Raw genomic sequence first — 71,071 nt, 5'->3', positions numbered from 1 at the left:
CCCACAACCTTCTTGTTGTGGGGCCACAGTTCTAAACAGTATGACGCCGTGCTGCCCATTGTAGTGTAAAAAAAAAAATGTCTTTCATCTTTTCTGTTGTAGGGCATTAAGCTTGATTATGGAATGAAAGACAAGGACCCCATTGGTGAAGTGTTTTTCTACTCAAAGTCTGACAACAACACAGCCTTTAAGATCCCCAGGGACCAGGTCAGAATCAGCAGTCACAACTATTTATTTCTTCAGAAAGGGAAGTCTCTATGATACATGTCCTCTTAAATATCTGCTTCTTCTCAGGTGTCCAAACTTCTCCCAGAGTGCTTTTCTGAGGCATTCATCAGAATTTACTGCAAGAAGAATGAGCACCTGGCTGTGGCAAAGAAACATTTCCGCAAGTGGTGCCTGACTAATGGCTATGAAATACTGAAGGTGATATATTTGGAGCAAGTTAAATAAGATAAAGAAAACTGCTATACTCCAGTCCTGACTACTGTCGTGCTCAATGAATTGTGAATACTGTCCTACATTCTCACTGCTCATGTTAATGCTAATGCACTTGTCTGTCTTCTTTATTTACTGCAGGGTGGAGATCCAGAAATCATTGCTCAGGTTGGTCGAGAGAACAATCTATATGAAGATGTGGAAGATGCAGTTGAAAGCTGAGAAGACAAACACTGGCTGAAAATCAAAAACAAGACAGTCAACTTTTCTGTTGTGCTGTATAATACACATAGATTTTGCTTACATCACCTCCATCATCTGTTTTAAACCACCCTCTCCCTCTGCAGGTGTACATGCCACAACAGAATCACTGTCTGACCCAAAACCATGTACAATCTGAATCTGAACAGAGCAAGTTTCAGGTATGAGTTTCCATCATGGACATTATTTTTAATAACCCTGCTAAAACACATCACAGACATGAGTGAAAAGCTTTCACACACTCTACTGAAACACTCTCACACACATACATGAAAACCCTGAGAAATACAGTGGTCGGCTGCTGCCAGACTGTAAGCACCCCCATTAAAATATTCCATATTGCCCGAACAGTCATTTTTGTCTTCCTACAGCGCTTCAGATTCTTAGCCAAAATAGCATTTGTTGGCCTAGCCACCGTATCCAGTCTGATTAATTGCTTTCAGAAACTAATGTTAGCCAACCAACCAGCCAAAATGATTAATTATTTTAAGTATGATCTATGTAGGATCATATCATGCAAATGTATGGCATCTAATTTATTATTAACTGCAAAGGCTTGTATGAATGACCATCGCTTACTATCTGTGAAGCATATGCTACCAAAAAAAATCCAACAGCTTTTGAAGAGCCAAATCAAATCTGCGAAAACAAACAAACAAACAAAACCTGTGAAGCCCGTTTGTAATGTAATCTATCACTGTAAGGTCACATTTAGTTTGTGGTTTGGGGATTTTGTATATTTGTTGGTCTTTGCTTTTCAGGTTAGCTGTGTGAATTTAATGGACATCCATTACAATATTACTTTTACGTGGAAGATATTAGATTACAGAGGTTGTTATGGTGGTATGTCCTTCGTTAACTTATTTCACTTGAATGATCGTGTCTTATTTAAATCAGCTCCGATAATATAAATTAAAAATGTAACTATTACTACATATATACTACTATTTTAATTACGTTTATATATCTTTTTTTAACTGTAGTTACATTAGGTAGGTCATGGCTTGTTGTTTTCTTCAATGTCAGCATGACTGAAAATGTGGTTAAGTCATACTTTGGACGTTGTGTTTTCATAATGATGCAAAATTAAGGATTGTATTTGATAGGAAATGGGAGTGTATGTGGAAGCCTATAAAGGGCTAGTTAGTCATTTCATTAGTAATGCTATTTAAATGATTTGAAAACATTTCTTGCTCTATTTCAAATAAAAATCTTTTCCTTGTTGTGTGTCCTCATGCAAATCCTGTCCATCTGTGGAATTCATACACTATTGCTGGTTTCTCTTGTGTCTCAGTAATGAAGACATCGCTTAACCATAAAAAATAACTGAAATAGAATTTAAATAGAATATATACATGATGTGCATGATGAATGATCTATCACTCGATTATGTAGCCCACTATGTCCTGAAAGTCCCAAATATTTTTTTTCTTACCATGAAGCACGGTAAGTTGTACTGTATTTTATATTGCGGAATATAAATGAAAATAACAAATATTATTCATAAATTAGAAGAAATATATCATTGTCATCCCATGTACACATAACACTACTACTAATAATAATAATCATGATCATGATCATAATCATAATGATGATATGGGGGGAACAAGCTCTGATCAATGCCTGTAATTCCCAAAACAAGCACTCTGGCCCTCTGCTGCTGAAGGGAGGTGGTTGTGACGAAAACTGTCACGGTTCAGGTTCATGTTTTTATTTTGACATCCTGTTTTATTGTGTTTCCGCTGTTGTGTTGTCACCTTTTCGTTTCAGTTTCAGGGCTTGATGGGGTGCAGGTGTGCTGAGTCTAATTACCTTCAGTATTGAAGTCTCCACTCTCTCCATCACCAGAACGTCTTGTTCCACATCCTGCTGCTGGTTGTCAGCTCCGTGCGCTATTTCTTCTGAGCACCAGAGTTTTGTCTCCTAATTTTGTCCCTAGCTTTAAAGTAGTGTTTTTTGTTGTTGTTACTTTGTCCCTGCGTTGCCTAATAGTTCTAGTGAGCTCCCATCACTGCTATGTTTCAGTTTTTTTCGCAGCAATGGCAGCATACGGAGAACCTCCAGAGTTCCCGGAAGTTAGCATAAGCTATAGTCCATAAGAATAGTCCTGGGCTGGCTCGACAGCCTTGCCGGATTCCTCTTTGCACACCAAGACGAGGCAACGTCCCATGAGGCAGTGAAACACTGCTGTTGATGTCCTTATAAAAATACTCAATAACTTTACTGAAAGTCTCCAAATCCAAATGCCTTTAGAGTTCGTTCAGCTGTGTCAAAGGCGTTAGAAAAGTCCAGAAATAAATAAAATAAAATAAAATGAAACATTTGTCCTCGCAGATTTCGCTGTAATCCAGTAGATCTAAAACGAGTCTGTTATGAATAGATCTTCCATTTAGAAACAACAATTTGTAATATACCTTTCGTGTGTGTGTGTGTGTGTGTGTGTGTGTGTGTGTGTGCCCGCGTGCTAATAGTTAATAGTCATTATTCAGCAATGTGATAGGTCTTAGATTGTCCATGAATTGGGGATTTTTGCCTGGTTTTGGAATTAATATTACAACCCTGCTTCATGCTTGTGGGGAGATGATGTCCACTAAGAGCTTCATCTCAGACTCTGTATAAACATTCTCTAATTATATCCCAGAAATGTCTGTAAAACAAATTAGCTGTCAATCCATCAGAGCCTGGGGATCTGTCCAAATGTAGACGATTTAGTGCATTATCAAATTCATTCATTCAGTTGTTATTTTTGCATCACATACATTTTTATACTATTGGTTAATTGTGGTAATTTTTATCTTTGATTAAATTAAAAAAGTTAAACAATATTGTTCAGAGTATGATTTTCTATAAGTAATTATAGAAAGTTTCATTAGAAATCAATTTAGGATCTGACCATTCTTCATTTTCCATCAATAAAGTCTTGATTGCATTTCTTTCTTTGTCTTTTCTCTAATCTGCAAAAATACAAGGGGTCTCCTATACATTTAGCCTTAGAACGGATATGCTCCCTTAGCTTTGTATGTAAAGATTGTATCAAGTTTGCTATGTCATCCCATCAGTTTGTCCTCTTCTGCATGATTGCTTCTTCTTTTCTTTTCTTTTTTTATAAAGTGTGTCCAAATTTTTAATCATCTCTTTGTCCTCTTTGCTATAAAGAGTATTTTCTGACATATTTAAAGAATTCCCATTTCTTTGCATATGATTGAATTTCAGGGTCATTTATAGATTTGTCCACCATGGCTCCGATGTTCCCACAGTATACCTCATCTTTCAATAAATTTGAGTTAAATTTCCCAAAGCCTCTGTTCCTTTTACTCTTAATATTAGGCTTCAGCTGCAAATGTATTAAATTGTGGTCTGTTAAAAGGAGCGTTATCCATTGGTCTAATCAAAGACATGCTGTTATAAACCATACGTAAGCAGCCAATAATCAATTCTAGATTTAAATGTTTGGTCTGGTTTAAACCACGAGTACTGTAACACCTTCCAAATGTCTTCTAACATCAGTGTGCTACAAAAGTCCATGACTGTGTTGTTAAAATGAGGATCAAATTTTGATGGATCTGTGTTTCCAGTCATCTGGGGTTATATTATATTATATTAAAATATTAAAATTATATTAAAATCACCTCCAACAAGGATATGATCAGTAGGATATTTATTTTCACATCCTCAACTATAGCTCAAATACTGTAGTTGTCATCATATCCTTATTTTGAGACCCTACGTTGTCACAACACAGATTGCAGATGATGAAAAAGCATCCTCTAAATTCATGACTAATACTATCCAGTGACACAAAGTCCTCCATCTGCTCCAACCACTGTGGTGTGATATATTTTTTTTATCTTGATAATTCTCTCTGGTTTTCTCCCCCTTGACCTCTTTCAGTCCATTAATACGGAGATTCCACCTCCTCTTGTATCTTTCACACCCCTAATTGGCCCCATTCATTTGTTGCCTGAATTGCTAGAACTGGTTTCAAAATTTAAAGTAGCAGTGTTAGCATAATTATGTCCGTCAAGTGGTTTCTTTGCCGTAGTTCCCATATCTGCCATTTTTGGTCCATGGAATAACACTTAAAATGATAGTTGGTTTGTACTCATTTTTTAATCAGGAAGCGTGACTTATTAAATTTTAAGGACTTTGCCAACAGAGCAGAGTTATGTGTGTCTGATCAGGTCGACATCTTGCCCTGGTACTGCACAAAAGTAGAATAAAGAAATCCACAATAACTGAGCAAGCATGGCTTGATCTAGTCTGGTCAGCATATCCTAGCTTACTTGGCTGTATATGTGCCAAGCAAGGATGAACAGGGAAATTCCCTGTTACTCATAATCTGTAATCATAAACCATCTTAGTTCCTGCGGGAATACCCTCTTAGACCACAAAAAACTGTAACAATGTAAAACGAGAAATGAGAACAAACATAACTAATACAGGTTAAATGAGTTGGACTTTCAACTTGGAGGTACACACTAAAGCCAAATTCTGAGGTGGGAGTGTGTTCCAACCACTAGGTGGGGCCCCAGACTAGTTACAACTGGTAGTTCACTGGCGGCTTGCTCTGTATTTATTGTTCTATAAAAATGAGTTTGTTCCGTTACGGTCCGTTATTATTCTGTCCCTAAGATAAGAAGGAAAAAATAACAGTGATAATAAAGAATCCCTCTGCAGTTAAACAACGACGACGCCGTGATTCGAGTAAGAGTTCAGAATTTAAATGTCAGTATCCACAAGGCCGGGCACCCCGAGCCTTTTATGTGTTACATGTATACGTATTTTGACTTACGTCTCCCCGTTTTACAGTCCAAACAAGATCCCAAACAGTCGAATTCTCTCAGTCGCCGACAAGTGTAGTATCCTCCTCTCCGGTGAGTCATTGAAATCCCCGGAGTTCCTCTCGGACACTGCCGGGTCTCTGCGACGGTCCTTCGCGTTGTCCCACGGTGGGTGAGGGGTGTGCAGCGTAACTAACTAACGTACATAACTTTTTCTTTTCTTCTCTTTAGTGTCTGTGTCTTCTCTATTTTTGGAAAGGTAAGCAACGCCCATAGGCTTTGTATTACTTTATACATTTTATGTTTTCTGCTAGAAGATCATTTTATGAGTGAGTGGGAATTGCGCTATACATCGCTGGACAGGTTTTGAGCTTTTCACCGTGTGTCATTTATGCTCTGACAAATTTTGGATGATCAATCTTTTTTTTTCAGTACCACGGTGTTAGACAGCTCCCATTAAGACTCATTGCAGAGGTGGTGGGAATCATTTCAGCACCATGGTCAACGCCATGGATAGGGCTCAAGGTGATGCAGCCGGCACAGTTCAAGTTGGAAAGTTGGAAGAGACTTTCCACCACTTAGAGATGCCATCACCAACATCATGATTTATTTGGAACAAACTTGTTGACACATGAATAGCTAGGCTATTTTGAATTCTGACCCTGAAATTTTAAGTCTTCTATCGAACTCTCCCAGCCATCCAACCCCCTGTGTCTTGACCATGACATTGTTTTGTTAGGTGCTTAATGTATGTGTAGCTATTCATTACATTAACCACTTTAAAACCTTTCTGACACAGCCAGTGGTTCAAAACGAGGAGGACTTGCCATGGGAGGAGTGACTGGGTCAATGTAAGGTGGAAAGATGGAGTTCTAAAACACCCCTTCCAGAAACAATGGCTCCAGCTGCGGACTAATTGTCATCAAAGTACTAAGAATGTTTCTTGAAATACCAACTTCATAATGTAGGGTATTTTTTCAGGGTACCTTTTTCATCAGGGCCTCCCCCCGGCTCTGATGAAACAGCACCAACTTCAGAGTTGGGGAGAGGCCGAGAACAGCGCAGAGAGCTACTACAGGTCTCCTTAACACTGCTCAGGACTAGCAGCTGTTAGTGGAGCTGGGCAGCCATCTCAAGTTCCCCCAGCATGTTGCCAAAACCACCCTCAGGCCTGACATTGTTCTGGTGTCGGAGGCAACGAAAAACATTGTCATGCTGGAGCTCACTGTGCCATGGGAAGAGCGCATGGAATAAGCTAGGTGGCTGTGGATAAAGAGGGCGGATCCGTGGTCAAGTGCTGCTAGGGCACGAGCTGAGGCCTGATCAACCTCAGCTGGGTCACCTGAGTGAGGGTGTCTGATGTTCGTGAGACCCGAAACACCCAGTGATCTCAGGATACATCACTGACGATGTGCCTGAGCTTGCATCAAAGAGATGTTTCACTACAACACCCCTGTCACAATAATCTTACACAGTCTTGTTTGTTTGTATGCATGCCTTTAAGGTTTGAAAATGTGAAATAATAATAATCCACAAAGATAAAAAAAAATAGTAGCTTCAATACCAATAATAATAATTTGAGGAAGAAAGGGGAGTGCATACTGGTATATTTTGAAATAAATATAATAGTCTGGGTAACACATTCATTTTAATTGCCTCTGTTCCAACCCTAAAAAGGGCACTATGTTTCATCTGGTCACATCAGATTTAATTTTGGAAATCAAGGGCTTAAAATTTTCCTCTATAATCCTGTTAAGATCTTTTGAAATATTTACACCTAGATATTTAATTGACTTCGATTCCCAACTTATTCTAAGATCATCTCTAATCGATTGACTAGGACAATAATTAAATGTTAAAATTTGGGATTTCTGGGTATTTAGTTTGTAGCCTGATAAAGTCATATTCTGTCAGGGTCATGAACAATTCTGGAAGGGAAGTGGATGGATGCCCAAAATATATCAAAATATCACCTGTGAACAAAGCAATTTTGTGTTCTTCTTGAGACACCAAAATACCCTTGATCTTCTCATTCTGTCTTAGTCATTCAGTGACTCAGGGGCTCTATGAAGATGGTGAATAAGAGTGGAGAAACAGGGCAACCCTGTCAACATCCCCTTTCTAACCCAAAAGTATTTTATAATCCACCATTAATCTGGATTTTAGCTATTGGTTTGTAATATAATGCTCATCTTGTTCTAATAAAGTCATTGTGGAATTGGAATCTCTGTAGTATGTTGTATAAAAAAGGCCAATCATTAGAATCAGCTTCCAAATTGTCTTTGTTTATATGATTGATTACATGTAGTGTCCTCCTTACGTTGTCCTGTGTTTGTCTTTGTCTAATGAAACCTGCTTTATCCACCTCTATAATGTCTGGGAGTATTATTTCTAATCTAATGTGACCACGTGAAGAGTTTATAATCCCGATTCAATAAACTAACTGGGCGGTATAGCAATCTGTCCTAAATTTCCCTTCTTTTGGTATTACAGTTATGATCATTTCCCTCCAAGATGGGGGAATCTCCCCTTTGTCAAGGACCCAGTTGAATCTTCTCAGTAACAATGGAGTCAAAACCTCACTTAAGATCTTATACCATTCCCCTGCGAATCCATCAGATCCTGGAACCTTATTAGGTTTGAATCTAGAAATGGCCTCTTGCAGTGTTTGATTACTCAGCTAATTGAATGTTCATTGTTATAAAACATTTTCAAAAAAGATGTGACTTCCTCTTGAATTCAAATCTAGTCAATTCAAGCTCTATCACACGGTAAAGAAAACATAGATAGCTCCAGTGCTCATGAGCTGAATTTTTCATCATATGCTGTCTGCACTGTTGGTAACAGTACTGAGACATTGTGCTGTCTTTATTTATATACAGAATGGACAACCAGTGGACAACACCTCAAACAATGAAGAATAACATGTGGAGAGAACTCAGACTTGATAAATAAGGAAAATGCTTTCTAAAACTCTTTGATGATTGAGAATAATTCAAAAACAAAAACCTAAGAGAGTAAATGTGAATCAACTATTACATATTAGTCTTTACTCTGGTTCTGAAATCCTGTTAAAATACATGTTTGCTTTTTATCATCTTCATAGCTCTGTTGCTCAGGGTTCAAACCCCTTTCAGTGTGGAGTTTGCATGTTCTTCCTGTGCCAATTTGGGTTCATTTGCACACTGGCATTCTCCCGCAGTCCAAACAGCTGCATGTCAAGTTAGCCTGTGTAACAAGTACCGTAGCAACGGCACCCTGGTTGACAGATCAACTCCTGAGACACAGGAGAGAGATGAGGAGACGGCTTGTCAGTTTCAAGGATCATGCAGCAATTTATTAAAGTTTCATCTTTTTAATACACTCGTGTTAACTTTCTTTTCTTATGATTTACATATTCAAAGTTCAATAACCTTTAAGCATTTTCAATGAATTTCAATGTCCATGTCAATACAAAACCATAATGTCTTCCAGTACAAAATCCATAACAAAATAAATCTCTTTTCACTAAATACATGTTCACCTACTCTTCGACTTAGTATTTTAAACTATTTATCAAAAATGAAATGCATAGACAATGGTACTATTAACCAGCTTAATGTTCAAGTTCCTTTTAAACTTCTCATGAATGTATTTTACTTCGTTTTAAATCATTACAGTACTGCATTTTACCCTCATAAACCTTAAGTGCTTAATGTAAACAAAACTTAGTGTTAAAGTCACCTTTTTTCCTCCACGAACCCTTATAGCAAAAACCGTTTTAAAACTAAATAAACCATACACATCGACATTGTAAGTTTCTAAAACAGTACTCGTGTACGTTCACGTGGGAGAGGCATGTGTGCTAAACTGACTTGGTTTCTATTACCATGCACACCGTGCGTGATCACTGCACTGTTAAACGGCTCGGCTTTGCCTCCGTGTTTCACACTTACTTCAAACTAAATCACAAAAAGTCTCCATCGAAAAATACAACAAAAAAACGGTTCACTAACATCCAAAACACATTTCGGCGTGGCTAGTTCCTACTTTAAAAGCATATTTGTACATTTACCAACCTGAGACACAGGAGAGAGATGAGGAGACGGCTGGCCAGTTTCAAGGATCACGCAGCAATTAAGGAAAAGGCAATGCAAGACACTGAAACCGCAACCCGCCCTCGCCCCCTGCTGGCATGGAGCAAACATTTTTTTTTTTTTAAATAAATTACAATAACTTGTATTCAAAATAAAAGACAATTATTCTCTTCTTAATCTTATTTTCATAAACACAAATGTGACACTTTTGTGGTCGTTACACTTGTCACCCTAAATTAAGCAAAAAAACGTTGGATTAAAATTAAATTGCAGTGACAGCCTTTCACTCCAGTCTACTGCTGCCATTAATTAATTTTGGTGTTTCATTACTCAACTAATTGCATGCTCATAGTTATAAAAGTTTTTTGAAAAAGAAGGAACTTCCCCTTAAATTCAAGTCTTTTCAGTTCAAGTTCTATCACAGGATAAAGAAAACAGAGATAGCTCCAGAGTTCATGAGCTGAATTTTTGCAGCTGTCTGCACTGTTGGTAACAGTACTAAGACATTGTGCAAGTTCCAGTTTGAACAAACTGAAACTGGTTCTTAACTGGCGTTTCAGGAATAACTCCATTACTCTCCAAAAACTGAGTAAACTCTTTTGACACCAGCTGGGGGCCACTGTCTGATACTAGCTCAGTCCATACAAAGCAAACAGACAGCACAGCACCTCAATGGTGTTGTGAGAAGTCATAGAGGACATGGGGAAAAGCTCCAACCACCAATTCTTTGCCACACTCTTACTGGCCACTGCAGGCATTTTCTGTACTTCTTGGCAGACTGAGGACTCGTTCAGCAGTTCCTGAATTTCCCAATCACAGCCTGGCCACCAGAGGTAGCTGCAGGCAAGAGCCTTCATGCGGCAGATACCTGGGTGTTCATGATGTTGATAACCTGGAGCTATGATGACTCATTTCCCCCAGAGAATGCAGCCTTGTTCTGCTGATAATTCCTGTCTGTGTGCAAAGTAAGGCCTCAATGCTTTGTGTACTGTGAAGATTTGTTTCCAGTTTAGCCGGAGCTTTTTTAGCCAGTTATGGCCATTCAGAGAGACCACCCTCGGACAGCAATCCTTTGGCCTGCATACGATTTCAGCTTTAACTTGTGAGCTGGTTTTAAGGCGAAATGGGTGAGGTTTGTCTGGTAAAAGTTTTCAGAAACCACCGACACTGCTGAGCCTGTGTCAAGAAACATTGTGGTGTCCAAGATGAACTGTGTAACCTTTTTCCCAGCTTGAGGTTGAATACACTGCATACAATCCAAAAACGTTCTGCCTCATCACCACTTCTGGATGCATTCCTTTCAGTTCCAACATGCTGACGTGAAGATGTGCCTTTATTTTCCCTACATGCACGGGCAATGGGTCCAATTTTGGAGCAGGCATGACACTTTTCACTCTTAAATCTGAAGTCGCATGCTGAGTGTTTGCCACCACATCTGTAACATGTTTGCTGTACATCTGTGTCTCTTTTAGCTCCTTTTTGTGCCTTTGCTTTATTATTTGCCCATCTGAATTGTCCTTTCCTCCCCTTCTCAGAAAAAGTGCTGACACTAGATAGGACATTTACCTGGTGAAGTCCACTGTGTCCACAAAACTCCACTGTATTTTTGGACGCAACCTACCTGAAGGACGTGAAGGAATTGGACAGAGTCCACCTAATGAAGAGTATACAGAAACCAGAAAAAGAAATCGTATAAATGATACTGTTGGATAAAAAGCAGTAGCATTCAAACGGGTACTCTGGAAATGTCAGGACATCTAATCTCGGTCGGAAGATTCTCTCGCCACGTAAGGCAGTTTGAATTAGTTGGGCCTCGATATCAATTGGATTGGCAATGAATGGGCAATCCATGTCTAACAGCCTTCTTTGTGGGGGAGGAGACGGGTAGAAACTCAAGATTTCTTAAAGAAAACCTGCCAGCGAGCAGCATATATTCACAGAGTCTGTTGCCATGGTGATTGACTCAATAGTTTCAGATACCAGTCTTTCTGGAACAGATAACTGAGTGAGTGAGTTTCCCTCATCTCAGGGTTACATACTCAGAGTTTTCACATAACCTGCTCTCTGGAATACCTCCTTTGAACACACATGGAATCGGCTCCCAAAGGATATCAAACCTGCTCAAACAATTACTAGTTTTATGGAAAATCTGAAACCTGCTCTCCACATCCTTCATTTAACATTTTGAAGATGCAGTTAAATTTGATGTTTCTGTTTTTAGGTTCTGGGTTTTTAAACTTCTTCCGTATTGTACTTTTTACAGAGATTTTTCACATTTGCTTTTATTCACATTGAATGGCCTCTATCTTTAGTAATGTGCTCTGCAAAGAAACTTGCACTGCCTTGATTTCTGACTGATGAGAGATTAGTAATGCCCTCTGTAATACTGTAGATACATTTTAAAACAAGCAACATATAGAGACACACAAAAAGTCTTATTTCTTGTTGTCATCTTCACGACTACAGTGGCAGCTTTAGCTGATGGAGGAGAAGAGTTGGCACCTGCAAACTAAAAGAATTTAACCAAGCCCAAAAAACGGTTCTCCACCATGTCAGTAACTGTACATCATTAATAGATATTACACAAACACGAAAACAGCACAAAGAGAAGGAGAACAGGATGTATTCGTTGGCTCTGTCTGACTAGTTTGTCGAAGCCAGATGACAGCTGATAATAACCCTGGACACAAGAAAACAAAAACCACCCAGCAGCATCTATGTGTTGGTCTTGTGTGACTAGTTTGTATCACCTGTGCTGGCAGCTGCACCTAATGATGCTGAAGGAGTGCTGAGTTGGCACCAAATCTGCTCCTCTTGCCCAACTCCAATGCTCAATGAATTCAACTTTAGCAGTGCAGTAAATATAGTGAGTTTCTTTACTAAGTGCTTGCTGTTTGTTGTTACTATTTATCATATTATATCTATATTCGGCCATCTGTCTGTCTGTGATAGACATATAGGAAGCTTTCATTGCTGAGATTGTTTGCTAAATTTTCAGACAAGTCAGAATTTTAATTGCGCTGTTCCAATGCCATAGCATATAAGGAAAAGACACTTGGGCACATGAGGGATTAACCAATGCTGGATAGCAACACCAATGTCTGCGCCATGAAAAAAATAAGTGGCTGGATACAAAATACTTCTTTAAAGCTTCTGTAAACACAGATCTGTTAAGGAAGAACGAAGGAAGGTTTGGACCTGGAGCTTACCTGCTGCCTAGAACATTTAAGACTTCATCCCATGTTCAAGACTTCGAGAAATGTATTCAAGCCTTTATATCCTTTAGGATCAATCATTTCAACACCTTTCTCAGAGTTTATCAAACAAGACCATTAGACAGCTGCAGCTTCTTCTTCTTACTGCTGTAGTGCAAAGTTCAAACTAAAACTATGAAATGAGCTTGTTACTCCAGTTTTCAGGTCTTCGCCGCTGGCCTCCAGTCACATACAGAAGTGAAAATAAAACAGATTTTCTACAAGGTAGTAAATGGTATGGGCCAAAATGTATTTGTGAAAAGTTGAGTACATATGAGCCAAACAGGTCTCTAAGATCCACACCAGCTGGTCAGTCAGGGGTACCTAGAGTTAAATCTAAGAAGGGGGAACGACTTTCAGCCACCTTCAGATGAAGATGGTTGGAACCAGCTAAGTATGGATAGAAAATATATCCAATTTATTCCTGGCTTTTGAGAAGAAAACTTCTGCACATTAAATGATCTCTGTGGATGATAATGTGCACCACAAATCAACCTGTCTTGCCTTGCTTTGATGGGGAATTGGTTATGTCCAGTACGCTCCACAAAGGTGAAAAAAAGAGACGTGCTACCAGATCCATTTCTTGACGTACACTTATAAAGAAAGCCACAGGATAATGGCCAGCTGTGCACACCTGACCGAGAACCCGAAACAAAGGTAGACACACAAATTTCCTGATAGATGACCTGGAACTGTCACATTATCCAATACAATTACCCTAAATTCCGGATTATAAACCCCTACTTTTTTTCCCATCCTTTGAGTACTGCAGCTTATACCGTGGTGCAGATGATATATGTTGTGTTTTTGTCTGTTTTTTTTTTTTTTTGCCGCCAAAAGCATTTTGCTTCCTATCATGAGACCATCCAGGTTAACACATAGTTCACAGTGATCCAATAAAATTGTACGATGAATTAACACACTTGCACAACTAAAAGATAGAAAATCTGTCATTTTGCTCACCCTCAACATGGAAAACTCTCAAAGAATGGTAGCTTTGCAGCGTATTTGTGTTCCCAATACATATAGCCAAAAAACCAGCCGTGTTACAGGCACTGTTGGAAAAAAACATTTGCAGTATCTATGTATATGTATGTTACCATACGCATTTACAGTAATTAAAAACTTAAAAACCTCACGTGTAACATTTCTGTGTAAATATCTCATAATACAATGTGGAACACCTGCGCCTTATACTCCGGTGCGGCCTATGCAAGTACAAAATTGAGTTTCTTTCTAAAATTAGAGGCTGCAGCTTATATTCAGGTGCGCTCTATAGTCCGGAAGTCACGGTAAAAACTTTGTTTTTCCTATAGGGAGGCTGTTTTCACAGCTTGCATGGGAACCACATCAGCTCACAATCACACAGCAGGGACCTGTATGTGTGTCCTGACAGTAACAGGAAGACCCTTATTTGACTTTAACTCATTTTTTAAAAAGGTTGCAGCTCCTAATGTGTGAATCTTTGGCATATGATTTTCTTCCAGTTTGCACATTGTGAAAAAAGTGAAAATGGTCCGGTGATTCATTATTCACATTACTATTATTACTATAATTATAATTAAGTCTATAATATTGTATTATAGATTTGACTTATTTTTATTCTTTTATCTGTCTGTTATCATGATGTTTGAAGTTTTTATTTGTTTTCTTGTGAAGCACTTTGGATTTTTTTCTGATATTTTAACAAGGGTTTTGAGAATCTGTTGTAAATTCTCTATGGTTCCCTGAAAGTCAGGCTCAAAAATGGATGAAGGTGGTTGGATTCAGCTCCCAAAGGATATCAAACCTGCTCAAACAGTTACTAGTTTTATGCAAAATCTAAAACCTGCTCTCCACATCCTTCAATTAACATTTTGACGATGCAGTTAAATTTGATATTTCTGTTTTTAGGTTCTGGGTTTTTAAACTTCTTCCGTATTGTACTTTTTACAGAGATTTTTCACATTTGCTTTTATTCACATTGAATGGCCTCTATCTTTAGTAATGTGCTCTGCAAAGAAACTTGCACTGCCTTGATTTCTGACTGATGAGAGATTAGTAATGCCCTCTGTAATACTGTAGATACATTTTAAAACAAGCAACATATAGAGACACACAAAAGGTCTTATTTCTTGTTGTCATCTTCACGACTACAGTGGCAGCTTCAGCTGATGGAGGAGAAGGATTGCAGAGTTGGCACCTGCAAACTAAAAGAATTTAACCAAGCCCAAAAAACGGTTCTCCACCATGTCAGTAACTGTACATCATTAATAGATATTACACAAACACGAAAACAGCACAAAGAGAAGGAGAACAGGATGTATTCGTTGGCTCTGTCTGACTAGTTTGTCGAAGCCAGATGACAGCTGATAATAACCCTGGACACAAGAAAACAAAAACCACCCAGCAGCATCTATGTGTTGGTCTTGTGTGACTAGTTTGTATCACCTGTGCTGGCAGCTGCACCTAATGATGCTGAAGGAGTGCTGAGTTGGCACCAAATCTGCTCCTCTTGCCCAACTCCAATGCTCAATGAATTCAACTTTAGCAGTGCAGTAAATATAGTGAGTTTCTTTACTAAGTGCTTGCTGTTTGTTGTTACTATTTATCATATTATATCTATATTCGGCCATCTGTCTGTCTGTGATAGACATATAGGAAGCTTTCATTGCTGAGATTGTTTGCTAAATTTTCAGACAAGTCTGAATTTTAATTCCGCTGTTCCAACACCATAGCATATAAGGAAAAGACACTTGGGCACATGAGGGATTAACCAATGCTGGATAGCAACACCAATGTCTGTGCCATGAAAAAAATAAGTGGCTGGATACAAAATACTTTTTTAAAGCTTCCGTAAACACAGATCTGTTAAGGAAGAACGAAGGAAGGTTTGGACCTGGAGCTTACCTGCTGCCTAGAACATTTAAGACTTCATCCCATGTTCAAGACTTCGAGAAATGTATTCAAGCCTTTATATCCTTTAAGATCAATCATTTCAACACCTTTCTCAGAGTTTATCAAACAAGACCATTAGACAGCTGCAGCTTCTTCTTCTTACTGCTGTAGTGCAAAGTTCAAACTAAAACTATGAAATGAGCTTGTTACTCCAGTTTTCAGGTCTTCGCCGCTGGCCTCCAGTCACATACAGAAGTGAAAATAAAACAGATTTTCTACAAGGTAGTAAATGGTATGGGCCAAAAGGTATTTGTGAAAAGTTGAGTACATATGAGCCAAATAGGTCTCTAAGATCCACACCAGCTGGTCAGTCAGGGGTACCTAGAGTTAAATCTAAGAAGGGGGAAATGACTATCAGCCACCTTCAGATGAAGATGGTTGGAACCAGCTAAGTATGGATAGAAAATATGTCCAAATTATTTCTGGCTTTTTAGAAGAAAACTTCTGCACATTAAATGATCTCTGTGGATGATAATGTGCACCACAAATCAACATGTCTTGCCTTGCTTTGATGGGGAATTGGTTATGTCCAGTACGCTCCACAAAGGTGAAAAAAAGAGACGTGCTACCAGATCCATTTCTTGACGTACACTTATAAAGAAAGCCACAGGATAATGGCCAGCTGTGCACACCTGACCGAGAACCCGAAACAGAGGTAGACACACAAATTTCCTGATAGACGACCTGGAACGGTCACATTATCCAATACAATTGCGGAATATAAGCTGCAACTTTTTTTCCATCCACTGAGTACTGCAGTTTATACCACGGTGCGGCTGATATATATTGTGTTTTGTTTGTTTTGTTTTTTTATGCTGCCAAAAGCATTTTGCCTCGTATCATTAGACCATCCAGATTAACACATAGTTCACAGTGATCCAATAAAATTGTACGATAAATTAAACACACTTGCACGACTATAAGATAGAAAATCCGTCATTTTGCTCACCCTCAACATAGAAAACTGTTGAATAAAGGCATCTTTGCAGCGTATTTGTGTTACTGATACGTATAGTCAAAACCAGCCGTGTTACAGGCACTGTTGGAAAAAAACATTTGCAGTATCTATGTATATGTATGTTACCATACGCATTTACAGTAATTAAAAACTTAAAAACCTCACGTGTAACATTTCTGTGTAAATATCTCATAATACAATGTGGAACACCTGCGCCTTATACTCCAGTGCGGCCTATGCAAGTACAAAATTGAGTTTCTTTCTAAGATGAGAGGCTGCAGCTTATATTCAGGTGCGCTCTATAGTCCGGAAGTCACGGAAAATACTTTGTTTTTCCTCTAGGGAGGCTGTTTTCACAGCTTGCATGGGAACCACATCAGCTCACAATCACACAGCAGGGACCTGTATGTGTGCCCTGACAGTAACAGGAAGACGCTTGTTTAACTTTAACTAATTTTTAAAAAGGTTGCAGCTCCTAATGTGTGAATCTTTGGCATCTGGTTTTCTTCCAGTTTGCACATTGTTAAAAAAGTGAAAATGGTCCGGTGATTCATTATTCACGTTACTATTATTGCTATAATTACAATTAAGTCTATAATACTGTATTATAAGTTTGAGCTCTTTTTATTCTTTTATCTGTCTGTTATCATGATGTTTGAAGTTTTTATTTGTTTTCTTGTGAAGCACTTTGGATTTTTTTCTGATATTTAACAAGGTTTTTGAGAATCTGTTGTAAATTCTCTATGGTTCCCTGAAAGTCAGGCTCAAAAATGGATGAAGGTGGTTGGATTCACCTCCCAAAGGATATCAAACCTGCTCAAACAATGACTAGTTTTATGCAAAATCTAAAACCTGCTCTCCACATCCTTCATTTAACATTTTGACGATGCAGTTAAATTTGATATTTCTGTTTTTAGGTTCTGGGTTATTAAACTTCTTCCTTATTGTACTTTTTACAGAGATTTTTCACATTTGCTTTTATTCACATTGAATGGCCTCTATCTTTAGTAATGTGCTCTGCAAAGAAACTTGCACTGCCTTGATTTCTGACTGATGAGAGATTAGTAATGCCCTCTATCATAGATACATTTTAAGAAAAGCAAAACATAAAGACACACAAAAAGTCTTATTTCTTGTTGTCATGTTCACGACTACAGTGGCAGCTTCAGCTGATGGAGGAGAAGGATTGCAGAGTTGGCACCTGCAACCTAAAAGAATTTAACCAAGCCCAAAAAAAGGTTCTCCACCATGTCTGAAACAATAGATCTTTAATAGATATTACACAAACACGAAAACAGCACAAAGAGAAGGAGAACAGGATGTATTCGTTGGCTCTGTCTGACTAGTTTGTCGAAGCCAGATGACAGCTGATAATAATCCTGGACCCAAGAAAACAAAAACCACTTAGCAGCATCTATGTGTTGGTCTTGTCTGACTAGTTTGTATCACCTGTGCTGGCAGCTGCACCTAATGATGACGAAGGAGTGCAGAGTTGGCACCAAATCTGCTGCTCTTGCCCAACTCCAATGCTCAATGAATTCAGCTGTGATAGACATATAGGAAGCTTTCATTGCTGAGATTGTTTGCTAAATTTTCAGACAAGTCAGAATTTTAATTGCGCTGTTCCAATGCCATAGCATATAAGGAAAAGACACTTGGGCACATGAGGGATTAACCAATGCTGGATAGCAACACCAATGTCTGTGCCATGAAAAAAATAAGTGGCTGGATACAAAATATTTCTTTAAAGTTTCTGTAAACACAGATCTGTTAAGGAGGAACGAAGGAAGGTTTGGACCTGAAGCTTACCTGCTGCCTAAAACATTTAAGACTTCATCCCATGTTAAAAATCTGGGAGTAATCATTGACAGATATGTTGGAGTCACATTGACCAAATCAAAGCTAAGGCTAGATCTGTGTTTTGGTATCTATTAAACATAGCAAGGGTCAAAGACTTTTGCGTACTAAGACTTCAAGAAATGTATTCAAGCCTTTATATCCTTTAGGATCAATCATTTCAACACCTTTCTCAGTGTTTACCAAACAAGACCAATAGACAGCTGCAGCTTCTTCTTCTTACTGCTGTAGTGCAAAGTTCAAACTAAAACTATGAAATGAGCTTGTTACTCCAGTTTTCAGGTCTTTGCCGCTGGCCTCCAGTCACATACAGAAGTGAAAATAAAACAGATGTTCTACAAGGTAGTAAACGGTATGGGCCAAAATGTAGGTTTGGACCTGGAGCTTAAAAACTTAAAAAACCTCACATGTAACATTTCTGTGTAAATATCTCATAATACAATGTGGAACACCTGCGCCTTATAGTGCGGTGCGGCCTATGCAAGTACAACATTTAGTTTCTTTCTAAAATTAGAGGCTGCAGCTTATATTCAGGTCTTTGGCACATGGTTTTCATCCAGTTTGCACATTGATGTGGTGTGAAAATGATAACTTTGTTAAGAATGGTGTGGTGATTCATTATTCACATTACTATTATTACTATAATTATAATTTTGTCTATGATATTGTATTATAGATTTGACTTATTTTTATTCTTTTATCTGTCTGTTATCATGATGTTTGAAGTTTTTATTTGTTTTTGTTTTCTTTGGAATTTTTTCTGATATTTAACAAGGGTTTTGAGAATTTGTTGTAAATTCTCTATGGTTCCCTGAAAGTCAGGCTCAAAAATGGATGAAGGTGGTTGGATTCAGCTCCCAAAGGATATCAAACCTGCTCAAACAGTTACTAGTTTTATGCAAAATCTAAAACCTGCTCTCCACATCCTTCAATTAACTTTCTGATGATGTAGTTCAATTTCGTATTTCTGTTTTTAGGTTCTGGGTTTTTAAACTTCTTCCTTATTGTACTTTTTACAGAGATTTTTCACATTTGCTTTTATTCACATTGATTGGCCTCTATCTTTAGTCATGTGCTCCACAAGGAAACTTACCCTGCCTTGATTTCTGACTGATGAGAGATTAGTAATGCCCTCTATCATAGATACATTTTAAAACAAGCAAAACATAGAGACACACAAAAAGTCTTATTTCTTGTTCTCATCTTCACGACTACAGTGGCAGCTTCAGCTGATGGAGGAGAAGAGTTGGCACCTGCAACCTAAAATAATTTAACCAAGCCCAAAAAACGGTTCTCCACCATGTCAGTAACTGTACATCATTAATAGATATTACACAAACACGAAAACAGCACAAAGAGAAGGAGAACAGGATGTATTCATTGGCTCTGTCTGACTAGTTTGTCGAAGCCAGATGACAGCTGATAATAATCCTGGACCCAAGAAAACAAAAACCACCCAGCAGCATCTAGGTGTTGGTCTTGTGTGACTAGTTTGTATCACCTGTGCTGGCAGCTGCACCTAATGATGCTGAAGGAGTGCTGAGTTGGCACCAAATCTGCTCCTCTTGCCCAACTCCAATGCTCAATGAATTCAACTTTAGCAGTGCAGTAAATATAGTGAGTTTCTTTACTAAGTGCTTGCTGTTTGTTGTTACTATTTATCATATTATATCTATATTCTGCCATCTGTCTGTCTGTGATAGACATATAGGAAGCTTTCATTGCTGAGATTGTTTGCTAAATTTTCAGACAAGTCTGAATTTTAATTCTGCTGTTCCAACACCATAGCATATAAGGAAAAGACACTTGGGCACATGAGGGATTAACCAATGCTGGATAGCAACACCAATGTCTGTGCCATGAAAAAAATAAGTGGCTGGATACAAAATACTTCTTTAAAGTTCCGTAAACACAGATCTGTTAAGGAAGAACGAAGGAAGGTTTGGACCTGGAGCTTACCTGCTGCCTAGAACATTTAAGACTTCATCCCATGTTAAAAATCTGGGGGTAATCATGGACAGAGATGTTGGAGTCACATTGACCAAATCAAAGCTAAGGCTAGATCTGTGTTTTGGTATCTATTAAACATAGCAAGGGTCAAAGACTTTTGCGTACTAAGACTTCAAGAAATGTATTCAAGCCTTTATATCCTTTAGGATCAATCATTTCAACGCCTTTCTCAGTGTTTACCAAACAAGACCATTAGACAGCTGCAGCTTCTTCTTCTTACTGCTGTAGTGCAAAGTTCAAACTAAAACTATGAAATGAGCTTGTTACTCCAGTTTTCAGGTCTTTGCCGCTGGCCTCCAGTCACATACAGAAGTGAAAATAAAACAGATGTTCTACAAGGTAGTAAACGGTATGGGCCAAAATGTAGGTTTGGACCTGGAGCTTAAAAACTTAAAAAACCTCACATGTAACATTTCTGTGTAAATATCTCATAATACAATGTGGAACACCTGCGCCTTATAGTGCGGTGCGGCCTATGCAAGTACATTTAGTTTCTTTCTAAAATTAGAGGCTGCAGCTTATATTCAGGTCTTTGGCACATGGTTTTCATCCAGTTTGCACATTGATGTGGTGTGAAAATGATAACTTTGTTAAGAATGGTCTGGTGATTCATTATTCACATTACTATTATTACTATAATTATAATTAAGTCTATAATATTGTATTATAGATTTGACTTATTTTTATTCTTTTATCTGTCTGTTATCATGATGCTTGAAGTTTTTATTTGTTTTCTTGTGAAGCACTTTGGATTTTTTTCTGATATTTTAACAAGGGTTTTGAGAATCTGTTGTAAATTCTCTATGGTTCCCTGAAAGTCAGGCTCAAAAATGGATGAAGGTGGTTGGACTCAGCTCCCAAAGGATATCAAACCTGCTCTAACAATTACTAGTTTTATGCAAAATCTAAAACCTGCTCTCCACATCCTTCAATTAACTTTCTGATGATGTAGTTAAATTTTGCATTTCTGTTTTTAAGTTCTGGGTTTTTAAACTTCTTCTTTATTTTACTTTTTTACAGAGATTCTTCACATTTGCTTTTATTCACATTGAATGGCCTCTATGTTTAGTAATGTGCTCTGCAAAGAAACTTGCACTGCCTTGATTTCTGACTGATGAGAGATTAGTAATGCCCTCTATCATAGATACATTTTAAAACAAGCAAAACATAGAGACACATAAAAAGTCTTTTCTTGTTGTCATCTTCACGACTACAGTGGCAGCTTCAGCTGATGGAGGAGAAGGATTCCAGAGTTGGCACCTGCAACCTAAAAGAATTTAACCAAGCCCAAAAAAGCAGTATATATGCTGTAAATATAGTGGGTTTCTTTACTGTGCTGTTTGGTGTTGCTATTTATCATCTTATATTTATATTTGGTTATGTGTATGTCTGTCACAAAATGAAAGTCAAGAAAAATGAAACTGAAATTGAAGGTTTATACGTCCAGTGGTGACGATGTCTGAATAATTATTGTGGGTGTGGTTTGTAAAGGTTCTTAAAGGCCCGCTAATGTGCAGGTATCAGGTACCATCGATCCACAGATCAAAAGATGACAGCAGTTGAGGGCAAAAGAGTAAGTACATCCAATGAAACAAGGACAGCAGATAAGATGACAGACAGACATACATTTACAGGCGGTCACTTATAGACATTATGCAGGAGGCGATGTTGTTAAATCATCATTTTATTCATTATGTTGGCTAAGCTTAATATTAGTGCATATTTGTGTCTTTGTCTTTCTTCAAAATTGGCATCATTGGTTTTAACATTGTGGAAGATCTGTGTACATCTGTGTCATGCCCTGAGGAAGTCCATTCCTCAGGTTATTTCTAAGTTAGTATCTTATTGTAATTATTTTATGGCTTTTATTTTATTGTTCCCACTAGGTGTTTAATGATCCCATCCACGGCCATGTGGAGTTACACCCACTTCTTGTCAAAATGATAAACACACCTCAGTTCAACAGGCTACGATACATCAAGCAGATGGCAGAGGCCTACTTTGTTTTCCCTGGAGCGTGCCACAACCGGTTTGAACACTCGATTGGGTATGTCTGCATGTTCTCAAAGCATCTATTAGGACAATAAATTCAATTAAATGAATTGTATGATTCAATAAGGACTATGCTAAAAGTCAGTCTTTTGTCTGCATGTGTACTGTATGTGTTGATGCAGGGTGGCACACTTGGCAGGAGAGCTTATTCACACTTTGCAACAAAACCAGCCTGAACTTGGAATCACAGAGAGAGACAAACTATGTGTGCAGATTGCAGGTCTTTGCCACGACCTGGGTGAGTGATACACCTGCTTCGCTTTTGCAAAAGTGTTTCTCCATCTGTAATTAGTGCTACATTTGGATGGAAAGTTTGGGGTTGTGTTTTTTAAAGAAACAGCAGAGTGGATGTGACATGCTCTGTTGGGAAAATGCCATCAGACATCATCACATCACAATGAATGCAAATGGGAGCAGAGAGAGCCAAATTTAATATAAATTAATGTTTTATAAAAATATGATGAGATGTTGAGTTACAGGCCTGTCTGGTTTGACACCAGTCTGTTTTTAATATACCATCACATTGACTAAATCATAAAGTGTGTGTGAACTTGACAGGATTATTTTATATATATTTTTTTGTGTTTAGGACATGGGCCCTTTTCTCATCTGTTTGATCAAATGTTCATCTCCAAGGCACGTCCAGATATAAAATGGGAGGTAAGAAACAGTTCAACAATTTCACCTTAAAAAAAATCGTCTTAAATCTTTTTTTCTGAAACTTTAAGTTTTGCAAAGCTAAGACCCATTGAGTTGTGACCATGTACCTTTTCATATTAACTCTCTATACGCTCTAATGAGTCTGTCTGTGTTGCAGCATGAGGAAAACTCTGTAAAGATGCTCGATTACATGGTAAGACAAAATCAGTTAGAGCCAGTGATGGAGGAGTACGGCTTGAAGCTGCCAGAGGACATGGAGGTCATAAAGGAGATGATTAGAGGAAAGAAACCAGAAGATAGAGGGGAGGTACATGTTGGTCTGGGATTGTGATTTGTATAAAACCCTCTTTGTTCCAAACAACCAGTGTTTAGTTGCCTTTTCATCTCCACAGGGGAGTAATGAAGGTCGACCCCAGGAAAGGCTTTTCCTCTATGAAATAGTGGCCAACAAAACAAATGGCATTGATGTGGACAAGTTTGATTACTTTGCCAGGTGAAGTTTGAGAAACAGCTACTGTAGAAAAATTCACTTTTTAGGTAGCAGGTTCACTCAGGCGGTTGTATTCTGTTCATGTGTGTGTTTCCCCATATGCTTATCTTTTCTTAGGGACTGCCACCATCTTGGCATTCAGAACCATTTTGACCATCTGCGCTTCTTTCGGTCTGCTCGAGTGATTAAATGCCCAGATGGGCTGATGCACATCTGCTCGAGAGACAAGGTGGTGACAGTGTTACTGTTGTGTTTGTTTGTTCAATTTTAAATTATGTTTTACACATCAATCCATTGGTCTGATTAGTTCTAACTAACCTAAAAGAAATACTGTCAACAGGAGGTGCACAATCTGTATGCCATGTTCTATGCAAGGTGCAGTTTCCACAGGAAGGCCTGCCAGCACAAGACAAACAGGCTTATTGAGACTATGTAAGTACCTTCCCTTCTCCTCATAACATTTATCTGCTCTTTTGTCTGATGCAGCTTGTTTCCATTGCTTCATGCTTCACTCTTTTACATGGTATGCAGAAAAATTTTCTCAAAAAAGTTCATCTTTGGGTTCTTTTATGCAGGATCACAGATGCCTTCTTAAAAGCAGATGAACACATCATGACTAAAGGCTCAGGGGGGAGGTCCTACTGTCTCTCTAAAGCTATTGATGACATGCAGGCCTACACCAAGCTGACAGGTCAGCAGATATTATTGTGTGCTGTCAGAAAAGGGAGGGGGCAAGATACTAAAAGTACCATCTGTTCAGCTCATGTACCCAATTAAGACTGATTGTGTTAAAGTAAAAACTGTTGTCATAAAACCAATTCTACATTTAAAGAAAAACATAAAATTGGTTTTTTATCACTATCATACTTTCTTAATGACCACATTTACATATGGAACTGAGGGTATGTTGGAAAGTGTCACTTCAACCCCCCCAAAAAAATAATAATTAGAATATAATGTCAACTTAGGAAATGAGATGAAATGAGAAAAACTGAATGAAATATATATATATATATCATTTCTGTTGTAGATCGAGTGTTTGAAGACATTCTATCCTCCTCCTCGGAACAGCTCAGAGATGCAAAGAATATTCTCCACAGGATCATCACTCGAGACCTCTACAAGTGTGTGGGGAAACTTGAGACTGGGACCGACTTTCCACAGGTGCGCACTATCTTTGTGTTCTTGTTTTAGTTTACATGGATGTTTGACTTGGTGGCTTATGACTGTGGCATGTATGAAACAAGCAGGGTGTAAAGCTTTACTGGGGCACAGGCCCCCCATTTCTCATCTTCTTTTTTTTTTTCTTGTGTTTTCTGGAACACAAGGCACTATACAACTTTCCTTCTTATTCTTATTATTCCTAACTGCTGGGAAAGGTAAACATGTAGAGATATTTATATTTATGAAAATATTTATTAATATTTATATATATTAGATAATATGTACATTATATATTATAATATTTTTACATATATATATTTATTAATTTACATTCCCCAATGATAATAGTGAGAGATCAACAGGAGTCACTAATATTTTAGTTGAAATTGGTCATGGCTATCATTGAGGAACTTACTTTAGTTCTGTCATGTTATTTAGGTAAAATTACGTTATAGTCACATTTCCTTGAACACTTAAACCCTACATTGTCCCTGATTGGCAGGCCAATGCTTTACTTAATAAATCTTGCATAGATGTGTGACTGTGAATGGGTTAACAATAAACACTTGGTCTCCAATCCTCTTTCTCTCACTTCCTCTTGTCTCCCACAGGAGAGGATTTCGGGGTGGAAAGAAGAAGTAAGTGAAGCTCCAAGTGATGGGGACACAGAATGAGAGTCCAACAGCAAAGTTTTTCAAAACACTCTCATGAATTTTTCTTCATTTTCTTAATCCTGGGTTTTATTGATTAGCATGGATGTGGAAAATGCTTGTAAACATCAGTTGTGGCAGAATGTACAGTTAGAAAAAAAACTTTACTTACATTGTTTCTGATGGGCAGTCAGTTATACACATAGTAGTTCTTGCATAGATGAATGATGTGAATGTGTGAATGATTTCATAGTAACACTTTGGTCTCCCATCTTGTTCCTCACAATTAGGTGGAAGACCTGTGGAATAAGAGCTTTACTGAGACAAAGGATTGGCTGAAGGCAGAAGACCTTGTTTTTGTAGTAGGTTTTCAGTTGAATTACTCAGTTGTGGCATAATTGATTCATTCATTCATCTTCTACCACTTAACTGTTCCCGGGTCGCGTGGGGTGCTGAAGCCAATTTGTGTGAGGGCAGGGTCACCTTGGACAGATCACCAGTCCATCACAGGGCCAACACACAAAGACACACAGAGACAAACAACCACTCACACTCAGACCTATGAACAATTTAGAGTCACCAGTTAACCCAAACATGATGTGTTTGGATGGTGGGAGGAAACTGGAGTACCTGGAGGAAACCCAGTGGGGCACGGGGAGAACATGCAAACTCCACACAGAAATGCCCCAGGCCTGGGAACTGAACCCACAACTTTCTTGTTGTGGGGCCACAGTTCTAACCGCTATGGCGCCTTGCTGCCCATTGTAGTGTAAAAAAAAAATTGTCTTTCATCTTTTCTCTTGTAGGTCGTTAAGCTTGATTATGGAATGAAAGACAAGGACCCCATTGGTGAAGTGTTTTTCTACTCAAAGTCTGACAACAAAACAGCCTTTAACATCCCCAGGGACCAGGTCAGAATTTGAGCAGTCACAACTATTTATTTCTTCAGAAAGGCAAGTCTCTATGATACATGTCCTCTTAAATATCTGCTTCTTCTCAGGTGTCTAAACTTCTCCCAGAGCGCTTTTCTGAGACATTCATCAGAATTTACTGCAAGAAGAATGAGCACCTGGCTGTGGCAAAGCAACATTTCTTGGAGTGGTGTCAGAAAAATAGCTATGCAATACTGAAGGTGATATATTTAGAGCAAGTCAAATAAGATTTACAAAACTGCTATACTCCAGTCCTGACTACTGTCTTGGTCTAAAAATTATGAAAACTGTCTCTCTCTCGTTACATTCTCACTGCTCATGTTAATGCTAATGTACTTGTCTGTCTTCTTTATTTACTGCAGGGTGGAGATCCAGAAATCATTGCTCGGGTTGGTTGAGAGAACAATCTATATGAAGATGTGGAAGATGCAGCGGAAAGCTGAGAAGACAAACACTGGCTGAAAATCAAAAACAAGACAGTCAACTTTTCTGTTGTGCTGCATAATACACATAGATTTTTCTTACATCACCTCCATCATCTGTTTTAAACCACCCTCTCTCTCTGCAGGTGTACATGCCACAACAGAATCACTGTCTGACCCAAAACCATGTACAATCTGAATCTGAACAGAGCAAGTTTCGGGTATGAGTTTCCATCATGGACATTATTTTTAATAGCCCTGCTAAAACACATCACAGACATGAGTGAAAAGCTTTTACACACTCTACTGAAACACTCTCACACACATACATGAAAACCCTGAGAAATACAGTGGTCGGCTGCTGCCAGACTGTAAGGACCCCCATTAAAATATTACATATTGCTCGAACAGTCATTTTTGTCTTCCTACAGCGCTTCTGATTCTTAGCCAAAATAGCCTTTGTTTGCTTTCAGAAACTAAAGTTAGACAACCAACCAGCCAAAATGATGCATTATTATTTTAAGTATGATCTATGTAAGATCATATGCATATGTATGGCATCTAATTTATTATTAAATGCTTTAATGAGTGACCATGACTTACTATCTCAGAGGAAAATCAAATCTGCAAAAACAAACAAACAAACAAAACCTGTGAAGCCCTTTTGTAATGTAATCTGTCACTGTAAGGTCACATTTAGTTTATGGTTTGGGGATTTTGTATATTTGTTGGTCTTTGCTTTTCTGGTTAGCTGTGTGAATTTAATGGACATCCATTACAATATTACTTTTACGTGGAAGATATTAGATTACAGAGGTTGTTATGGTGGTATTTTTTTCATTAACTTCTTTCATTTGAATAATCGTATAATATAAATAAAAATGTCATTGTTTTAATTACATTTATATATCCTAATTTTTTTACTGCAGTTAGGTTATGTAGGTTAAGGCTTGTTGCTCTCTTCAATGTCAACATCACTGAAAATGTGGTTTCATCAAACTTTGGATATTGTGTTTTGTTAATGATGCAAAAATAAGGATTGTATTTGATAGGAAATGGGAGTGTATATGGAAATCTATTAGAGACTAGTTAGTCATTTCATTTGTAATGCCATTTAGATGATTTGAAAACTTTATTTCTTGCTTTATTTCAAATAAAAATCTTTTCCTTGTTGTTGTGTGTCCTTATACAAAACCTGTCCATCAATAGAAATCATACACTATTGCTGGTTTCTGCTGTGTCTCAGTAATGAAGACATTGCTTAACCATAAAAAAAATAACTGAAATAGAATATATGCATGATGTCCATGATTATTATTTTATTATTAACCTTTATTTAACCAGGTCGGTCCCGCAGAGATACAAGGACCAAAATGGCAGCAGGATAAGTTAAAGTTACAATATTAAGACAGAAAATGTATCAAAACAGGGACAGACAACAATATGTACAGTAAAATACAAACAGACAACATAGTAAAATAGGTATGGGCAATACAGGATCACAACATCATGAAAAGCAAGTACAAATGTTATAAGAGCCTGCTTCCAGATCTCTCAAGAGTTTTTTCAAAGATGTGACTGTAATAAGGTCCTGCAATTTGAGACTGCTGTGGAGAAGGTTCCAGGATGGTAACTGATGTGTGTAGGTGCTATGGGATCTGATAATATAGCCACACAGGTATGTGGGGAGTAAACCCAGAATGGCCTTATAAATGAAAAAATGCCAGTGAGTAAGCCTGTGTGTGGCCAACGACGGCCACTCAACTTGGGCATATAAGGAGCAGTGATTTGTGAGAGCAGCCTGTAACAAACCTCAAGGCACCATGTTACACAGTATCAAGGGATTGTAGGCAATGTACAGGGGCATGCATATACAACAGATCACTGTAGTCAAGCACAGGGAGGAAGGTAGCAGCAACTAATTTTTTTCCTTGCAGCAAAGGAGAAACATGATTTGTTCCTGAAAAAGAAACCCAGCTTAATTTTAAGCTTTTTGATAAGACTCTCAATGTGGGTTTTAAAAGTTGACGGTTATCAATTAAAATGCCCAAATACTTAAAATGTGTAACTGATTCGATCTGGTTTCCCTGCAAGGAAAATATGCTGATTGAAGGATCACTGACCTTACTGCCGTTGGAGAACAACATAAGTTTAGTCGTAGGCACATTTAAAACAAGTTTCAGGTCGATAAGTTGGGATTCCAAAAGATTAAAAGCAGTCTGCAAATATCCAAAGGCCTGTTTTAGAGTTCAACCACAGAAATATAAAACCGTATCATCAGCATAAAAATGACATTTGCCATTGGGAACATTTCGACCCAGTACATCAACATAGATACTGAAAAAAATTGGACCCAAGACCGAGCCCTGAGGAACACCAGAAGAGGCATTTAAAATTCTGGAAGAACAGCCATCATAGTTGATACGTTGATGCCTGCCGGCCAGATAATTTGTAAACCAACCAACAGCCACGCAATGTCTGACAGATGTTTTTTTCCAAGATGTGATGGTCCATTGTGTCAAAAGCCTTGGAAAGGTCCATGAAGGGAGCTGTGCAAAAGTTTTTATGATCCAGTGACTCTAATATGTCATTTATGACTTTCAGGGAAGCTGTAATGTTGCTGTGTTGTTTCCTGAATCCAGACTGATATGGAGGGAGAATGTTATTTGTATTCAGGAAGTCTTTTAACTGTTCACTCACAAGTCCTTGGACAAAGTGCACCACTTGGAAATACATATATAGTTGTTAAGGGAGGTGGGATAATAATATCAGCTGCTAGCTGCTAGCTAGTTTTAAAAAAATAGGGTTCCAATTCATGGGGATATGGGAACAGTTACAGGAGAAATGCACTTTAATTTTTTTGTTGATTGTTCGAGTATTTTGCTTTATGATCTACCTTATTTCCCTGTGGTAAAGGAGGCAGTTCTCGGCACCACTTTTCGTCAGTCAGCGCGCAGGTTTGCGGGCGGGGGAGAAAAAATGCTGTACTGTTGTCATGTTCGCTGCTCCAGAGAAAACGATTTAAAAAATAATAATAATAAGCGGCACCAGGAAGAATAAAGTTGCCAAATAGAAGAAGTCCTGTCTCTTTTTTAGAGTGTAACATTGGCAGGTTTAAGTTGTGCAATTGACTAATGGCGGCCTCTTTGAAACAACTAGGTTCAACAAACTCTGACTCTATCCCTTATAGCCGTTAGTTCTACGTCACTGACCCAACCCGCTGTCAAACGTCCACCTCCGCTCACTCTGGCTCCACCTACTCGGAGTTCAAGCAGTGCAAGCGACAATCAAGTCATCGCTGACTATCACCGGAAAAGCATGTTTCACCTGAGAAATAAAAATCGAAATAAAATCCGAAAATGACTCTACTGTGGTTTGGATGAGCCGTAACTAGCGGGCTAGATGCGGCTGCGCTCCGCCGTGTCTTTTTCGTTTCCATGTGACCTTATCAGATCGGCGATAGCGTTCAGTAGACTTTTATTTTAAAAAGGGGGCCGGAGGAAGTGGTTTGAGTTTTAATTCAACTTGGCGTACCAGTCGATAAGGGAAACCCGGGCAGTTTCTTTGCTTCCTTCTTGTCAGCTGTGACTGCCGGCAGAAGCGCTGACTGCTCTTATCTTCTACCCTACACGGACACACGAGCGCCAGGCCGACATGGAGAGTCGAAAACGGCCGTTAGAGCCCGACTCGGGACTCGGCCTGACAACACCAAAGAAGAGTGCTCCGGCAGTCCGGCCGGACTCGGACTACATGCATTGGGGTGTGGATGAAACTTGTCTGTACCTCCAAAGGGAAGGTCTGGGAGCCTGGGAAGATACATTTAGAGGTGGGTTACGAGCTTTTCCATATTACATTGGCGCTTTTGTGTCTCATTCTTCACCAAAATGCAGTGAATTAGCTGAGAGCAGCTTGTACAAGCAAACAAGAGGCTGCTGTTAGCTAACATTCACATTAATCAGTTTGCTCTGATACACAGAACACAAAATAACAGGAGTCGGGCTGAGGTGGCTGGAGGGTGATGATCTGGAGAAGATTGGTATAGAGTAAGTACGAGCTGCTGTAAGATCGAGATGTGTCACACCTCAACACTCACACTTAACTCTCATATCGAAACTTCACTGTTTCACTCCGCCAAGGTACCTCGGAGACCGTCTGCAGATCCTGCACAGCCTCAGGAAGCTGTGGCACATAGAGGCAGAGTCAAGCAAGGTAAGAAGCCATCACAATGCTGCACTCCCAAGGCTTATAGATAAGTAATAATAATAATAATAAAGTTGTTTAGACTAAAGAAGTGGAGTTTGTGTGATAAAAAGCCAGAAAGTGCCAATCACAGAGGGGAATTTCCTTCTCTGGTCTCTATATGTTCTCAGTCCACAGCTAAAAAAAATACAGAATAGATGGCATGTCCTGTAGTCTGGTGGCTTTTGCAGGTGTTTTGACACTTTGACCTGACTATACTGTAAGAATCTTAAGTTTTTTGTTGATTCATAGCCATCTCTAATAATAATGTAGTTAGCTAAAGTTAACTACATTATAACCCAGGTGCGACCGGTATCCTCTAAAGCAGTGGCTCTCAGTCTTTCTTTCAGCCAAGTACCCCCTAACCAGCGTGAAACAATTTGAATACAAAATAAAAGAGAAAAAAACAGTGCAGTGCCATCAGTGAATGAATTATTAAACTTCGTAACTAATAAACAACAAATAATTATCAACAAGAGTGCTTAAAATTATACCTCTTTTAAGTTTCTCTGAGCTTTTGGAAAATCCAATTTTAAACTTTGAAATCTACATACCCTCTGCAGTGCATTCGGATACCCCCATTTGGGAGCCAGTGCTCTAAAGTAACAAGCACATGAAAACTTTGGCATAGTAGCATTGGTGCTTTTGGGCCTCATAAATGAACTAGAAATGCTGTTGGTGGTCATTCTGATATTCACATATCAAAGTTACAAATTGTAAAGCAAGTCTCCTTTAACGTTGTGTTGTGTTTTGGCAGGTGTTTAATGATCCTATCCATGGCCATTTGGAATTACACCCACTTCTTATTAAAATCATAGACACACCTCAGTTCCAGAGACTACGATACATCAAGCAGCTGGGTGCGACCTACTTAGTTTTCCCTGGAGCAGCCCACAATCGCTTTGAACACTCAATTGGGTATGTTCTCAGTTAAAATATGTGTTTATCGATCAGAGTGGGTCTCTTGTAAGTCTATAAAAATGTGAGTATGTGGCATGCTGGCTATAATCTCTGCAAGGAATGGTCTGTCAGAAAACAAAGTGGGTTAATGCATCTGAAATTGTCATTTCTTGATCTCACCTTCCCCAACTTTGTTTGTTTCATTTCAACCATTCACTTTGATTGAAATCATCCTATTCCAAAAGATAGGAATGGTCTGTGTACATATTTTAGGGTAAAATCTAGTTGCCCAAAGCATTAATTGTATCAGTCATTACTGTCTGAAAGACAAAGGTTCTAAACTAATATATCCTATTATTTATTATTCATTTTATTTTTTTGTATTAAGTGATTTGTTGTCTGTTGGGACAGAGTGGGTTACTTGGCGGGGCGGCTTGTACAAGCTCTGAATGAGAAGCAGCCAGAGCTGCTCATCTCTCGGAGAGACATCCTTTGTGTGCAGATCGCTGGACTCTGCCATGATTTAGGTGAGTAAAAGACAAATTGTGTGAGCACAATTTGGAATATCAGTAAGAAGTTGATGTTTGTTATAAGAAGAACCTATTGCAAATTATTTTACACATATTGAAATCATATTATTCATTTGCTCCCTTTTGTCAGGGCATGGACCTTTTTCCCATATGTTTGATAGGCTCTTCATTCCCAAAGCACGTCCAGGAATTACCTGGAAGGTTGGAAACTGATTTATGCTTTTTGTATGAATGATACATTTTACTAGTATTTATCTTAATTGTTAGTTTGAAGAGGCAAATTGTCTTCAACATCTTTTTCTGTTTCTTGGAAGTGGAATTTGCTCTGATTCAATGAAAACCATGTCTTATACACATGTGCTGTGTTGCCAAGTCTTCAAACCGCTTGATGACTCCTCAGTAAACTATTTGACAACCAAGGCCTAAACCTGCTGATCACAACTACAATATTCAAGCTCAGACATGAATAAAAACTGTTAAAAAGATTAATTGGATACTAATTGGTTGATTTCTATCAAATCATTCTTACAGTACTACACCAACTGGTTTAGGACTATATTTGCAAAAAGATAGATGCACTTTTCAGATGCAGGGGATTTAATAGAAATATACCAAAACCGCAGTCATGAAAACGTACAATTATGACCACAAACATATAACTCTCATAATCATACCCTGTCACCTTTTAGCTGGATTTTTGTGTTTAAGTGATAACCTGAACCAGCGTCTGTATCCCCACCCCGCTTTCACTGGTGCAGTTGGTGAGAGGTTAGAGTAGTTGACAGTGGTGCTGTTTGAGATAGTTGTCTTTATGTGAGGAATGGTGATGGTTGGCATTAGGTGGTGACTCTGGGACGCCAGTGTTCACGGTCTAGACTCCTGGAGGTGTTGTGGGTCTAACTAGATGAAACACCAACAAAAGGAGGTTCCCACCTGATGACCCCAAAGACATGATAGCTATCACCGCTCACTGGCGTAGTTGGATATTATCTTTAGGGCACATAGAACAGGGCGAAAGTTTGTTGCCTGGAAGGTAATCACTGAGTCTGGTCCATTTTTTTGTCGCACAAGTTTCTTGTGTTTTCTCTAAAAAAAAAAAAAAAAATTAATAATTGACTATGTATATGTTTCAGCATGAGAATGCCTCTTTATCCATGTTTGACTACCTGGTTGATGACAATAACTTGAAGCCAGTGATGGAGGAGAATGGCCTGGTGCTGCCTGAAGACCTGGATTTTATTAAGGAACAGATTGCTGGACCACTGGACACTAATGCAGCTCAAGGACAGAAGGTAACTGCTTGTTGTGCCTTTGTGAAATCAGTCAGTGGCATCATTTAGAGAAGAAAAGAACCTTTTAAATATTTCAGAAGCTAAACCTGCATTTTGAACAAAGTGTTGTTCATGTAGGATTCCAGACTGTTTCTTCTTATCATCTGTGGCTCTTTGTTGGTGTTTTTCAGCGGAATAGCACTGAAATATAACATTCTGATGTAGCTATTGTGTGTTATCGCCACAGTGGCAATATAAAGGCCGTCCAGAAGATAAGTCCTTCCTCTATGAAATCGTTGCCAACAAAAGAAATGGCATTGATGTGGATAAGTGGGACTACTTTGCCAGGTGGGTTTTTTTATGTCTTTTTGTGTGTTTAACAATGATTGCCCAAATCACAAACAAAAGTCTGAGTTTTGTTTTTAGTTTGGTGAAATATCTTGTTATGCTTCTTCATTCTGTCTATTTAAAGGGACTGCCACCATTTAGGCATCCAGAACAACTTTGACTATCGCCGATTCCTCAAGTTTGCTAGGGTGTGCAAAGTGGAGGGGCAGAAGCACATCTGTACCAGAGACAAGGTGCCAACTTGGTTACATCTGATGTGGGATCAGCTTTTAAAATTGTAAGCAATTCAGATGATTATTTTTTACTAAAATAGAAGTAATTCTTTTCTCTTCACCTCTCTAACAGGAGGTGGGCAATCTTTATGACATGTTCCACACAAGGAACTGTCTCCACAGAAGAGCTTATCAGCACAAAGTGTGCAGCATCATAGAGATCATGTGAGTAGCTGATGTCTCTGATAGAGCCTGCTTACTTTGTGATCATCCGTGTTGTATGGTACAAGTGATGGCATATTGGTTGTTTGTTCAGGATCTCAGATGCCTTTCTGAAAGCAGATAAATATATTCAGTTTGAAGGTTCAGAAAAGAAGCTCTTCACCATCTCCACAGCCATAGATGACATGAAGGCCTACACCAAGCTGACAGGTCAGTAAATACCAATGTGTGCTGTTAATTTGTGGTTTAAGTGCATTAGCGCACAAAGAGGAAATACGACAAACACTATCTATGCATCAGATTTTGATCATTCACCCACACAATGTTAGCTCTTTTAAGGTTATAGTTATTTATGCTCAGCTGTGGTGCATCCTCATCCACCTGGTAGTCACAACGATGTGGAAACACCAAGATAACAGTTTCAGCATTTGTAACAACAAACCATCACCGCCTTCACTGCAATTGTGTAAAACATCTGAAACATCAAGGAGCAGTTTTTTTTAAAATCTTCACTCAAAACAGCTTCCCTAACCCAAACTAAACAACCGTTATCTATATTTTAAAACACATGATAAATAAAACACATGATTTTGTATAACAATTAAAATCTTCACAATTATCTTTTTTTTTTGGGGGGGGGGGGCATATTCTATTGAATATATTGTGATTTAATGATTTCTGTTTTTCCTACAGATAACGTATTTGAACAGATACTCCATTCGTCCACCCCGGAGCTGGATGAAGCAAGGAATATTTTAGACAATATAGTCCGTCGACGTCTTTATAAGTGTCTGGGCCAAACTCAGCCCGACACACCTTTGAGTGTCACCCAGGTGTGTTCTGGTGTCTTCATATGGATGTATACAAATCAACAATTGATTCATTTACGTTCAGTCTTCAGAGCAACAGTCCCCATCTGTTGCTGCATGTGAATTTACACACTTACAGGAAAATATTCCTCAGTAAAAAGAGAAGTAATCATCACAGCCAGTTTATGTTGTTTGGTGTTCAAAGTGAAGTTAAGCTGGCTTGATTTAATACAGTCCTATCTGCTGTTAAGTGCTTTCTTCAGGTGGCTTCTCTCTTTTTTTTTTTTGTCCTTTTCTAGGTGTCTAGAAAAGGACTGATTGGTGTCTGATTGCTTACATGCATACAATGAACACCTTTTTTTCGATATGATGTCATGATATCGCTGTGATGAGATCCATGGTCAGATCGCAACTCAGCTGACTGCCAAGGTTAAATAACATCATCCACTTCTGTCATTTTCTTAAGGACATGATTGAGAAATGGGAAGCAGAATTGGCTGAGGCCATCCCACTGAGTGGTTCCCAGGATGTCTGCCTGCAGCCAGAGGACTTTATAATCAACGTGAGTTTTTAAAAATTATATGTGATGCACTTGCTGAATTTTTGTTGTGTCTATTTCACTTTCTTGCTCTCATAGCTCTCCCCTTTGTGGTTTGATCTAAAAGTTTCCCTTTCCGCTTCAGGTCATTGACATGGACTATGGGATGAAGAAAAAGAACCCAATCAACAATGTGCGCTTTTATTGCAAGGATGACATAACCACAGCTGTTCAGATCCGCAAGAACCAGGTAAGAACCACAATGGAATTACAATATTAATCTTCATTTCCCTTAATTGTTTGATTATTTTTAATTGCTACATAACCTTCATGTACAGCAAGTGCTCAGTTTGTGTTCTCCTCCTTTGTTATAACTCAAAATAAACCCAATGCTGCTTCTTGTCAGGTGTCAAAACTTCTTCCAGAGCAATTCGCTGAGCAGCTCATCAGGGTCTACTGCAAGAAGAGAGATAGAAAGATTCTGGAGGCTGCCAAGAAGCACTTTGTCCAGTGGTGCATAAACATGAACTTCTCAAAGCCTCAGGTAATATTTATCTGCTCTAGCATACAAAATCGCACAATATTATACAATGATAATGTTGTTAAACATGGAATAAGTACTGTATGTTTACTCATCCTGAGACAGAAGAGAGTTTGGAGATTGGAAAAGTAAAAACTAAGTGGGGGGCACAAGAAGCCCTGTGGAGTAGTAGAATCATCTGATCATCTGATCACCAGATCACTCGATCACAAGATGATATCATGTGTATTCAATTTCCAAATGGACACTTAAAATCTCACATGTAGAACAGGAACAAGTAATGAGGTGATACAAATTATTGCACACTCAAGAGTCTGGTAATAGATTGGGACAGTTGTGAATTATGTATACCGCCTCCTTTATGGGGCTTTCTCAGCCATTCACATAGGTGCTAAACTGAATTTAGATCTTTTTGCAGTGTGGCAGAAACCACAAGCGGGAATAGCAATGCAATTTAAGGGCTGTACTGTGCTGCCTTAAGTGGGTGTGTCATCTCATGCCCAATGTGGGCAGCGCACAAAGGTCAGAATAGGCAGTCTGTGGCTGCACAGCCTCACACAAGTATTGTGATCCGCACTGCATTATGGCATATTTCAGAATAGCTAACATTATGTTTTTTAACTGTGTGTTACAGTATGTCTGCAGCATTGCAATGCAAAATGACAGTGATAGGGAAAAGAAAGATTGAAAAATGCACAGCAATAATTTAGTTGAATAAATGAAATTAGGATTATTGGACTGGAAAAGAATTGTCCTGCAGAGCCCCAGGATCACTTCTAAGGATTAGGCATGACTGCAAGTTTTGTCCTGGTGCTATGTGCACACTGCATTTCCCTTGCTGATACGAATGTCCTGTGTTTTTATTCACACACAGGATGGAGACATAATAGCACCTGAGCTGACTCCTCTGAAACTCGAATGGAAGGAGAACAATGACGACGATGATGACGTTGGCGCTGTTAAAAAAAATGGAAAGGAAAAAGCCAGAGTGAAGCTCTTTTGAAACCAAAAGAGAGGTTTTTAAAAAAATTCTAATTATTTAAAAGAAAAAAAAAAAGAAAATCCACTGCACGTTCAAAGCAGATACTCAGGGTTTTTACAAAAACTAAGCCTTTTTCAGTATAAGCATGCTTGGTTTTGACTGCTTTTTGTAATCAATTAACCTGGTACACATTTGAATTATGAGCAACAAACCTTGGTGTTTCTTTTAAGCAAAATATGCGCACCAAATTTCAGGGCTGGGATTTTTTTTATTACATATAAAGCTGCTGTGTATAAGGTTTTCTTTTGTTTTTTTTGTTTGTTTGTTTTATTATTATTTGCATTTGGTTTTACTTTAATTATTTTAAATATACAAATTTGATCCCATCTTGAATATAGATTTATTCTTCTATCATTGGTCTGTTGTCCTGTACGCTTTGTAACTTGTATATTATTGTCCATTGTAAGTCACATAAATAGTGCCTAATTGTTGGGTTTTTTGACAATTTTTTGCAAGAATAAGAAACCAAACTGTGCTGCCACTGTGATGTCTATTGAATAGAGTTATAAACCTTTCAGGACACAACTCATTATACTGTGTACTGTTGTAGGTAAACTTTTTAATGAAGTACACAACTTCAATATATATGTTCCACAAAATACATTGCTATACAGAAATCCTTGTCCATTAAAAAGTCTTTTAACCCTCCGGTCGTGTTCACCTCCCGCCCCTTACTTTAGTGTTCCCGGTCAAAATTGACCAGTCTGTTTTAACTGCTCTTAAATTAGCACAAAAACCATTTTTCACCACCAAATTTTTATTCAACATTCTTTAGCTGTGAACAATGTCTCAAAGTAGTGTTTAACATGAATTTATAGAATTAGACATAAAATAACTGCAGTGAAAATACAAATAGGCACTGAAAATGTATTACAAAATGAACATGTAATGTAAAAACTAAATGCAAAACCAAAGACCAAACTCAACATGAAGTCGTGTGTGTGCATGTCAATTCATGCAAATGAGTGGCATGTGACAGTCAGCTCAGAGTGGGCTTTGCAAACATAGGCATCACATTTGCAGCATCTCAGGCTTGTTTTGTTGTCTCTAGGGGCACAGAGCTCACAGCGCTTCCTTTTCTGCCCATGTCCTTGTTGGAGGAGAGCAGCCAGGGCAGTGGCTGGAACTGGGGCTGGGGCTTGCGCACTCCTAACCAGACTGGCAGAGGCTGGTGTGTGGGGAATGTGCTGGTGCCTTTGAATAAGAGGAGTCACCAATGCTGCCCAGATCTTTATTCCATATTTCCCTGGTTTGCTTGGAATGTACACCTTGAAGGAACAGCGACCTCTGAAAGGAACCAGGTGCTCATCAACTGTCACGTCAGGGCCTGGATTGTACATGTGGTAGACGCTCCACCCACCTGTCCCAAATGTTCCTGATGGCAGCCAGTTTGTCATTTCGCCAGCAGACGGGTCGTGTATCTCTGTTATCAAATCGAAAATAAAATCAACAGACCTATGTAGGCTTGGAGGTCTACCAGGTCGATTTCTGTCCAGGTGTCTCCAAACACACAGTTCCCTGCAGGTTTGTCATCTCCAGTATAATTCACTCAATGTCATCCATATGAGATGTTGCATACCGTGTTTCCCCTGGCGTCATCTTTATGATGTTTTCCACTCTCGCTCTACTTCCTCTGTCCTGGGGGAATGAAGACCAGAACAAGTGTCCACTCTTGGACTGGAATGTGTCCTCAGGTGCCTGTTCTTCAGGTGCCTTTTTGTCTCCATCTTTTAACTGGTCAGTCTCCTCAAAGTCTGGAATTAAAATCTAGGTTGTCTTCCACTTCCGAGACATCCTCCTCTATCTCTGCTTCAATTTCAGTGCCCTCTTCATCATGTCCAAAAAGCTGGACCAGAACCTCTTCGACAGAGAACCGCTTGCTCAGTGGCCTACTTATTGTGCTCAGAGTAAAAGGAGTGCAAGGCAAACATCATGCTATATATATGGGGTCTGTGTGAAGATGATACATTGATTAGTCTAGAAGGTGTGGTTCACATGGGGGATAGGCACAAAAGCGTGGGAAAGAGATGGGTTCACATAACAGACACCTGTCTAGTCTGTGTGAAGATATGATACATTGTTTCATCAGGAAGTTGGTCCACATGGGAGGATCGGCACATAAGCGCGGGAAAGAGATGTGTACCCGCAAAAGAAATTGTTCAGTCTGAAATGTGTGTGTGAGTGAGTTGGGGTGGTGTGTATGGGGATGTTTTCTGTCTGATGGATGAATATAGTCTGGATACCCATTCATTTCCTCTGGCGGTCACTTTTGACCGGGAACACCACAGGTGTAACAAGGTTGATTAAAACACTCAAAAGTCAATGAAAGAGGTGATCATCACTTGTATATGTTCAAGTGCATAGTGTGGAGGATATCATAAGGCCTTGAGGCAATCAGATGTAAAACACAATATTTATGCGTGTTTTAAGTTGTAAATCGGTCAGATTTGACCCGAACACGACAGGAGGGTTAAAGCAAAGATCTTTGGAGATCACACAATACAGAGGCAAGTTTGCATCAACACCAGTGAGATCTGATCCACCCTTCTCAAACACAGCTTTATAATCTTTTAGTCTCTGCACCTCCACTCGTGTTTCCTTTCAATGTGATCTCCCTTCTCTCGTCATGCTGACTCATCGTGGATGTGGCACTGAGACGAAGTTTACCCGGCTCATTGTTCACACGGTCTAAACTTGTAACAGTAAGCATCGCTAGTGTATACACTACACCAATACACATAGTGTATTGGTATTAAATATATCAGTTATAGTGTATTAGGTTTAAACATACTACAAACTGGTTGAGCAATTTCCTTCGCCGGTGAAGCAGTTTTGTTTTTTTTTTTCATTTTGGGCATATTATAATCGCAACACTGAGTCCTTGTGCTAATTGTTAATCTTTTGGAAAAAAAGGCGTTTTCCTTTGGTGATCGAGGAGCTCTGTTAGTGTGCTGTCTACCCCATGGCTGCTCAACCACAAGTCTCCAAAGTTATCTTATTGTAATTATTTTGTGGCTTTGCACTCTTATGAATCAGTCACTGAAGGGTATGCTATTCAAGATAGTAGTTTTATAATATAAGATAATAGTTTTATTGCCAGGTAAGTGTAAACATGCTGGGAATTTTACTCCGGTAGTTCTATCTTGGACAAGGGAAAGACACAAAGAAATAAAAAATTAAAAAAGGAAATGTATATACACATGTATACATTGAAATTAGAAATATTTCTCGAGGAATATGGTACAATGGTGCAGTAATGTGCACTGATCGGAAGATAAGAATAGCACCCGCAGAGGTCAGTGGGTAATAACTGGAAAATCAACCAGAAAATAACAGTGTACTACTTAGACAGTGGCACATTTGGAACCGATGCATCACATCTGTACGTGTAAATTTGTCAGACTAATATTGTACAACTAAAAATCCACCACCACCTTTTCATTATGCACCATATAAAAACATTTTTATTTAATACAAAAGACTGCCAGTGAACTCACCCAAGGGAGAAACTGCCTTATTTCTGAACTTCTGCAAAATTAACAGATGTAGAATTCCATTGTACCAATGCAGTGTATGCATTTCTTGACAAATTTAGAACTGAAAAGGATATTAGATTAGATTATTAGATTATTTCAAGATTGTGAAAGACAGCTTCAACACCAGTCCAGGGAAAAATTGGACATATGTATTGTTCCAACCTTGTGTGTCTTTGTGCAGGTATGTCTTGGTGAAGCTCATCTGACATCATATGACATAGAGTGACAATCCTTTGTTGACACCCACACATCAGAACATTAAAAACATCATTTTGAAGACACAATCGCTGGCTGCAAAATGACAAAGACCACATTATTGTTGGAGCTCCCACCAGGTTATGAGAGATGGGGAGTGGATCAATTATGTAATCACCTGCAAGAATTGCAAGACACCTTTCGAGGTTGGTTGTCTCATTTAGTAAATAATATTGATGGTTTTGTTAGTGTAACTTCTGTCTGGCCTAAATAATTGAGTTTTAACTCAGTACATTCTTTATGCTTCTGTATTCTGAAGCACAACAGCTAAAATCAAGGATACTGTCCATCATAAATATCATGTATTACAAGACTATGAACGCTTTTCTCTTATATGCAGCTGAAAGAATCACTGGTGAGAAACTGAAAAATCTCTCACCTGCTGACAAATATAAACTCAGGATGCGATGAGTTGTGTTCACCTAGTAAAATTAATGAGCCAAGTTGTAAAGTTGAAAATCAGAACAATTTCAGACAGTAAGAAGTAAATTCATCTTGCACCTTTCTGATGCAACATTAACCACAGTCATTGTTAACAAGTCTAATTTTTCTTTCTCTCAATTATGCTTTGGGGCATCTGAAAATCTAGTGTCGAAGAGCGGATTGAGAAGCAACGCAAGGTAATATAAAATGCACCTAACCCTACATCACACTACATATTCAGGCCTGGAGAGAAGTGAGAGAGTGAGTGAAGATAACTAAAGTGTTAGGTTCAGTGATTCTTCACATCCACAGAATCACAGTCAAGTTCATTCTTCATTGTCGGGTCGACTGTAAAAAAGGACACATGGTAGGTTGGAAAAGGGAAAATAAAAAAAAGTTGCGATCGTTAACTAGACCAAATGTTTACATAGTTCTCTTTTCGATTATAATTCTGTTGTTTGTCTAATTTTTTTAATTTAATTGTTCCCACTGTGTGTTTAATGATCCCATCCACGGCCATGTGGAGTTACACCCACTTCTTCTCAAAATGATAAACACACCTCAGTTCAATAGACTGCGAAACATCGAGCAGATAGGAAGGGCCTACTTTGTTTTTCCAGGAGCGTGCCACAACCTGTTTGAACACTCCATTGGGTATGTTTACATGTTAAGACTATTTCAGTTATTGCGAATATTGAAGGACACTAACTAACCAATAGAAAGAATAAAATCTAAGAAATACATTCAGGATTACTTTGCATATTTTAAGTTTTGCAGCATTAGTGTGTGTTCATTAGTGTGTCCTATGTCTTTATGCAGGGTCGCACACTTGGCAGGAGAGTTTGCAAAAGTTCTGAAAATGAAACAGCCTGAACTTCACTTCACAGACCAAGACATCCTTTGTGTGCAAATTGTAGGTCTTTGTCATGACCTGGGTGAGTGAAAGCAGATTAAAGGCTAAATCTCACTGACACTTGATTAAGAAAATGCTACAATAAGTTTTGACTACTTTGTGTTTAAGACTCACAGCAGAACTGTGACTATGTCCTGTTGAATTTCCATGAACAGATAATTCCTTAAATTAAGAAACAACAACTGCAAATGGGCTTGTTTTACAAAACCCATAAGAAAAACAAGTGAGCCTAGAAGTGACATATTTTCCACCGATGAGTTTTAGGTTATTATTTTTGTATTTTTATTTCTCCATATCTAGGACATGAGCCGTTTTCCCATCTGTTTGATGGAAAATTCATCAGCAAAACAAACATAGAGTGGAAGGTGAGACACATTTCATCTATTTCTGTTTCTGTCACATATGACCTATTAAACAATCACAAAAGTGAAACAAGTAAAAAACAGCCATGCAGTCTACCAGAGGCTGAGAATTAGTTGGATATAAATGATAAATAATGACCAAAGACATTAATAACTCCAAGTGTCAACAGGTTTTCTTGAATTAAATTATTACGGCTGTAATAAATAAATAAATAAATATAAATATCAACAATTACAGTTAAACACTTCTTGATAGTCAATATCAGCTCTCAGCCAGTTTGTGCAGATTTTAGAGGAAACATGTCTTGGAATCCCTTTTTTTGTTTTTGTTTTATATCAGTAATGAAATGCCTTCGAAGCTGAACTCTAAAAATGTAATTTGGAGTATACACAAGAAACTTGTGCAACAAAAAGAAATGGACCAGACTCTGTGTCTCACTCCCTAATAATTTCTTCTTCTGCTTCTCCCTAGAGTCTGTCTATATTAAGATTGCCCCCTGCTGGGGGAGCTATTACTACTTCTAATCCAAATCCACTGACCAGATCTTACTGCCTCATCCGACATTTCCTTCACTATTTTCCTCACAATCTGAACCCTTCCTCCTAACTCCCTCAACAAAGCAACAACAGATCTGGCTACAAACTCTCTACAACCTACTTCCACTGGACAGATCCTAACCTTCCATCCTCGATGCTCAGCATCCTTACCTAGATCTGCATACCTGAGCTTTTTCCTTTCATAAGCTTCTTCAACTGAATCCTCCCACGGCACAGTCAGCTCTGTGAAATATACTCTCTTTCTACTCCTAGACCACAAAATTATATCAGGGCTTAGCTTTGTACAGGCTATTTCCTGGGGAATGACAAGCTTTCCTCCTAAATCCACCTGCATCTCCCAGTCACAAGTATCCTCTAAACTGCCTTGCCTCCTTTTTATCTTATTAACTTTCCCTCCTTCTTGAAAAAACTGAATTGCAACTCTATTTGTCTTAGACCCTCCTAAATGTTTCTGCCTCCCTATATCTTCAATGCCTGCAGTTAAGCTTTTTAAAACTTGGTTATGACGCCGCCAAGGACATATACCGTCCTTGTGATGAAGTGAAGAACTTAGATGTCTGGTTTAGAGACAGGAAAGGTCCATCCCCGCACTAGACATTCCTCTACCAAATGGTAGCCAACAAAACAAATGGCATTGATGTGGACAAGTTTGACTACTTTGCAAGGTGAAGTTTGTTGAAAAGCTGCTGTAGAGTAATTGAATGAATTATTTCCCATGAGCATACGATGATTTGGACAACATTTTCTCAAATGATTTCCATGCTATGCTAAATTTACGCTGTTGATCTGATTATTTTGGATGTAAATCTTGAATAAACAGAATGAAAGTCTCTTGGTCTGTTGTAATTGACCTGTCCTCCACTGTTTTTCCTGCAGATCAAATGTTTGACGGAATACTTGTTCATCCTTCCGAAGTCTCCATTTCACAATCTACAGCCAATGATTCCATCTAAGTGGAAAGTTGTCCTGAAGTGGAGGCTGCAAAGAGACTTCTCCAAAGAGTCATAGATCGAAACTTCACCCCTGCCTTGGTGAATTCATGACTACCAACCTGTCTGAGGTCCATTACTGTCTTTTTACATGTGACTGCATGGGGTTCACAACAATACTGAGAAGTCCAATGACATTTCTGAAAGTTGACTTTGTTATGATGATTCTGTGTGAAAATTGTGCGTATGTTACCACCCCATCATTGTATTTTGTACATCTTTGACAGTGAAGTGTCCTTAAAGGACACAAGCAAATTTCAAATGTCATTGACTATACAGTACAAATAGTTCCATAAAATTCTATGGTCATTATGACAACAAGCAACACAATGACAGCTATTGTTGACCATTTGTTGGTAATGTTGTTTTATTATACAGTTGAGATATAAGGTATGGTTTATACAAACTGTATGAACCATCAGGTTGGATTACAATTAAATTGCAGTGACAGCCTTTCACTCCAGTCTACTGCTGCCATTTATTAATGTTGGTGTTTGATTTCTCAACTAATTGGATGTTTATAGTTATAAAATATTTTCAAAAAAGATGTGACTTCCTCTTAAATTCAAATCTATTCAATTCAAGTTCTATCACAGGGTAAAGAAAACAGAGATAGCTCCAGTGCTCATGAGCTAAACTTTTCATCGTATGCTGTCTGCACTGTTGGTAACAGTACTGAGACATTGTGCTGTCTTTATTTATATTCAGAATGGACAACCAGTGGACAACACCTCAAACAATGAAGAATAACATGTGGAGAGAACTCAGACTTGATAAATAAGGAAAATGCTCTCTAAAACTCTTTGATGATTGAGAATAATACAAAAACAAAAACAAGAACAAAAAAACTAAGAGTGTAAATGTGAATCAGTTATTATATATTAAGATTTTAATTCTGGTTCTGAAATCCTGTTAACATACATGTTTGCTTTTTATCATCTACATAGCTCTGTTGCTCAGGGTTCAAACCCCTTTCAGTGTGGAGTTTGCATGTTCTTCCTGTGCCAATTTGGGTTCATTTTCACACTGGCACTCTCCTGCAGTCCAAACAGATGCATTTCAGGTTAGTTGGTCATCCTCAATTGAGCTTTATTGTTGGATTAAAATTAAATTGCAATGACAGTCTACTGCTGCCATTATTTAATGTTGGTGTTTGATTACTCAACTAATTGGATGCTCATAGTTCTAAAAGTTTTTTGAAAAAGAAGGAACTTCCCCTTAAATTCAAGTCTATTCAGTTCAAGTTCTTTCACAGGATAAAGAAAACAGAGATAGCTCCAGAGTTCTTGAGGTGAATTTTTCATCATATGCTGTCTGCACTGTTGGTAACAGTACTGAGACATTGTGCAAGTTCCAGTTTGAACAAACTGAAACTGGTTCTTAACTGGCGTTTCAGGAATAACTCCATTGCTCTCCAAAAACTGAGTAAACTCTTTTGACACCAGCTGGGGGCCACTGTCTGATACTAGCTCAGTCCATACAAAGCAAACAGACAGCACAGCACTTCAATGGTGTTGTGAGAAGTCATAGAGGACATGGGGAAAAGCTCCAACCACCAAATCTTTGCCACACTCTTACTGGCCACTGCAGGCATTTTCTGTACTTCTTGGCAGACTGAGGACTCGTTCAGCAGTTCCTGAATTTCCCAATCACAGCCTGGCCACCAGAGGTAGCTGCAGGCAAGAGCCTTCATGCGGCAGATACCTGGGTGTTCATGATGTTGATAACCTGGAGCTATGATGACTCATTTCCCCCAGAGAATGCAGCCTTGTTCTGCTGATAATTCCTGTCTGTGTGCAAAGTAAGGCCTCAATGCTTTGTGTACTGTGAAGATTTGTTTCCAGTTTAGCCGGAGCTTTTTTAGCCAGTTATGGCCATTCAAAGAGACCACCCTCGGACAGCAATCCTTTGGCCTGCATACGATTTCAGCTTTAACTTGTGAGCTGGTTTTAAGGCGAAATGGGTGAGGTTTGTCTGGTAAAAGTTTTCAGAAACCACCGACACTGCTGAGCCTGTGTCAAGAAACATTGTGGTGTCCAAGATGAACTGTGTAACCTTTTTCCCAGCTTGAGGTCGAATACACTGCATACAATCCAAAACATTCTGCCTCATCACCACTTCTGTATGCATTTCTTTCAGTTCCAACATGCTGACGTGAAGATGTGCCTTTATTTTCCCTACATGCACGGGCAATGGGTCCAATTTTGGAGCAGGCATGACACTTTTCACTCTTAAATCTGCAGTCACATGCTGAGTGTTTGCCACCACATCTGTAACATGTTTGCTGTACATCTGTGTCTCTTTTAGCTCCTTTTTGTGCCTTTGCTTTATTATTTGCCCATCTGAATTGTCCTTTCCTCCCCTTCTCAGAAAAAGTGCTGACACTAGAGGTACTCTGGAAATGTCAGGACATCTAATCTCGGTCGGAAGATTCTCTCGCCACGTAAGGCAGTTTGAATTAGTTGGGCCTCGATATCAATTGGATTGGCAATGAATGGGCAATCCATGTCTAACAGCCTTCTTTGTGGGGGAGGAGACGGGTAGAAACTCAAGATTTCTTAAAGAAAACCTGCCAGCGAGCAGCATATGTTCACAGAGTCTGTTGCCATGGTGATTGACTCAATAGTTTCAGATACCCGTCTTTCTGGAACAGATAACTGAGTGAGTGAGTTTCCCTCATCTCAGGGTTACATACTCAGAGTTTTCACATAACCTGCTCTCTGGAATACCTCCTTTGAACATACATGGAATCGGTTCCCAAAGGATATCAAACCTGCTCAAACTATTACTAGTTTTATGCAAAATCTAAAACCTGCTCTCCACATCCTTCATTTAACATTTTGAAGATGCAGTTAAATTTGATATTTCTGTTTTTAGGTTCTGGGTTTTTAAACTTCTTCCTTATTGTACTTTTTACAGAGATTTTTCACATTTGCTTTTATTCACATTGAATGGCCTCTATCTTTAGTAATGTGCTCTGCAAAGAAACTTGCACTGCCTTGATTTCTGACTGATGAGAGATTAGTAATGTCCTCTATCATAGATACATTTTAAAACAAGCAAAAAATAGAGACACACAAAAAGTCTTATTTCTTGTTGTCATCTTCACGACTACAGTGGCAGCTTCAGCTGATGGAGGAGAAGGATTGCAGAGTTGGCACCTGCAACCTAAAAGAATTTAACCAAGCCCAAAAAAAGGTTCTCCACCATGTCAGTAACTGTAGATCATTAATAGATATTACACAAACACGAAAACAGCACAAAGAGAAGGAGAACAGGATGTATTCGTTGGCTTTGTCTGACTAGTTTGTCGAAGCCAGATGACAGCTGATAATAATCCTGGATCCAAGAAAATAAAAACCACCCAGCAGCATCTAGGTGTTGGTCTTGTCTGACTAGTTTGTATCACCTGTGCTGGCAGCTGCACCTAATGATGATGAAGGAGTGCAGAGTTGGCACCAAATCTGCTCCTCTTGCCCAACTCCAATGCTCAATGAATTCAACTTTAGCAGTGCAGTAAATATAGTGAGTTTCTTTACTAAGTGCTTGCTGTTTGTTGTTATTATTTATCATATTATATCTATATTCGGCCATGTGTCTGTCTGTGATAGACATATAGGAAGCTTTCATTGCTGAGACTGTTTGCTAAATTTTCAGACAAGTCTGAATTTTAATTGCGCTGTTCCAACACCATAGCATATAAGGAAAAGACACTTGGGCACATGAGGGATTAACCAATGCTGGATAGCAACACCAATGTCTGTGCCATAAAAAAAAGAAGTGGCTGGATACAAAATACTTCTTTAAAGTTCCGTAAACACAGATCTGTTAAGGAAGAACGAAGGAAGGTTTGGACCTGGAGCTTACCTGCTGCCTAGAACATTTAAGACTTCATCCAATGTTAAAAATCTGGGAGTAATCATGGACAGAGATGTTGGAGTCACATTGACCAAATCAAAGCTAAGGCTAGATCTGTGTTTTGGTATCTATTAAACATAGCAAGGGTCAAAGACTTTTGCGTACTAAGACTTCAAGAAATGTATTCAAGCCTTTATATCCTTTAGGATCAATCATTTCAACGCCTTTCTCAGTGTTTACCAAACAAGACCATTAGACAGCTGCAGCTTCTTCTTCTTACTGCTGTAGTGCAAAGTTCAAACTAAAACTATGAAATGAGCTTGTTACTCCAGTTTTCAGGTCTTTGCCGCTGGCCTCCAGTCACATACAGAAGTGAAAATAAAACAGATGTTCTACAAGGTAGTAAACGGTATGGGCCAAAATGTAGGTTTGGACCTGGAGCTTAAAAACTTAAAAAACCTCACATGTAACATTTCTGTGTAAATATCTCATAATACAATGTGGAACACCTGCGCCTTATAGTCCGGTGCGGCCTATGCAAGTACAACATTTAGTTTCTTTCTAAAATTAGAGGCTGCAGCTTATATTCAGGTCTTTGGTACATGGTTTTCATCCAGTTTGCACATTGATGTGGTGTGAAAATGATAACTTTGTTAAGAATGGTCTGGTGATTCATTATTCACATTACTATTATTACTATAATTATAATTAAGTCTATAATACTCTATTATAGATTTGACCTTTTTTTATTCTTTTATCTGTCTGTTATCATGATGCTTGAAGTTTTTATTTGTTTTCTTGTGAAGCACTTTGGATTTTTTTCTGATATTTAACAAGGGTTTTGAGAATCTGTTGTAAATTTTCTCTGGTTCCCTGAAAGTCAGGCTCAAAAATGGATGAAGGTGGTTGGATTCAGCTCCCAAAGGATATCAAACATGCTCAAACAATTACTAGTTTTATGCAACATCTAAAACCTGCTCTCCACATCCTTCAATTAACTTTCTGATGATGTAGTTAAATTTTGCATTTCTGTTTTTAAGTTCTGGGTTTTTAAACTTCTTCCTTATTGTACTTTTTTACAGAGATTCTTCACATTTGCTTTTATTCACATTGAATGGCCTCTATCTTTAGTAATGTGCTGTGCAAAGAAACTTGCACTGCCTTGATTTCTGACTGATGAGAGATTAGTAATGCCCTCTATCATAGATACATTTTAAAACAAGCAAAACATAGAGACACACAAAAAGTCTTATTTCTTGTTGTCATCTTCACGACTGCAGTGGCAGCTTCAGCTGATGGAGGAGAAGGATTGCAGAGTTGGCACCTGCAAATTAAAAGAATTTAACCAAGCCCAAAAAAAGGTTCTCCACCATGTCAGGAACTGTACATCATTAATAGATATTACACAAACACGAAAACTGCACAAAGAGAAGGAGAACAGGATGTATTCGTTGGCTTTGTCTGACTAGTTTGTCGAAGCCAGATGACAGCTGATAATAACCCTGGACACAAGAAAACAAAAACCACCCAGCAGCATCTATGTGTTGGTCTTGTGTGACTAGTTTGTATCACCTGTGCTGGCAGCTGCACCCAATGATGCTGAAGGAGTGCTGAGTTGGCACCAAATCTGCTCCTCTTGCCCAACTCCAATGCTCAATGAATTCAACTTTAGCAGTGCAGTAAATATAGTGAGTTTCTTTACTAAGTGCTTGCTGTTTGTTGTTACTATTTATCATATTATATCTATATTCGGCCATGTGTCTGTCTGTGATAGACATATAGGAAGCTTTCATTGCTGAGACTGTTTGCTAAATTTTCAGACAAGTCTGAATTTTAATTGCGCTGTTCCAACACCATAGCATATAAGGAAAAGACACTTGGGCACATGAGGGATTAACCAATGCTGGATAGCAACACCAATGTCTGTGCCATAAAAAAAATAAGTGGCTGGATACAAAATACTTCTTTAAAGTTCCGTAAACACAGATCTGTTAAGGAAGAACGAAGGAAGGTTTGGACCTGGAGCTTACCTGCTGCCTAGAACATTTAAGACTTCATCCAATGTTAAAAATCTGGGAGTAATCATGGACAGAGATGTTGGAGTCACATTGACCAAATCAAAGCTAAGGCTAGATCTGTGTTTTGGTATCTATTAAACATAGCAAGGGTCAAAGACTTTTGCGTACTAAGACTTCAAGAAATGTATTCAAGCCTTTATATCCTTTAGGATCAATCATTTCAACGCCTTTCTCAGTGTTTACCAAACAAGACCATTAGACAGCTGCAGCTTCTTCTTCTTACTGCTGTAGTGCAAAGTTCAAACTAAAACTATGAAATGAGCTTGTTACTCCAGTTTTCAGGTCTTTGCCGCTGGCCTCCAGTCACATACAGAAGTGAAAATAAAACAGATGTTCTACAAGGTAGTAAACGGTATGGGCCAAAATGTAGGTTTGGACCTGGAGCTTAAAAACTTAAAAAACCTCACATGTAACATTTCTGTGTAAATATCTCATAATACAATGTGGAACACCTGCGCCTTATAGTCCGGTGCGGCCTATGCAAGTACAACATTTAGTTTCTTTCTAAAATTAGAGGCTGCAGCTTATATTCAGGTCTTTGGTACATGGTTTTCATCCAGTTTGCACATTGATGTGGTGTGAAAATGATAACTTTGTTAAGAATGGTCTGGTGATTCATTATTCACATTACTATTATTACTATAATTATAATTAAGTCTATAATACTCTATTATAGATTTGACCTTTTTTTATTCTTTTATCTGTCTGTTATCATGATGCTTGAAGTTTTTATTTGTTTTCTTGTGAAGCACTTTGGATTTTTTTCTGATATTTAACAAGGTTTTTGAGAATCTGTTGTAAATTCTCTATGGTTCCCTGAAAGTCAGGCTCAAAAATGGATGAAGGTGGTTGGACTCAGCTCCCAAAGGATATCAAACCTGCTCAAACAGTTACTAGTTTTATGCAAAATCTAAAACCTGCTCTCCACATCCTTCAATTAACTTTCTGATGATGTAGTTAAATTTTGTATTTCTGTTTTTAGGTTCTGGGTTTTTAAACTTCTTCCTTATTGTACTTTTTACAGATATTTTTCACATTTGCTTTTATTCACATTGAATGGCCTCTATCTTTAGTAATGTGCTCCACAAGGAAACTTACCCTGCCTTGATTTCTGACTGATAAGAGATTAGTAATGCCCTCTATCATAGATACATTTTAAGACAAGCAACATATAGAGACACACAAAAAGTCTTATTTCTTGTTCTCATCTTCACGACTACAGTGGCAGCTTCAGCTGATGGAGGAGAAAGATTGCAGAGTCGGCACCTGCAACCTAAAAGAATTTAACCAAGCCCAAAAAAGCAGTATATATGCTGTAAATATAGTGGGTTTCTTTACTGTGCTTTTCGTTGTTGCTATTTATCATATTATATCTATATTTGGCTATGTGTATGTCTGTGAAACAAAATGAACGTCAACAAAAATGAAACTGAAATTGGAGGTTTATACGTCCAGTGGTGACGATGTCTGAATAATTATTGTGGGTGTGGTTTGTAAAGGTTCTTAAAGGCCAGCTAATGTGCGGGTATCAGGTAGCATCGATCCACAGATCAAAAGATGACAGCAGTTGAGGGCAAAAGAGTAAGTACATCCAATGAAACAAGGACAGCAGATAAGATGACAGACAGACATACATTTACAGGCGGTCACTTATAGACATTATGCAGGAGGCGATGTTGTTAAATCATCATTTTATTCATTATGTTGGCTAAGCTTAATATTAGTGCATATTTGTGTCTTTGTCTTTCTTCAAAATTGGCATCTTTGGTTTTAACATTGTGGAAGATCTGTGTACATCTGTGTCATGCCCTGAGGACGTCCATTCCTCAGGTTATTTCTAAGTTAGTATCTTATTGTAATTATTTTATGGCTTTTATTTTATTGTTCCCACTAGGTGTTTAATGATCCCATCCACGGCCATGTGGAGTTACACCCACTTCTCGTCAAAATGATAAACACACCTCAGTTCAACAGGCTACGATACATCAAGCAGATGGCAGGGGCCTACTTTGTTTTCCCTGGAGCGTGCCACAACCGGTTTGAACACTCGATTGGGTATGTCTGCATGTTCTCAAAGCATCTATTAGGACAATAAATTCAATTAAATGAATTGTATGATTCAATAAGGACTATGCTAAAAGTCAGTCTTTTGTCTGCATGTGTACTGTATGTGTTGGTGCAGGGTGGCACACTTGGCAGGAGAGCTTATTCACACTTTGCAACAAAACCAGCCTGAACTTGGAATCACAGAGAGAGACAAACTATGTGTGCAGATTGCAGGTCTTTGCCACGACCTGGGTGAGTGATACACCTGCTTCACTTTTGCAAAAGTGTATCTCCATCTGTAATTAGTGCTACATTTGGATGGAAAGTTTGGGGTTGTGTTTTTTAAAGAAACAGCAGAGCGGATGTGACATGCTCTGTTGGGAAAATGCCATCAGACATCATCACATCACAATGAATGCAAATGGGAGCAGAGAGAGCCAAATTGAATATAAATTAATGTTTTATAAAAATATGATGAAATGTTGAGTTACAGGCCTGTCTGGTTTGACACCAGTCTGTTTTTAATATACCATCACATTGACTAAATCATAAAGTGTGTGTGAACTTGACAGGATTATTTTATATAATTTTTTTTGTGTTTAGGACATGGGCCCTTTTCTCATCTGTTTGATCAAATGTTCATCCCCAAGGCACGTCCAAATATAAAATGGGAGGTAAGAAACAGTTCAACAATTTCACCTTAAAAAAAATCGTCTTATATCTTTTTATCTGAAACTTTAAGTTTTGCAAAGCTAAGACCCATTGAGTTGTGACCATGTACTTTTTCATATTAACCCTCTATATGCTCTAATGAGTCTGTCTGTGTTGCAGCATGAGGAAAACTCTGTAAAGATGCTCGATTACATGGTAAGACAAAATCAGTTAGAGCCAGTGATGGAGGAGTACGGCTTGAAGCTGCCAGAGGACATGGAGGTCATAAAGGAGATGATTAGAGGAAAGAAACCAGAAGATAGAGGGGAGGTACATGTTGGTCTGGGATTGTGATTTGTATAAAACCCTCTTTGTTCCAAACAACCAGTGTTTAGTTGCCTTTTCATCTCCACAGGGGAGTAATGAAGGTCGACCCCAGGACAAGTTTTTCCTCTATGAAATAGTGGCCAACAAAACAAATGGCATTGATGTGGACAAGTTTGATTACTTTGCCAGGTGAAGTTTGAGAAACAGCTACTGTAGAAAAATTCACTTTTTAGGTAGCAGGTTCACTCAGGCGGTTGTATTCTGTTCATGTGTGTGTTTCCCCATATGCTTGTCTTTTCTTAGGGACTGCCACCATCTTGGCATTCAGAACCATTTTGACCATCTGCGCTTTTTTCGGTCTGCTCGAGTGATTAAATGCCCAGATGGGCTGATGCACATCTGCTCGAGAGACAAGGTGGTGACAGTGTCACTGTTGTGTTTGTTTGTTCAATTTTAAATTATGTTTTATACATCAATCCATTGGTCTGATGAGTTCTAACTAACCTAAAAGAAATACTGTCAACAGGAGGTGCACAATCTGTATGCCATGTTCTATGCAAGGTGCAGTTTCCACAGGAAGGCCTGCCAGCACAAGACAAACAAGCTAATTGAGACTATGTAAGTACCTTCCCTTCTCCTCATAACATTTATCTGCTCTTTTGTCTGATGCAGCTTGTTTCCATTGCTTCATGCTTCACTCTTTTACATGGTATGCAGAAAAAATTTCTCAAAAAAGATAATCTTTGGGTTCTTTTATTCAGGATCACAGATGCCTTCTTAAAAGCAGATAAACACATCATGACTGAAGGCTCAGGGGGGGAGTCCTACTGTCTCTCTGAAGCTATTGATGACATGCAGGCCTACACCAAGCTGACAGGTCAGCAGATATTATTGTGTGCTGTCAGAAAAGGGAAGGGGCAAGATACTAAAAGTACCATCTTTCTTAATCACCATAATTACATATGGAACTGAGGGGATGTTGGAAAGTGTCGGTTTAATCTGGAAAAAAACACAATATAATTAGAATACAATGTATATTGAGGAAACGAGATTAAATGAGAAAAACTGAATGAAATGTACATATATATCATTTCTCTTGTAGATCGAGTGTTTGAAGACATTCTATTTTCCTCCTCGGAACAGCTCAGAGACGCAAAGAATATTCTCCACAGGATCATCACTCGAGACCTCTACAAGTGTGTGGGGAAACTTGAGACTGGGACCGAATTTCCACAGGTGCGCACTATCTTTGTGTTCTTGTTTTGGTTTACATGGATGTTTGACATGGTGGCTTATGACTGTGGCATGTATGAAACAAGCAGGGTGTAAAGCTTTACTGGGGCACAGGCCCCCCATTTCTCATCTTTTCCTATTATTCCTAACTACTGGGAAAGGTAAAAGGTAGAGATATTTGTATTTATAACAATATTTATTTGCATAATTGACCATCACATGGACCATCTCACCATGTTTACAAAATGAAAGGCATACACTGTACATGAAAATACTAAAAGGTGAGAGAAAACCTTTCTCACACATTGAATTTAATTCATTTACATTCCCAGATAATATAGATAATAATGAGAGATCAACAGGAGTCACTAATATTTTAGTTGAAATGGGTCATGGCTATCATTGAGGAACTTACTTTAGTTCTGTCATGTTATTTAGGTAAAATTACGTTATAGTCACATTTCCTTGAACACTTAAACCCTACATTGTCCCTGATTGGCAGGCCAATGCTTTACTTAATAAATCTTGCATAGATGTGTGACTGTGAATGGGTTAACAATAAACACTTGGTCTCCAATCCTCTTTCTCTCACTTCCTCTTGTCTCCCACAGGAGAGGATTTCGGGGTGGAAAGAAGAAGTAAGTGAAGCTCCAAGTGATGGGGACACAGAATGAGAGTCCAACAGCAAAGTTTTTCAAAACACTCTCATGAATTTTTCTTCATTTTCTTAATCCTGGGTTTTATTGATTAGCATGGATTTGGAAAATGTTTGTAAACATCAGTTGTGGCAAAATGTACAGTTACAAAAAAAACTTTACTTACATTGTTTCTGATGGGCAGTCAGTTATACACATAGTAGTTCTTGCATAGATGAATGATGTGAATGTGTGAATGATTTCATAGTAACACTTTGGTCTCCCATCTTGTTCCTCACAATTAGGTGGAAAGCGTGTGGAAGAACAGCTTTGGTGAGACTAAGGATTGGCTGAAGGCAGAAAACTTCACTTTTGTAGTAGGTTTTCAGTTGAATTACTCAGTTGTGGCGTAATTGATTCATAAATTCATCTTCTACCACTTAACTGTTCTTCCACTTAACTAACCCTTGTGAGGGCGGGGTCACCTTGGACAGATCACCAGTCCATCACAGGGCCAACACACAAAGACACACAGAGACAAACAACCACTCACACTCAGACCTATGAACAATTTAGAGTCACCAGTTAACCCAAACATGATGTGTTTGGATGGTGGGAGGAAACTGGAGTACCTGGAGGAAACCCAGTGGGGCACGGGGAGAACATGCAAACTCCACACAGAAATGCCCCAGGCCTGGGAACTGAACCCACAACTTTCTTGTTGTGGGGCCACAGTTCTAACCGCTATGGCGCCTTGCTGCCCATTGTAGTGTAAAAAAAAAAATTGTCTTTCATCTTTTCTCTTGTAGGCCGTTAAGCTTGATTATGAAAGGAAAGACAAGGACCCCATTGGTGAAGTGTTTTTCTACTCAAAGTCTGACAACAAAACAGCCTTTAACATCCCCAGGGACCAGGTCAGAATCAGCAGTCACAACTATTTATTTCTTCAGAAAGGGAAGTCTCTATGATACATGTCCTCTTAAATATCTGCTTCTTCTCAGGTGTCCAAACTTCTCCCAGAGCGCTTTTCTGAGACATTCATCAGAATTTACTGCAAGAAGAATGAGCAACTGGCTGTGGCAAAGCAACATTTCTTGGAGTGGTATCAGAAAAATAGCTATAAAATACTGAAGGTGATATATTTAGAGCAAGTCAAATAAGATTTACAAAACTGCTATACTCCAGTCCTGACTACTGTCTTGGTCTAAAAATTATGAAAACTGTCTCTCTCTCGTTACATTCTCACTGCTCATGTTAATGCTAATGTACTTGTCTGTCTTCTTTATTTACTGCAGGGTGGAGATCCAGAAATCATTGCTCGGGTTGGTTGAGAGAACAATCTATATGAAGATGTGGAAGATGCAGCGGAAAGCTGAGAAGACAAACACTGGCTGAAAATCAAAAATAAGACAGTCAACTTTTCTGTTGTGCTGCATAATACACATAGATTTTTCTTACATCACCTCCATCATCTGTTTTAAACCACCCTCTCCCTCTGCAGGTGTACATGCCACAACAGAATCACTGTCTGACCCAAAACCATGTACAATCTGAATCTGAACAGAGCAAATTTCGGGTATGAGTTTCCATCATGGACATTATTTTTAATAGCCCTGCTAAAACACATCACAGACATGAGTGAAAAGCTTTTACACACACTACTGAAACACTCTCACACACATACATGAAAACCCTGAGAAATACAGTGGTCGGCTGCTGCCAGACTGTAAGGACCCCCATTAAAATATTACATATTGCTCGAACAGTCATTTTTGTCTTCCTACAGCGCTTCTGATTCTTAGCCAAAATAGCCTTTGTTTGCTTTCAGAAACTAAAGTTAGACAACCAACCAGCCAAAATGATGCATTATTATTTTAAGTATGATCTATGTAAGATCATATGCATATGTATGGCATCTAATTTATTATTAAATGCTTTAATGAGTGACCATGACTTACTATCTCAGAGGAAAATCAAATCTTTAAAAACAAACAAACAAACAAAACCTGTGAAGCCCTTTTGTCATGTAATCTGTCACTGTAAGGTCACATTTAGTTTATGGTTTGGGGATTTTGTATATTTGTTGGTCTTTGCTTTTCTGGTTAGCTGTGTGAGTTTAATGGACATCCATTACAATATCACTTTTACGTGGAAGATATTAGATTACAGAGGTTGTTATGGTGGTATTTTTTTCATTAACTTCTTTCATTTGAATAATCGTATAATATAAATAAAAATGTCATTGTTTTAATTACATTTATATATCCTAATTTTTTTACTGCAGTTAGGTTATGTAGGTTAAGGCTTGTTGCTCTCTTCAATGTCAACATCACTGAAAATGTGGTTTCATCAAACTTTGGATATTGTGTTTTGTTAATGATGCAAAAATAAGGATTGTATTTGATAGGAAATGGGAGTGTATATGGAAATCTATTAGAGACTAGTTAGTCATTTCATTTGTAATGCCATTTAGATGATTTGAAAACTTTTTCTTGCTTTATTTCAAATAAAAATCTTTTCCTTGTTGTTGTGTGTCCTTATACAAAACCTGTCCATCAGTAGAAATCATACACTATTGCTGGTTTCTGCTGTGTCTCAGTAATGAAGACATTGCTTAACCATAAAAAAAATAACTGAAATAGAATATATGCATGATGTCCATGATTATTATTTTATTATTAACCTTTATTTAACCAGGTCGGTCCCGCAGAGATACAAGGACCAAAATAGCAGCAGGATAAGTTAAAGTTACAATATTAAGACAGACAATGTATCAAAACAGGGACAGACAACAATATGTACAGTAAAATACAAACAGACAACATAGTAAAATAGGCATGGGCAATACAGGATCACAACATCATGAAAAGCAAGTACAAATGTTATAAGAGCCTGCTTCCAGATCTCTCAAGAGTTTTTTCAAAGATGTGACTGTAATAAGGTCCTGCAATTTGAGACTGCTGTGGAGAAGGTTCCAGGATGAGGGAGCCCAATACACAAAAGCCTGTTTACCAAGTACGGTGCGGACTTTGGGGACAGGTAACTGATGTGTGTAGGTGCTATGGGATCTGATAATATAGCCACACAGGTATGTGGGGAGTAAACCCAGAATGGTCTTATAAATGAAAAAATGCCAGTGAGTAAACCTGTGTGTGGCCAACGACGGCCACTCAACTTGGGCATATAAGGAGCAGTGATTTGTGAGAGCAGCCTGTAACAAACCTCAAGGCACCATGTTACACAGTATCAAGGGATTGTAGGCAATGTACAGGGACAGGTTCCTGAAAAAGAAACCCAGCTTAATTTTAAGCTTTTTGATAAGACTCTCAATGTGGGTTTTAAAAGTTGACGGTTATCAATTAAAATGCCCAAATACTTAAAATGTGTAACCGATTCGATCTGGTTTCCCTGCAAGGAAAATATGCTGATTGAAGGATCACTGACCTTACTGCCGTTGGAGAACAACATAAGTTTAGTCGTAGGCACATTTAAAACAAGTTTCAGGTCGATAAGTTGGGATTCCAAAAGATTAAAAGCAGTCTGCAAATATCCAAAGGCCTGTTTTAGAGTTCAACCACAGAAATATAAAACCGTATCATCAGCATAAATTTGACATTTGGCATTGGGAACATTTCGACCCAGTACATCAACATAGATACTGAAAAAAATTGGACCCAAGACCGAGCCCTGAGGAACACCAGAAGAGGCATTTAAAATACTGGAAGAACAGCCATCATAGTTGATACGTTGATGCCTGGCGGCCAGATAATTTGTAAACCAACCAACAGCCACGCAATGTCTGACAGATGTTTTTTTCCAAGATGTGATGGTCCATTGTGTCAAAAGCCTTGGAAAGGTCCATGAAGGGAGCTGTGCAAAAGTTTTTATGATCCAGTGACTGTAATATGTCATTTATGACTTTCAGGGAAGCTGTAATGTTGCTGTGTTGTTTCCTGAATCCAGACTGATATGGAGGGAGAATGTTATTTGTATTCAGGAAGTCTTTTAACTGTTCACTCACAAGTCCTTGGACAAAGTGCACCACTTGGAAATACATATATAGTTGTTAAGGGAGGTGGGATAATAATATCAGCTGCTAGCTGCTAGCTAGTTTTAAAATATAGGGTTCCAATTCATGGGGATATGGGAACAGTTACAGGAGAAATGCACTTTCATTTTTTTGTTGATTGTTCGAGTATTTTGCTTTATGATCTACCTTATTTCCCTGTGGTAAAGGAGGCAGTTCTCGGCACCACTTTTCGTTAGTCAGCGCGCAGGTTTGCGGGCGGGGGAGAAAAAAATGCTGTACTGTTGTCATGTTCGCTGCTCCAGAGAAAACGATTTAAAAAATAATAATAATAAGCGGCACCAGGAAGAATAAAGTTGCCAAATAGAAGAAGTCCTGTCTCTTTTTTAGAGTGTAACATTGGCAGGTTTAAGTTGTGCAATTGACTAATGGCGGCCTCTTTGAAACAACTAGGTTCAACAAACTCTGACTCTATCCCTGAACTCTGAGTTGACTTACTCTGAGATGGGAAGCTGAGTATCTGGTTCCAGAACAGCTGATCTGAGTTGGTTCAATCAACTGTGAGTATGCTCACTTTGAGTTGTGCGCGTGCACAACCTCTATAAAAAGCCATTATTAATGGAGCCCTGATACCACGAGTCACCATGACAACCGAGAAAAAAAAAAAGATCCAGTTACTTCAACCCAATGGAGCTGGAGGTCTTACTGCAGGCCTATGGAGAGTATGAGCACATGTTGCACACCGCTGCAGCAGCAAAGGAGAAACAGCAGGAGAAAAAATTACTACCCGAGTCAAAGCGCAGGTTTGGATGTACTCTTCAATTGATTTTACATTTAACTGTAAGAGATCATAGCTTACAGTTACAAATGGGAATAAAATCTGATTTTCATTTAGGCGCAGTCCATTAGGAGAGAAGCATACTTGGAAGCAGTAAAAGAAATGAAATATCAAAACATCATTCAAAAAGGTAAGGGATACTTTGCTGGGCTATGATTGTACCTCACTTTGATTTTCTTTTTTTTTTTTTTTTTATTGACTTAAGGTATTAAACAAAGTAAATATTACTTTAAACCCCTAACAAAATGTTTTAACGTCATCTCATTTAATAGCTCACTGAACAGATGAACACATCATACAATGTTTACCCTTATTTAATGAAGTAATTCAAAAAGTGATAATGTGTACACGAATGAAATAAAATTTACTAACTAAAAAAAAAAGAGATTAACATTTGAATTCTGCTTAGCCAACAGAAAGACGGCAGAGGCCCGAAAAACCAGTGGAGCTGCCACCACCACCTCTGACAGAGGCTGAGTAGCTGAGGGCATCCCTGGGTCAACCCCCAGCACACATGTGGCTACAACAGATGTAAGTATAAACTTATGTCTTTTAAAAAATAAAACTTTAGATTTAAAAATGCAGTTTCAAAACCAGATCTGAAAAAGTTGGATTCAGTTTTTCAGCTCCTCACTTGGATTTGATACGTCAGAAATTCTAGCAACCAATCCCGTGGATTTTCTTTGCCAGTTCATTTACACTCACCGGCCACTTTATTAGGTACACCATGCTAGTAACGGGTTGGACCCCCTTTTGCCTTCAGAACTGCCTCAATTCTTCGTGGCATAGATTCAACAAGGTGCTGGAAGCATTCCTCAGAGAGTTTGGTCCATATTGACATGATGGCATCACACAGTTGCTGCAGTTGTCGGCTGCACATCCATGATGCGAATCTCCCGTTCCACCACATCCCAAAGATGCTCTATTGGATTGAGATCTGGTGACTGTGGAGGCCATTTGAGTACAGTGAACTCATTGTCATGTTCAAGAAACCAGTCTGAGATGATTCCAGCTTTATGACATGGCGCATTATCCTGCTGAAAGTAGCCATCAGAAGTTGGGTACATTGTGGTCATAAAGGGATGGACATGGTTAGCAACAATACTCAGGTAGGCTGTGGCGTTGCAACGATGCTCAATTGGTGCCAAGAAAATATTCCCCACACCATTACACCACCACCACCAGCCTGAACCATTGATACAAGGCAGGATGGATCCATGCTTTCATGTTGTTGACGCCAAATTCTGACCCGACCATCCGAATGTCGCAGCAGAAATCGAGACTCATCAGACCAGGCAACGTTTTTCCAATCTTCTCTTGTCCAATTTCCATGAGTTTGTGCAAATTGTAGCCTCAGTTTCCTGTTCTTAGCTGAAAGGAGTGGCACCCGGTGTGGTCTTCTGCTGCTGTAGCCCATCTGCCTCAAAGTTCGACGTACTGTGCGTTCAGAGACGCTCTTCTGCCTACCTTGGTTGTAACGGGTGGTTATTTGAGTCACTGTTGCCTTTCTATCAGCTCGAACCAGTCTGGCCATTCTCCTCTGACCTCTGGCATCAACAAGGCATTTCCGCCCACAGAACTGCCGCTCACTGGATATTTTTTCTTTTTCGGACCATTCTCTGTAAACCCTAGAGATGGTTGTGTGTGAAAATCCCAGTAGATCAGCAGTTTCTGAAATACTCAGACCAGCCCTTCTGGCACCAACAACCATGCCACGTTCAAAGTCACTCAAATCACCTTTCTTCCCCATACTGATGCTCGGTTTGAACTGCAGGAGATTGTCTTGACCATATCTACATGCCTAAATGCACTGAGTTGCCGCCATGTGATTGGCTGATTAGAAATTAAGTGTTAACAAGCAGTTGGACAGGTGTACCTAATAAAGTGGCCGGTGAGTGTACATAATATTGGAGTGTATAAGACTATATAAGAATAATGGTTGCAATTTATTTGGAATGATAATGTCCCAGCTACCCAACTTTCCAGCTAAAACGCGGGTCTGCAGCAAGCATTTTGAGGACAGCTGCTCCTTGAACCTGGCCAAAAAACGGATGGGCTTCGCCACGAAGCTCATCTTGAAGCATGATGTTGGACAGCGCACCGCTATTCCCGAGCAACCCAGATCAGGCAGCGGCAGTGGGCGGGCACAAGTCTGACGTATTTGCATACTCATGAATATTCATAAAACCTGTTTGGTTTTTTTTTGTTGTTTTTTTCATATATATATATATATTTTTTTTTTTTTTCAATGAGCCTCTTTGATAGCTTTTATAAAAAAAAATTTTTTGTGGGAAAGACATTTCAATCAAAAAAAAAATAGTCATATTAGAGTATTTTTACACATTTTACATTTTTGGGTCCGGGGGTCTTTAAACTATTGAACACCCAGCTGTAAGTATTCCAGACTCAGATCTTGCCTCAGATTGCTGTTCAAAGTATTCTGAAACAGAATCTTTTTCTGCAACACATGATGATGATGGTGACGATGATGATAAGGAAGAAACACTGTCTGCTGCCACAGGGAGAGCAGCAGAATGTATATAATTTAAAATAACAGAATATATGATTTCTAAATCCGTCACCTGCAATCCTGTTAAATTCCTCTTCCCATCATTGGGAACAGCCATTTCAGTGTAAAAGTTAATTTTCTCACAGCTCTACACACTGTTGCCTTTCCAAAGTGCTCTGCATCACTGATGTTGTAAAGAAAATTACGTTTTGCAAAAAAATAAAAAACCTAGCGCCATGCATAAAATTTGCTGTGATGTGAGCACACGTCCATGGTGCCTTATTTGTTGGGGAGGAGACGGGTAGAAACTCAGAGTTTCTTAAAGAAAACTTGCCAGCGAGCACGATATGTTCACAGAGTCTGTTGCCATGGTGATTGACTCAGAGTTTCAGATACCCCTCTTTCTGGAACAGATAACGCAGAGTTTCCCTCATCTCAGGGTTACATACTCAGAGTTTTCACATAACCCTCTGGTCTGTCTCTGCCCACAAGTCGCTCTAAATCACACATGCAGTCTTTTTAATACTACTACTAAAACTAATAATAATGCTAATAATAATAATGATAGTAATGCAGAGGGGTATTCCATAGCCCCGCAATATCCATTACCTTTTTGAACGATGTTTTGATATTTCATTTTTTACTGCTTCCAAGTAGCTTCTCCACTGATGGACTGCAAGGCTTATAGATAAGTAATAATAACAATAATAAAGTTGTTTAGACTAAAGAAGTGGAGTTTGTGTGATAAAAAGCCAGAAAGTGCCAATCACAGAGGGGAATTTCCTTCTCTGGTCTCTATATGTTCTCAGTCCACAGCTAAAAAAAATACAGAATAGATGGCATGTCCTGTAGTCTGGTGGCTTTTGCAGGTGTTTTGACACTTTGACCTGACTATACTGTAAGAATCTAAGTTTTTTGTTGATTCATAGCCATCTCTAATAATAATGTAGTTAGCTAAAGTTAACTACATTATAACCCAGGTGCGACCAGTATCCTCTAAAGCAGTGGCTCTCAGTCTTTCTTTCAGCCAAGTACCCCCTAACCAGCGTGAAACAATTTGAATACAAAAGAAAAGAGAAAAAAACAGTGCAGTGCCATCAGTGAATGAATGATTAAACTTCGTAACTAATAAACAACAAATAATTATCAACAAGAGTGCTTAAAATTATACCTCTTTTAAGTTTCTCTGAGCTTTTGGAAAATCCAATTTTAAACTTTGAAATCTACATACCCCCTGCAGTGCATTCGGATACCCCCATTTGGGAACCAGTGCTCTAAAGTAACAATCACATGAAAACTTTGGCATAGTAGCATTAGTGCTTTTGGGCCTCATAAATGAACTAGAAATGCTGTTGGCGGTCATTTTGATATTCACTAAGTTACAAATTGTAAAGCAAGTCTCCTTTAACGTTGTGTTGTGTTTTGGCAGGTGTTTAATGATCCTATCCATGGCCATTTGGAATTACACCCACTTCTTATTAAAATCATAGACACACCTCAGTTCCAGAGACTACGATACATCAAGCAGCTGGGCGCGACCTACTTAGTTTTCCCTGGAGCAGCCCACAATCGCTTTGAACACTCAATTGGGTATGTTCTCAGTTAAAATATGTGTTTATCGATCAGAGTGGGTCTCTTGTAAGTCTATAAAAATGTGAGTATGTGGCATGCTGGCTATAATCTCTGCAAGGAATGGTCTGTCAGAAAACAAAGTGGGTTAATGCATCTGAAATTGTCATTTCTTGATCTCACCTTCCCCAACTTTGTTTGTTTCATTTCAACCATTCACTTTGATTGAAATCATCCTATTCCAAAAGATAGGAATGGTCTGTGTACATATTTTAGGGTAAAATCTAGTTGCCCAAAGCATTAATTGTATCAGTCATTACTGTCTGAAAGACAAAGGTTCTAAACTAATATATCCTATTATTTATTAGCTATGGTTTGTGGTGCTTTCATTTTATTTTTTTGTATTAAGTGATTTGTTGTCTGTTGGGACAGAGTGGGTTACTTGGCAGGGCGGCTTGTACAAGCTCTGAATGAGAAGCAGCCAGAGCTGCTCATCTCTCGGAGAGACATCCTTTGTGTGCAGATCGCTGGACTCTGCCATGATTTAGGTGAGTAAAAGACAAATTGTGTGAGCACAATTTGGAATATCAGTAAGAAGTGGATGTTTGTTATAAGAAGAACCTATTGCAAATTTTACACATATTGAAATCATCTTATTCATTTGCTCCCTTTTATCAGGGCATGGACCTTTTTCCCATATGTTTGATAGGCTCTTCATTCCCAAAGCACGTCCAGGAATTACCTGGAAGGTTGGAAACTGATTTATGCTTTTTGTATGAATGATACATTTTACTAGTATTTCTCTTAATTGTTAGTTTGAAGAGGCAAATTGTCTTCAACATCTTTTTCTGTTTCTTGGAAGTGGAATTTGCTCTGATTCAATGAAAACCATGTCTTATACACATGTGCTGTGTTGCCAAGTCTTCAAACCGCTTGATGACTCCTCAGTAAACTATTTGACAACCAAGGCCTAAGCCTGTTGATCACAACTACAATATTCAAGCTCAGACATGAATAAAAACTGTTAAAAAGATTTATTGGATAGTAATTGGTTGATTTCTATCAAATCATTCTTACAGTACTACACCAACTGGTTTAGGACTATATTTGCAAAAAGATAGATGCACTTTTCAGTTGCAGGGGATTTAATAGAAATATACTAAAACCGCAGTCATGAAAATGTACAATTATGTATATGTTTCAGCATGAGAATGCCTCTTTATCCATGTTTGACTACCTGGTTGATGACAATAACTTGAAGCCAGTGATGGAGGAGAATGGCCTGGTGCTGCCTGAAGACCTGGATTTTATTAAGGAACAGATTGCTGGACCACTGGACACTAATGCAGCTCAAGGACAGAAGGTAACTGCTTGTTGTGCCTTTGTGAAATCAGTCAGTGGCATCATTTAGAGAAGAAAAGAACCTTTTAAATATTTCAGAAGCTAAACCTGCATTTTGAACAAAGTGTTGTTCATGTAGGATTCCAGACTGTTTCTTCTTATCATCTGTGGCTCTTTGTTGGTGTTTTTCAGCCGAATAGCACTGAAATATAACATTCTGATGTAGCTATTGTGTGTTATCTCAACAGTGGCAATATAAAGGCCGTCCAGAAGATAAGTCCTTCCTCTATGAAATCGTTGCCAACAAAAGAAATGGCATTGATGTGGATAAGTGGGACTACTTTGCCAGGTGGGACTGCCACCATTTAGGCATCCAGAACAACTTTGACTATCGCCGATTCCTCAAGTTTGCTAGGGTGTGCAAAGTGGAGGGGCAGAAGCACATCTGTACCAGAGACAAGGTGCCAACTTGGTTACATCTGATGTGGGATCAGCTTTTAAAATTGTAAGCAATTCAGATGATTATTTTTTACTAAAATAGAAGTAATTCTTTTCTCTTCACCTCTCTAACAGGAGGTGGGCAATCTTTATGACATGTTCCACACAAGGAACTGTCTCCACAGAAGAGCTTATCAGCACAAAGTGTGCAGCATCATAGAGATCATGTGAGTAGCTGATGTCTCTGATAGAGCCTGCTTACTTTGTGATCATCCGTGTTGTATGGTACACAACAACGTGTGCTCAAAAGTGATGGCATATTGGTTATGTTTGTTCAGGATCTCAGATGCCTTTCTGAAAGCAGATAAATATATTCAGTTTGAAGGTTCAGAAAAGAAGCTCTTCACCATCTCCACAGCCATAGATGACATGAAGGCCTACATCAAGCTGACAGGTCAGTAAATACCAATGTGTGCTGTTAATTTGTGGTTTAAGTGCATTAGCGCAGAAAGAGGAAATACGACAAACACTATCTATGCATCAGATTTTGATCATTCACCCACAAACTGTTAGCTCTTTTAAGGTTATAGTTATTTATGCTCAGCTGTGGTGCATCCTCATCCACCTGGTAGTCACAACGATGTGGAAACACCAAGATAACAGTTTCAGCATTTGTAACAACAAACCATCACCGCCTTCACTGCAATTGTGTAAAACATCTGAAACATCAAGGAGCAGTTTTTTTTTAAATCTTCACTCAAAACAGCTTCCCTAACCCAAACTAAACAACCGTTATCTATATTTTAAAACACATGATTTTGTATAACAATTAAAATCTTCACAATTATCTTTTTTTTTTTGGGGGGGGGGCATATTCTATTGAATATATTGTGATTTAATGAGTTCTGTTTTTCCTACAGATAACGTATTTGAACAGATACTCCATTCGTCCACCCCGGAGCTGGATGAAGCAAGGAATATTTTAGACAATATAGTCCGTCGACGTCTTTATAAGTGTCTGGGCCAAACTCAGCCCGACACACCTTTGAGTGTCACCCAGGTGTGTTCTGGTGTCTTCATATGGATGTATACAAATCAACAATTGATTCATTTACGTTCAGTCTTCAGAGCAACAGTCCCCATCTGTTGCTGCATGTGAATTTACACACTTACAGGAAAATATTCCTCTGTAAAAAGAGAAGTAATCATCACAGCCAGTTTATGTTGTTTGGTGTTAAAAGTGAAGTTAAGCTGGCTTGATTTAATACAATCCTATCTGCTGTTAAGTGCTTTCTTCAGGTGGCTTCTCTCTTTTTTTTTTTGTCCTTTTCTAGGTGTCTAGAAAAGGACTGATTGGTGTCTGATTGCTTACATGCATACAATGAACACCTTTTTTTCGATATGATGTCATGATATCGCTGTGATGAGATCCATGGTCAGATCGCAACTCAGCTGACTGCCAAGGTTAAATAACATCATCCACTTCTGTCATTTTCTTAAGGACATGATTGAGAAATGGGAAGCAGAATTGGCTGAGGCCATCCCACTGAGTGGTTCCCAGGATGTCTGCCTGCAGCCAGAGGACTTTATAATCAACGTGAGTTTTTAAAAATTATATGTGATGCACTTGCTGAATTGTTGTTGTGTCTATTTCACTTTCTTGCTCTCATAGCTCTCCCCTTTGTGGTTTGATCTAAAAGTTTCCCTTTCCGCTTCAGGTCATTGACATGGACTATGGGATGAAGAAAAAGAACCCAATCAACAATGTGCGCTTTTATTGCAAGGATGACATAACCACAGCTGTTCAGATCCGCAAGAACCAGGTAAGAACCACAATGGAATTACAATATTAATCTTCATTTCCCTTAATTGTTTGATTATTTTTAATTGCTACATATCCTTCATGTACAGCAAGTGCTCAGTTTGTGTTCTCCTCCTTTGTTATAACTCAAAATAAACCCAATGCTGCTTCTTGTCAGGTGTCAAAACTTCTTCCAGAGCAATTCGCTGAGCAGCTCATCAGGGTCTACTGCAAGAAGAGAGATAGAAAGATTCTGGAGGCTGCCAAGAAGCACTTTGTCCAGTGGTGCATAAACATGAACTTCTCAAAGCCTCAGGTAATATTTATCTGCTCTAGCATACAAAATCGCACAATATTATACAATGATAATGTTGTTAAACATGGAATAAGTATGTTTACTCATCCTGAGACAGAAGAGAGTTTGGAGATTGGAAAAGTAAAAACTAAGTGGGGGGCACAAGAAGCCCTGTGGAGTAGTAGAATCATCTGATCATCTGATCACCAGATCACTCGATCACAAGATGATATCATGTGTATTCAATTTCCAAATGGACACTTAAAATCTCACATGTAGAACAGGAACAAGTAATGAGGTGATACAAATTATTGCGCACTCAAGAGTCTGGTAATAGATTGGGACAGTTGTGAATTATGTATACCGCCTCCTTTATGGGGCTTTCCCAGCCATTCACATAGGTGCTAAACTGAATTTAGATCTTTTTGCAGTGTGGCAGAAACCACAAGCGGGAATAGCAATGCAATTTAAGGGCTGTACTGTGCTGTCTTAAGTGGGTGTGTCATCTCATGCCCAATATGGGCAGCGCACAAAGGTCAGAATAGGCAGTCTGTGGCTGCACAGCCTCACACAAGTATTGTGATCCGCACTGCATTATGGCATATTTCAGAATAGCTAGCATTATGTTTTTTAACTGTGTGTTACAGTATGTCTGCAGCATTGGAATGCAAAATGACAGTGATAGGGAAAAGAAAGATTGAAAAATGCACAGCAATAAATTAGTTGAATAATTGAATTTAGCATTATTGGACTGGAAAAGAATTGTTCTGCAGAGCCCCAGGATCACTTCTAAGGATTAGGCATGACTGCAAGTTTTGTCCTGGTGCTATGTGCACACTGCATTTCCCTTGCTGATACGAATGTCCTGTGCTTTTATTCACACACAGGATGGAGACATAATAGCACCTGAGCTGACTCCTCTGAAACTCGAATGGAAGGAGAACAATGACGACGATGATGACGTTGGCGCTGTTAAAAAAAATGGAAAGGAAAAAGCCAGAGTGAAGCTCTTTTGAAACCAAAAGAGAGGTTTTTAAAAAATTCTAATTATTTAAAAGAAAAACAAAAAGAAAATCCACTGCATGTTCAAAGCAGATACTCAGGGTTTTTACAAAAACTAAGCCTTTTTCAGTATAAGCATGCTTGGTTTTGACTGCTTTTTGTAATCAATTAATCTGGTACACATTTGAATTATGAGCAACAAACCATGGTGTTTCTTTTAAGCAAAATATGCGCACCAAATTTCAGGGCTGGGATTTTTTTAATTACATATAAAGCTGCTGTGTATAAGGTTTTCTTTTGTTTTTTTTGTTTGTTTGTTTTATTATTATTTGCATTTGGTTTTACTTTAATTATTTACAAATTTGATCCCATCTTGAATATAGATTTATTCTTCTATTATTGGTCTGTTGTCCTGTACGCTTTGTAACTTGTATATTATTGTCCATTGTAAGTCACATAAATAGTGCCTAATTGTTGGGTTTTTTGACTATTTGTGCAAGAATAAGAAACCAAACTGTGCTGCCACTGTGATGTCTATTGAATAGAGTTATAAACCTTTAAGGACACAACTCATTATGCTGTGTACTGTTGTAGGTAAACTTTTTAATGAAGTACACAACTTCAATATATATGTTCCACAAAATACATTGCTATACAGAAATCCTTGTCCATTAAAAAGTCTTTTAACCCTCCGGTCGTGTTCACCTCCCGCCCCTTACTTTAGTGTTCCCGGTCAAAATTGACCAGTCTGTTTTAACTGCTCTTAAATTAGCACAAAAACCATTTTTCACCACCAAATTTTTATTCAACATTCTTTAGCTGTGAACAATGTCTCAAAGTAGTGTTTAACATGAATTTATAGAATTAGACATAAAATAACTGCAGTGAAAATACAAATAGGCACTGAAAATGTATTACAAAATGAACATGTAATGTAAAAACTAAATGCAAAACCAAAGACCAAACTCAACATGAAGTCGTGTGTGTGTGTGTGTGCATGTCAATTCATGCAAATGAGTGGCATGTGACAGTCAGCTCAGAGTGGGCCTTGCAAACATAGGCATCACATTTGCAGCATCTCAGGCTTGTTTTGTTGTCTCTAGGGGCACAGAGCTCACAGCGCTTCCTTTTCTGCCCATGTCCTTGTTGGAGGAGAGCAGCCAGGGCAGTGGCTGGAACTGGGGCTGGGGCTTGCGCACTCCTAACCAGACTGGCAGAGGCTGGTGTGCGGGGAATGTGCTGGTGCCTTTGAATAAGAGGAGTCACCAATGCTGCCCAGATCTTTATTCCATATTTCCCTGGTTTGCTTGGAATGTACACCTTGAAGGAACAGCGACCTCTGAAAGGAACCAGGCGCTCATCAACTGTCACGTCAGGGCCTGGATTGTACATGTGGTAGACGCTCCACCCACTTGTCACAAATGTTCCTGATGGCAGCCAGTTTGTCATTTCGCCAGCAGACGGGTCGTGTATCTCTGTTATCAAATCGAAAATAAAATCAACAGACCTATGTAGGCTTGGAGGTCTACCAGGTCGATTTCTGTCCAGGTGTCTCCAAACACACAGTTCCCTGCAGGTTTGTCATCTCCAGTATAATTCACTCAATGTCATCCACATGTTGATGTCATCCATATGAGATGTTGCATACCGTGTTTCCCCTGGCGTCATCTTTATGATGTTTTCCACTCTCGCTCTACTTCCTCTGTCCTGGGGGGATGAAGACCAGAGCAAGTGTCCACTCTTGGACTGGAATGTGTCCTCAGGTGCCTGTTCTTCAGGTGCCTCTTTGT

The 71,071-nt window shown here is 38.7% G+C and overlaps 5 protein-coding genes across 7 annotated transcripts in view; all 5 read left to right on the top strand.

The window, feature by feature from the left end:
* The window catches only part of LOC115045721 (deoxynucleoside triphosphate triphosphohydrolase SAMHD1-like), a 10,626-nt gene extending 8,718 nt beyond the window's left edge, over positions 1-1,908 (top strand). For both annotated transcript variants that reach the window (XM_029505529.1, XM_029505530.1), the window contains exons 12-14: positions 103-207; positions 295-426; positions 580-1,908. In XM_029505529.1, the coding sequence (XP_029361389.1) occupies positions 103-207; positions 295-426; positions 580-660 (318 nt within the window). In that variant the 3' untranslated portion in view covers positions 661-1,908. The remainder of the gene's footprint in view (positions 1-102; positions 208-294; positions 427-579) is intronic.
* A 20,201-nt stretch (positions 1,909-22,109) lies between these two features.
* On the top strand, positions 22,110-28,118 carry LOC115045722 (deoxynucleoside triphosphate triphosphohydrolase SAMHD1-like). Its single transcript, XM_029505531.1, has 15 exons — positions 22,110-22,148; positions 22,462-22,622; positions 22,750-22,865; positions 23,217-23,287; positions 23,445-23,594; positions 23,680-23,780; positions 23,895-24,006; positions 24,118-24,209; positions 24,353-24,468; positions 24,808-24,941; positions 25,553-25,579; positions 25,882-25,953; positions 26,398-26,502; positions 26,592-26,723; positions 26,886-28,118. The coding sequence occupies exons 1-15, from the start codon at positions 22,125-22,127 to the stop codon at positions 26,919-26,921; spliced, it is 1,449 nt and encodes a 482-aa protein (XP_029361391.1). The 5' UTR covers positions 22,110-22,124; the 3' UTR covers positions 26,922-28,118.
* A 2,164-nt stretch (positions 28,119-30,282) lies between these two features.
* Positions 30,283-37,668, top strand: LOC115045691 (deoxynucleoside triphosphate triphosphohydrolase SAMHD1-like). Its single transcript, XM_029505481.1, has 16 exons — positions 30,283-30,771; positions 30,922-30,988; positions 31,082-31,154; positions 31,942-32,102; positions 32,496-32,611; positions 32,745-32,815; positions 33,748-33,906; positions 34,133-34,233; positions 34,358-34,466; positions 34,579-34,670; positions 34,762-34,877; positions 35,361-35,500; positions 35,943-36,038; positions 36,160-36,264; positions 36,421-36,558; positions 37,430-37,668. Exons 1-16 carry the CDS (start codon positions 30,600-30,602, stop codon positions 37,556-37,558), a joined length of 1,845 nt encoding a protein of 614 aa, XP_029361341.1. The 5' UTR covers positions 30,283-30,599; the 3' UTR covers positions 37,559-37,668.
* Positions 37,669-42,007: 4,339 nt separating this feature from the next.
* LOC115046668 (deoxynucleoside triphosphate triphosphohydrolase SAMHD1-like) lies at positions 42,008-44,874 on the top strand. The gene is made up of 4 exons (XM_029507189.1): positions 42,008-42,465; positions 42,631-42,746; positions 43,025-43,089; positions 44,521-44,874. The coding sequence occupies exons 1-4, from the start codon at positions 42,359-42,361 to the stop codon at positions 44,650-44,652; spliced, it is 420 nt and encodes a 139-aa protein (XP_029363049.1). The 5' UTR covers positions 42,008-42,358; the 3' UTR covers positions 44,653-44,874.
* Positions 44,875-52,113: 7,239 nt separating this feature from the next.
* LOC115046819 (deoxynucleoside triphosphate triphosphohydrolase SAMHD1-like) lies at positions 52,114-69,334 on the top strand. 2 transcript variants are annotated; one of them, XM_029507444.1, is made up of 15 exons: positions 52,114-52,150; positions 52,464-52,624; positions 52,752-52,867; positions 53,219-53,289; positions 53,447-53,596; positions 53,682-53,782; positions 53,897-54,008; positions 54,120-54,211; positions 54,355-54,470; positions 54,696-54,829; positions 55,438-55,464; positions 55,767-55,838; positions 56,271-56,375; positions 56,463-56,594; positions 56,757-57,939. In XM_029507444.1, exons 1-15 carry the CDS (start codon positions 52,127-52,129, stop codon positions 56,790-56,792), a joined length of 1,449 nt encoding a protein of 482 aa, XP_029363304.1. In that variant the 5' UTR covers positions 52,114-52,126; the 3' UTR covers positions 56,793-57,939. The 2 variants fall into 2 exon arrangements, with proteins under 2 accessions (XP_029363304.1, XP_029363303.1); XM_029507443.1 differs by lacking the exons at positions 54,696-54,829; positions 55,438-55,464; positions 55,767-55,838; ... (1 more) ...; positions 56,463-56,594; positions 56,757-57,939 and adding exons at positions 67,104-67,243; positions 67,685-67,780; positions 67,902-68,006; positions 68,163-68,300; positions 69,167-69,334.
* Positions 69,335-71,071: the final 1,737 nt, after the last annotated feature.

This window comes from Echeneis naucrates, chromosome 7 (genome assembly GCF_900963305.1).
Source record: "Echeneis naucrates chromosome 7, fEcheNa1.1, whole genome shotgun sequence".
NCBI classification, from domain to species: domain Eukaryota; kingdom Metazoa; phylum Chordata; class Actinopteri; order Carangiformes; family Echeneidae; genus Echeneis; species Echeneis naucrates.
Note: the sequence above shows the minus strand (reverse complement) of the source record. Positions and strands in the feature narration are given on the sequence as shown.

What these genes read in the sequence shown, in the direction of transcription:
- LOC115046819 (XM_029507443.1), top strand. Translation starts at nt 52,127, where the DNA reads ATGACAGCAGTTGAGGGCAAAAGA. An exon ending in AAGTTTGATTACTTTGCCAG is followed by an intron (nt 53,783 to 53,896) that starts GTGAAGTTTGAG and finishes GTCTTTTCTTAG; the next exon opens with GGACTGCCACCATCTTGGCA. An exon ending in GGCCTACACCAAGCTGACAG is followed by an intron (nt 54,471 to 67,103) that starts GTCAGCAGATAT and finishes TTTTTCCTACAG; the next exon opens with ATAACGTATTTGAACAGATA.
- LOC115045722 (XM_029505531.1), top strand. Translation starts at nt 22,125, where the DNA reads ATGACAGCAGTTGAGGGCAAAAGA. An exon ending in GTCCAGATATAAAATGGGAG is followed by an intron (nt 23,288 to 23,444) that starts GTAAGAAACAGT and finishes TCTGTGTTGCAG; the next exon opens with CATGAGGAAAACTCTGTAAA. An exon ending in AACAGGCTTATTGAGACTAT is followed by an intron (nt 24,210 to 24,352) that starts GTAAGTACCTTC and finishes TCTTTTATGCAG; the next exon opens with GATCACAGATGCCTTCTTAA.
- LOC115045691 (XM_029505481.1), top strand. Translation starts at nt 30,600, where the DNA reads ATGGAGAGTCGAAAACGGCCGTTAGAGCCCGACTCGGGACTCGGCCTG. An exon ending in CTGGGAAGATACATTTAGAG is followed by an intron (nt 30,772 to 30,921) that starts GTGGGTTACGAG and finishes TCTGATACACAG; the next exon opens with AACACAAAATAACAGGAGTC. An exon ending in TTCAGATCCGCAAGAACCAG is followed by an intron (nt 36,265 to 36,420) that starts GTAAGAACCACA and finishes GCTTCTTGTCAG; the next exon opens with GTGTCAAAACTTCTTCCAGA.
- LOC115046668 (XM_029507189.1), top strand. Translation starts at nt 42,359, where the DNA reads ATGATAAACACACCTCAGTTCAATAGACTGCGAAACATCGAGCAGATA. An exon ending in CTGTTTGAACACTCCATTGG is followed by an intron (nt 42,466 to 42,630) that starts GTATGTTTACAT and finishes GTCTTTATGCAG; the next exon opens with GGTCGCACACTTGGCAGGAG. An exon ending in AGGTCTTTGTCATGACCTGG is followed by an intron (nt 42,747 to 43,024) that starts GTGAGTGAAAGC and finishes CTCCATATCTAG; the next exon opens with GACATGAGCCGTTTTCCCAT.